General features: G+C 39.9%; 1 protein-coding gene across 8 annotated transcripts; it reads left to right on the top strand.

Moving 5' to 3' along the window:
• Positions 1–23,988: 23,988 nt before the first annotated feature.
• ATP2B1 (ATPase, Ca++ transporting, plasma membrane 1) lies at positions 23,989–59,259 on the top strand. 8 transcript variants are annotated; one of them, XM_010561856.1, is made up of 21 exons: positions 23,989–24,401; positions 29,354–29,551; positions 30,419–30,673; positions 30,760–30,885; positions 31,257–31,400; positions 34,358–34,396; positions 35,469–35,630; positions 37,294–37,508; positions 38,631–38,873; positions 41,334–41,575; positions 44,385–44,622; positions 45,450–45,629; positions 45,713–45,800; positions 46,122–46,228; positions 48,100–48,291; positions 48,493–48,706; positions 48,837–49,048; positions 50,970–51,077; positions 52,982–53,164; positions 53,483–53,636; positions 57,801–59,259. In XM_010561856.1, the coding sequence occupies exons 1-21, from the start codon at positions 24,197–24,199 to the stop codon at positions 57,824–57,826; spliced, it is 3,531 nt and encodes a 1,176-aa protein (XP_010560158.1). In that variant the 5' UTR covers positions 23,989–24,196; the 3' UTR covers positions 57,827–59,259. The 8 variants fall into 8 exon arrangements, with proteins under 8 accessions (XP_010560158.1, XP_010560153.1, XP_010560157.1 ...); XM_010561851.1 differs by lacking the exon at positions 53,483–53,636; XM_010561855.1 differs by lacking the exon at positions 57,801–59,259 and having other exon boundaries at positions 53,483–53,775.
• The last annotated feature ends 12,830 nt before the right edge of the window (positions 59,260–72,089 follow it).

Genomic DNA, 72,089 nt, shown 5'->3' with positions numbered 1-72,089 from the left:
TCAGTGATGTCTTTCAGTGTTTGAACTGTTTATTTTAATATATGTTCTCTTCTGTTTTTAAAGGGGAAATAACACTAGTGCAACAAGGATGCGCATTTTGCTCGGAGTTGAAGTCAGGTTTCAGTTAGCAAAATTTAATCTAACGCAGGATAATGAACAGTCATGATTAGCCCATGAGAAATAAGGGAGACTACTTGAATCTATAGCAGATTTTGTTATAGAAAAGCATGCTTACTTTCCTCCAAAAGGATCAATAAAATTGCAATAATATTCTTAAATTTGTACTCTTTGGTATCCTCAACTTGTCTTAAAATGAATAATAATAATAAAACTTGTTAAAAGCTGCTGTTCAGGAGATAATAATCTTTCTCTGTAAAGTATTTTAATTAAAAATTAGATAAAATCTAGGGGTTGCAGTATTGTGTCTGAAAAGCTAAGATCAGCTCTGCCTGCTGGCTTGCTATAGTGTGTGCAACAGTCTCAAGCAGGTTGGTTTTTTTTTTTATTCAAACCTGTTGAATTTTCTCTTGAAGGCATCATTTTTATTTCTCCGTACAAAGTTGACTGATGGAAGAACAAGGAGGGCAGTGGACATGAGGTGATACAGTTGCCTGTTTGAAAAAGAAAAGTAAACATGTAGGATGATGTATGTAGAGGATGGGTATTTCTCACAAGCATTAAGAATTAACTCAAAATAGTTTGTCTTTAGGTTTAGATTTCTTCACTTTTAAATAACTGACACTAATGTTAGTTTTTCCCTAGCTTTAGGTTCAAATAAAGAACTAATTTACTAAAGAACTAGTTCACTAATTGCACAGCAGAGTGATAAAAAATAAGGAAGGAAGGAAGGATTTTTTTGTTCGTGAAGCCCCCCAAACATTTGTATCCGCATGTAAAAACTAAAAATGTGTTCAGTGCCTCTGAAACAGGGCAGCTGCATACAGAAGACGGAAGCAATGATAATAAGCAGTATAGAAGGAGGATTTTTGCGGGGTTACATGTACAGTGAAATCAACAGGCAAAATATTAGACTAACCCATCCTGGAACAGTCGCATCTTTTTACACCAAATGTAATTTTAACACAAGTACATGGTATCGTCCGGTTTGCCTTTTATTTCTAAATTATCAGGCTTTCAAATACAGTTTATAAAAATGAGTTTCTAGTTTTCATGACAGGTTTCACTTGATACGAACAGTAAATTTGAGGGATCTGCCTGTTCAGGCTATTCATATTCCAGTAAACATTATGAAAGTGATTGCTGCTGCCACTTATAAATCTTATTCTAACTGACAGATGACAGCAGGAGGTGTTATTAGTTTAATTTTGCTGAATTGCAAAGTAGACATGAGTCTTTCTCAGTTGGTATTTCAAAGGTCTGGTGGGAGAAGAAATGTAAAGAAAATGTAGGAGGCGTTTTTAAAAAAAAGGCCCAGAAATTGCTCTGAAAATAAATCCAAATTCTTTTTGTCCAGTAAGAGATAAGATGTAACCTGCTGTTACAAGACAGACAAACAACATCTGCCTTGCCTTTGGAGGGGAATGGACTGCGGAAGAGGGTATACCCTCCCCTTACTGCTGTTTGCAGCTGTACTGTGCAGTTAAGGAGAGCATGGATGCATTTTGAGGATGACAGCCTCATTGATAAGCTTTGAGGCCGGCTACTAAGTCGGGCTGGTTTTGCCACTTAAAGTATGACCGGTCTCAGCGGTGGGGGTAGTGTTGGCTTATCGCTGGTTATTTTCTGATACTGCTTTGGAGGAGAGAGCTAGGTAAGTTCCTGCGTGGACTCCTACTTACACTGAACTTCAGTGGTCTGCCTGTCTCAGTTTTTTTAATACTGCTTACGAGCTGGATGCCGCCTTAATTCCCAGCGAGCACAGGAAACACCGTGTTCTTAAAACACACTTCTGCGGAGCCTATCACTTGTAATCTGCTACCCTTACTTGTGCCCTTATATTCACAGAAAGATAAGGTGGCAGCAGGGAATACAACACTATTGGGTTCTGACCACTTGGTGTACAGTGTCTGGTCTACGACGAGGAGGCCCGGGATGTACCGCACTCTGCATAGTTGATAGCGACAAACCCCGTCTCAAGGCAGAAAAGATGATTCGGCTGCTCTTGCTTTCAGTAACTACCTAACTTCGTGGGACTCAACCCGAGGTTCACAGTGGTGTACTCTTTTTCTGTTTGTCTTAGGTCTTCATCGAAACGCAAACTTTGGTATTCATTTTAAGATTTTTGAATCTGAGGTGGTCTTTATCACCTTTACAATACGTGCACCAGTGGAAGAAAAATCAAGTGCTCTTTTCGCTGGAATGTTACAGATGTGCCGTGCCCTTACATAGAGATCACACAACCATTTTTGCACTTGTTATTTGACAAGTGACTGGCGGCTTGTCCGTGTGGATCTTTCAGGATTGCTTCTGCGTCTATGCAAATACAAGGATGTGTTGCTTGCGGTGTGTACTTTGGCTTCCTGAACTACTGCATTTCTACTGAAATTGAGACGTCTTGGTCTTATGTGATAACAAATTTCTTAAAAAAAAAAAAAAAACAACCAAACAAACAAAAAACACCCCATAGCTGCATGAAAGAATAAACTTCATCTGCAAATCAGATCAGAATATCTATCTGGATTTAAAACCAATAAAAAAACAACTGATAGCTCCATACGGAGAAAGGAGGAAGAAGAGATATTAGCTGTGTTTGGTGGAGTTTTTCCACCACAGAAAGAAAGGACCATAGTGCTATGCTCTTCATTGAAATAAGGAGCTTAGTCACTAGCAGTAAAGTAGTCTTGTAGCTACTGGAAGCTTATTTTATGAATACTTGTAGAATATTATAAAAAGTGAAGAGGCCACCGTGACTCTCCAAAAGCTTGGAAAACATTTGGTTTTATATGGTAGGTGTTTCAAGGGATGTGAGTCTTTCAAGTCCTGATCAGGAGACTTGCTAGTCACTTCTGTTCATATAAGATGTTTGATTGCTTTTTTAATATTCTGAAGTTATGGCACGCTTTTCTCATGGTCCTCTGAAGCTGCTGTGTTGATCAGCATAGTCCAAGAGACTGCGAGGACAGCGAGACAGCTTCGTTTGTACTTGCCTATTTGGCTTGTCACTGTGAGTGGAAAGTTTCATGGGGTGGCTGAGGTGGCCTGGTAGCTACTTTCATTTCACACTGTCCTGGGCTGCTCAATAACTTCCCCCTCCTTTGCGCCATCTCTGCTCCTTTGCATCTCCTTGCTGCGCCAGTAGATGATTTGTGTTACACAATCCTTGTGCACAGACTGGGATCTCCAAGGCGAGAGGCGAGGCTCGTACGAGGGAAGCGGCACGAGTCTTCGAATCGATGGTGTGGGAACGTTCTTCCTTGCGTGGTCATCACGTGAAACCATTCCCTAGAGAGTATTAACCTTTTTGTGTAGAAGAACTTGAAGTTATTGTTCTGGCAGCAGATCGGAGAGTAGTTTGAGTGCCAGCCTTCACCTAATGGCTTTCCAGAAAAGATTATTTGGATCTATGCATAGAGATCTTTGCACTAAGTAAAATATTAAAAAATATTACAACGGATTAGCTATATGCCTAGGTGGTTTCTGATACTGCAGCAGTGGAGGAAATGAAAAGTTGCTTGTCATATTGTGCGTCCAGACTTGCTTTCTGAGGTTTTTTATGTGGGTAAGACTGAGGAGATAGTAACAAGAAATGGGTAGAAAAGATGACAGGTATGGCTAACATTAAATTATTTGTGAAAGGGTAGTATTTTTGAACCTCTCCTGGCTATTTAGATAGAGACCAAAGCAGGACTGTAATATGCATATTGAGCAGGAGTTTTTTCACTTTCATCTAGGTGCAACTGCTATCACTGTTGATATTGCACTTTAAATTGCTTTATGTCACTTGAGTCTGCCAATTTTTCTTCGCTCGGGAATGAAGCTGGTGCAAAACTTCATGAAGCCTATGGAATAACAATGCAAATCAATACATAAGTTAGAGCAGTGTCTAGCAGCCTTATTCCGGTGAGGTTGTGTGAAAAATAAAATGATTTAAACTGGCTGGCAGGATCTGTGCCAGACAGCTTTCAAATGTACATAGTTGAGACTGACAGCTGGAGAGGGTAGGTGCTCTTACCGCTGCTAGTACAACTGCTTTACTTCTGCTTTATTAACAACTCCAATCATTTCAGCCTGTGTTCACCTACTTCAGCTCTGAAATCCGTGTAGTTAACAGTGGCTGCGATTTTCACGTTCTGCAATGAGCTCGCTTTGCATAGTGAAATGTCTTAACATCTACGCAAAGTCTGATTTCAGACTTTCTGTTGGTGATAGGTAGATTTGGCTGTGGTGACTGCAGATCTAGGGGTTTGTTTCTAAACTGGAGCTGTATTTCTAAAGCGAGTTGAAAGAGATTTGGTAATAAAGCACTAAATTATCTAGGATTTGAGAAAAGCATGGTCTCTTACCTTTCAGATTTCTTTTTGTTTTGCATGTTAGTTGGTTTCTGTTAGTGGAGGCACTCGTAGCGGAGCTATCCTTCAGATGAGAGACGGCCGCTCATGGTGCATACCAGGTTACAGAGACCTTTTGAAAGAGCTTTAGTACAAACACACACTTCCAAAAATGAAATATCAGCATATAAAGCAGCGGTACTTATTAAGGATATTGTCTGCTTGTGAATGAACAATTCACATGTGGTTTATTTTTTTCCTTGTTGATCCTGGCGTTGCTGGGCACTGGACAGCAGCACCTCAAACTGTATTACCAAAACCATTCAGAAAAGGTTGTCTTGGTTATGCAAAGTCTGACGCCCTAAAGCTGCAGTGTGAAATTAAGCTATCTCAAAGCACAGGAAATCAGTTTACCAGATGGAAAAATACAAGGGGTAGATGCTTGAGGGGAGTACTTTATTTTCTGGGAAGATACTGTAGTAACATTTTTGGTAAGTGGACTACTCACTCCAAAACTGAAACACTGAATTTGCATAGGCTGGAAGATTAATGTTCTCATGCTATTGTCAAACCTAAAGCTAGAGAAATGAATATGGAGAATAAAGCTATATATAACCACAGGCAAAACGCTTTCAACCGGTCGAAGTAAATACATGTTACTCTGAGGCAGTAATCATAAACCAGGCTTGTTTCAAGCTCCTGACGGGAGTTGCCAAAGGCCCCTCCTGAGCATTACTGAGCCGGCAAAGTAAAAAACCCTAACGAAGGGCATTCCTCTTCGCTGTGACGGGTAGGGGTAGCTGGAAACGGCAATGCGTGGGTGCTGGATTGTGGTGGTAGGGCTGCCGGGGGGGGGTCTAGATCCCTGGGGTTGAGGGTGAACAGGAAAGTGGGGGCTGCTGGGGCCTGTCCCCCTGTGATGGGGCTGGAGGAGGAGGAGGAAGGTCTGGAGGAAAGGTCTTGGCCACGCTGCTAGACAGGGGAGCCTGAGTCAGCAGCAGGGTTCTCCCGTGCTGGCGAGGACATCAGCAGGAGCGTGGCCAGCAGGTTCTCGACCTCCATCGTGCTCGTGAGGCCGCATCCAGAACGGCGTCCTGTTTTGCACCTCTCCTGACAGGGAGAGGCTGGCAGAGGGTCGCTAAGCCGGTTAGAGGATGAGCAAGGCGGCCTTGCTTGACGTGGAAGGGAGGAGGGACCCTGGTGATGGTCTTCAGCGGGGCCTCACAGAGAAGGTGCAGCCAGGCTCTTCTTTTTCCCAGGATGAACGAGGGGGTGAGGAGAAGAGCTCCCACGATTGACTTGGGCTGGTGAGGCCTGGAAGGGAGTAGTCCCCATCACCCGTGTGACCTTCTGGAGGAACCGCCGGCATGGCTGCCGTCTTCCTCATCGCTGGTCCTCATCGAGGGCTGTCCCCTGACCTTGAGGTCGGGTGACCATCGGCGCTGGCACAGGCTGGGGCGCAGGACTGTACCTTCAGGCAGTAGCTTAGGCTCAAATATTCCTAAACTAACTGTGAAACCACATCCTTCCTCTTGCTAGTGCCTGCTCTGACATGGTAGTGCAGCTGCTTGATAGGCGACTTCAGCTGACTGCGCTTAACTTCAGCGGAGCAATCCTGGCCACTTACATAAACATCTTAAAAAAACCCTGAAATTTGTCACTCCGGGCCTCTTCTGTTGTTGAAAAGACGCAAGCGCATCTAAGATAAGATTCACATGACTATTTTAGATCGTGTCCTAGGTGGCTAAATTTAATCCTTCCGTGGAGAAGTTATTATGTACCCATTGCCTATTTAATAAATAAATAAAAAGCCTGAAGGTGCCTACCTTAGATATAGTTGTTACCATTTGATCAGGTGAATCTCGGGTGCGATGGGAGGAATGTAAACTTGTAACCCGTGGAATGCAAACAGGCTTCAGAACTTCAGTTCTGACGTCCAGGTGGTGAGAGGAGAAGGGGTAAGGGAAGAGCACAACTTCAGCATTGGCTTCTAAAAAAGCTCTCACATCTGCTGCATGCTGTCTGTTGCTAATTATTGAAGTACTAAATCTCAGGGAGTGATTAATACTGGAATCAGTAATTGTTCTGCTGTGTTCTAAATGTAAGGTCTTCAGCTTTTCAGGTGAAAAACTGAGATAACAACAAACCTCCGTAGATCCTTAAAGGCAGCTGTAGTAATTTTAAAGTGTAAAATTCTGTGGAATTTGCTGTAGAAACTTATCCAAGAGGAAGAGTGCTCCAAATACACTCATGTTTCAAGGGGCTTTTCAGTCCTTCCCCCCAACCTACCTATTCTGTATAAATAGATCACATGTTTTAACCTGCTGATTAGAAGCCTAATGTCAGTCTCTCAGATGTAAAGGGTATTATAAACATAATTATTTGGGAGCTTAATGAGGCTCCAGTTGCAGAATGAATTAGAGTTGTGGTATCATACTCAACCAATAAATTGCTTTGTGAATTTTTGGCATTCACCTTGCTTATACCACCTGTTTAAGACTTTGTTGTCATAAATTCAGTCACATCTTTAGACAAATGCATCTTTCCTGTAAGCATGGTTTCACGTTTGCTTGACTCAAGCAGGTCCATTGTAGTTCTGTGCCCTGTTTTGAGTTGGCACTGGTATTGGATTATCTGTGTGGTGAGTCCGGTTAGATAACCAATCTGCCTGAAAAACAGCATTTTTCCTATCTGGATCAGCTTCTCGTGTATCTGCAGAAACTTTGCTGTTGTCACAAGAGACGGCAATAACTTGGGGAAGGGCAGGATGATCAGAGTGGTTGGGACACATCCTGATACTTGGGCATCACCATGTTTGTGATGGAAGAGGCAGGGCTTCCTCTGCTGTGGTTGCCCTACATAAAGCACACTGAGCAGCCTGGTCAGCGTCCTGGGAACCACGGATGCTGCTGGAGCCCTGAATTTCAACAGCAAAATGGTGAGGTGGTCTCGTCCCACGCTAGGGGAGAAAATTTAGTCAGCTATACAATATTCGACCATAAGCTTTGTAAAATGGGAACCAGTTTGGGCCATTGACTTACTCGTTTAGCGAAACTGCTATGTGAAAATGAAGCTGAGAAGCGAACACCACTTTCCTGTAGGAAGTGGGGAGCAGAAGCAGCCGTCTAACTTGCCAAAGGGTGGTTCTTCTATTTTCAGAACTTGAAACAAGTGAAGGCTAAATACCATAGCTACAGGCACATTCTTCTTCTTGGATAGGTAGTAATCAAAAACTAATGATTCAAGTTGTCAAAGCTTTTTAAAGTTCATGTGAAGTTTAAGATTATGGAAATTTATCTTTGAGAGGAGGAGAGTGTTTTGCTGCTCTTCTAGAGGAAATTTTGAGGCTAAGGAGCTCATTGCATTTGTGTGACCTCTTCGTATATGAACTTCTAAATAGTGAAACTTAGAAATAACCACCCGATAAAATAGTTTGTTGAATCCTTAAGAATGGCAAGAATATTGTATTAGCTTAGCTTCCTACAAAGAAGTTGGGAAATGCTGACTTTATTTAAAAAAGAAAAAAAATCCTGTCAAAATTTTGCAGTCTAACCAAGCAAGGAGTGTCTGTTTATGAAGTTTTTGCCAGGAAGGTATGTTGTCTTGTGTTGGCCTAGAGCTTAGTATTCACCGCCATGAGATGGCAAAAAGCTATCAATTTGTCTGCCTAAAGCCTGTTCCTCTTTCAGACTGTTTCCACAGCCGCTGCTGTGTCAACAGGGTTCAGTCCTAATTGCCAACTCCAAAGCAGGCTGATCAATGGAAATGCTAAATAAAGCAGCAGAGCTCTTGCCTCAGAGGATGTGTAAAACCAGATTTGCCAGGAGGTGTGTGCCTCTGGGAATGCCAGCAGAAAGGTTAGCTGTTTGTTACCTTCCAGGCCAACACCACGCCGAACCTTCCTGGCTCTTTTGCTAGTGGGTAATCTTGAAATCTGAGTTTCTCAACTTCTCTTCCAGATGAAGCTGCTTTTTAAGAAATGAACAACCAAAACGGTTTAGGTTTTCTGAAATGGAGAAACAGCAGAATCCATAGGAATAGAAATTGTTGACTAGGTTGAACTGTAGCTATGTAACATTTGGTTTTGACATGTGAAGCATCAGGCTTATGGTACTTGTTAGTACTGTTAGAGCTGATCATGCCATTTTTGTCAGATACCAGACTTTGAGATGTGACTGCTGGGTGGGGATCAGAAACAAAACACCAACTCTCCTGGCCATTGACATACATGTCTCTGAAAGCCTGAGGAAGTTCTTGGCATGCTTTAAAGTAACCGCATTAGGTTTGCAGGCACAGCTCTTTTAGTGCTTTCTTACAAGGTGAGTATCTTTTCCATAGCTGATAAGTAAAATGATGTCTGTACTCCCTCTGCTGGCTCTGCAAAAATAGCTTTCGTGAGCTTAAATAGTCGAATAGCACCTCTTACAAAAATGCCTGTGTGAAATTCTGGGTTAAGAACAGTTTAATGAATGGAAGAGGGATTTTCCTGAAAAATGGGTCAACAAATAGTTACTGAAAGCTAATCAGGTGTCTCAGATGCTATCTCCTGCTATAATGGTAAGCACTGGTGTTGTATATACCTTTGTAATTGTAGTCTGGTCTGTTTTTGTGTATCAATGTTTGGATGGGGCTATCCAAATTAAGATACCAACTACTTGTACATCTAGTCATACATCTGAGCCCTATTTTTATAGGTACTGTGTGCTTATGTACATAAAGAGGTATAACATCTGGAAGCCTTGCATGGGGTAAGAGAACTTCCATAAATTACAGTGCTCTGTACATTTATTTGCTCATTCTGAGACTACTGGTTTCTTCCTATGTGAAGAGATATTGGATATAAAAATTCTCAGCCAGAATGGAAGAAGTTCAGGCCTTGAATGAGGTCTTGGTATAGAAAGGTGTTATGTCCATAATCAAAACAATTGCTCTTGGAAGTCAACAGGCATATTTATGTGCCAATGCAATTTATTATGTGTTCTTGTTTTCTGATGCTGTTACTCTGTTATACTACTAGTCTAGTTATTTTTGCTTTCTGGAATTTAGGGATGGTTTAACAGTTTCAGAGGACTGAGAGAATAACCTACCCTGCTATTCTGGTCAGTAACTGGTCTGAAGCTGGATAAGTGGAATAACAAGCCAAACTGCCTTTTTAATGTTTTCTAGTTCAGAATATCTCCGAACAAGAATCCCTGAGCCTTGTGATGTGGAGAGCTTGGCTTCTGGTTGCTAAAGCTGAGGATGTTTTTCTGGCTTTTCAGGCCTGCAAGGTGCATTTCCTGGAAAGTGCAGTCTTTTGTCCAGATATTTGACAGTCAGGAATTATACAAGCAAACATTTTGGAACAGGAAAGCTACTGTGCAAACCCGATTTAAGAATTTGGTGCAGCTGAACTCTCTGTGGTTCCTCCTGTTAGATTTCTCTTTGAGTATACCTGTGGCTGTCTGTAGATGTCTTTAGGCATTGCTGTACTGAGAAGGGACTGCTTGGCTGTATGAAAACAGGCAGTTGCCCAGGTGTTCACACAAAGGTTAGAACAAGTCTTCCTCTCACAGCAAGTGTGTTCCCATTACCAAATATTCTGCTCTTCCAGTTTTTCCCTTTGGGCATGCTATTGTCGATTGAGGTCTTGAAGTTTAGCCCTATGACTTGGATATCCCCCACTTATGATCAGAATTTAGAGTTTTACTGCCATGCTCAATAATTTTTGTTTTAATGTCCGAAGTTGTATTTTAATAATGTTCACGTTAGTTGACAAGTAAACCAAAACTTGTGGACCTGCAAAATATAGGCCATAAAATTTAGTTTAGCAATGCCTGCCTTGAACCTTAATTTTGTCAAGCAAGAACAGCTGAGGATTCTCAGTGCAGAGGGAAATGCTTCCATTTTCTAGGAAAGCCCAGTGTATTTTAGAAACCTCCAAGTTAAGGAGTTAGAGATTCCTAATCTTAAAATAGCTTAAAATAATAAAGTAGCTTAAAATAGCTTGGTTTAAGCTTTCTTTGAGCAATTTTGCTGAGGCAATTGTTTAAATACTTGAAAGTATTTGCTCAGTGAAAAAATACTTTTTGACAGCTAATGGCTTATTTTAATAGTAATTGCTCAACAACAAGGTAATGTTTTAGTAAGTACCTACTTTTTGAGTTTTAAGGAAGAAAGCGGTCTCGAAAGCTGTTTAGTCTTAATTATGTGCATAAAGCATCATGCCTCAAACCAGATTGTGGTTTTGACAGGCAGCTGTGTAGCTGCCTAGAATTGTTTGTTCCTTCACACTTAGTTTGGTTCTGGATTCTGACCATATACTGTTTGATCACATTGCTGAGTTCCCTTAATTACATAACTGCTCTAAATTGTGTTCAGATACCAACAAAATAAGATATTCCACCACCAGCCCCCGCAAAAAAAACAAAAACCAACCAACAAAAAAACCAAACCCCCCAAAACCCACCCCAAAACCAGAAAAAACAACCACCACCCCAATTTCATGCTGATTTGGTTAGAGGGAAAGATTTCGATAGGAACGGATACATGTGCAAAGATCTGACGCCTGTAGCAGGAGTGGTAGTGTACCAAGAATCAACTTGCTATTACCAGTCTAGAGAAAGCTACTAGCCTCTGGTATCGAGTCTACAAGTGCAAAATACAAAACTACACAAATGTTCAGTGTAAATGCATGTTTCTCCTGAAGGTGAATGGGAAGCACTGTTTATAATCTGTGCTGTTATACCTGTGAATGTTAAACATATGAAGGATATTCAGGATTCTGTTGGTATAAATTTGTGCCTATTTTAAAGCATCCCTTTCCTCCAGAAAAGGAGGAAACAGAAAACAATGTTGTAAAATATTGGAAGTAGAATCATACTAAGAATTTAACTAAACATAGATTAGAGACCACAGTAGGGCTTGGCTGTCAACCTGCCTGACACAGTGTACAGACTTGAATATGCACATAACTTAAATGAGCCAATTTCATAATATAACTTTGTAATGAGGTGTATGGTTGTTTTTCAATGTGTAGGACTCCTCAGTAAGAAGTTTCACTTCTTCCTAACCAGTGTTTGGTAGCCTGCCTAGGGAAAAATTATGAAGTCTGAAAGAGTGAAAAATGAGTCTGCTACTTGTTACTAGCAGACTTCATACTTGCGCCAGTTTTTTCTAAGTCTTGCCTACATCAGGTAGGTTTTTTGGAAACGCTACTAAAATCATCCTTAATTATAAAGGTTTTCAGATGGCTTCTTCCTGTACTTCCCTTGACAAATTGAAATAAGCCATTCTTAATGGGACTGAAATAATAAGCAGCATTTTGGAGAACAGTCCTAGCACAGGTGCTTCCTAGCAGTCTACTTTCTCTTCTTCATTAGAAATAGCGACAGACTGCTATGTGTCCTTCAAGCTAAAGAGTCTGTTGAAGGTGCTGGGAAACCAGGGGATGGTATTCTGGGAGGAACACAGGAATGCAGGAGACTGCTTAGCTGTGGAGCACTAGGAGGCAGAGGGAGAAATTTCTGTGCGTCTTCCAAAATTACCTCTATAAAGACTGAGTCCCTAACTGTGGGAGTTTTGGTAATTCATGTTATCTCTTGTTTCATGGTGCTGTGTCACTCTTGTTTCATGATATGCTGATGCACTGCAGTCACTTCCCTGCAATGGGGAAACAGTCATTTCCCTGAGTCTTGCTGGCCTCGGGCTAGCGAAGCTCTCGGCTTCTCTACTCTGCTTTACCTGTTTGCTGCAGTAAGGGAAACTTGTGGGCTGCAGGGGCTGGATTGAAAATTTAACTAGCTTCTGACTTACCAGGGCTGGTTGGTGAGGCCCTGCTTGGCTGTATGGGGAAAGAAACTCGCTCTGAGCTGAGATGCGCCACTGTCAGATGTGTAATTGCAATGGCCCTTTGAGGAAGTTCGTTGGAAACCGTGAGCTGGACATACAAATCTTGGTTCTTAAGAGTTTGTACCTTCAGCAGTGGCCAGTTGGAATTAGTCTAACGTGCACAAATTCAACACTTTAGCAGGTGGCTTGAAGTTTGTCCCTTGAGTGGAGGAGCTGATACTGCCCTTCCCAATTCCCTTTCTTCAGAGAGATTGTATGCTATTGCTAAAAACAACCTGATTGCAGAAGTTGCAGAATGTTACTATGTGCCACTGTAAAATAAACAAACGCTTGTGGGAAGTACCTTTATGTAGAAGGAACAAAACAGGTCTGAGTTAGCCGAGTCAGAATGACAATCTGTAGTCTTCATGGATGGGTTGACTCTTGGCCCTGAGCCTCAGCTGCAGCTGAACTAATGGCAGTAGGCTCCTGATTCAGATGCTGTCTTTTGGAAGGAGGAATATTAGCCTTATTGAAATAGCCACTAGGAATTACTGCTGAGGATTCAGAGCTGCCTTAGCAGGAGACTGAAACCTCACTGTGTATGCCAATGGTACTTCTGCTCTAGGCACCTGAGTGCCTGCTGGTTTACCACGTCATTTCTGATAGCCTTGTGCTTCGATGGGGCAGGGGAGTGAGGGAAACAAATATCTGATCCTCAGCACTGAATAGGTCCAGCTGGTTGCTATGAAGTTTTTCAAGGCATGGCCTTTCCCTACCTAGAGGAATAAGCATTGTGCCAGAGCTAAATAGACACCTAGTTCACCTCCTAATCTGAATGCTTGCTGTTTAGACTGGAAGCACAACCATCTACAAATTGCTAAGATCCACTGGTACTACTGAAGAGTTAAGACCTTTGGTTTACAGGAAACTAGGGGAGGCATTTCTTTTGCTAGGTGGAATAGGACTTTAAATATCAGGGAGCATGGCTCCATTTGCATTCTTTTCCCCAGTCACTTTTTTCTGATGAATTAATCATGCAACTGATGACTCTGTGCTTTCAGAAACCTAAAGAGTTATGTACAGTACAGATCTTCACACCTGAAGACTTTAGAAATGAAGCTACAATTGTTAATTGTGCATAGTCAGTTTGTACGGCAATTATTAAATAGCCTCCCAAAAATGAGAAATGAATTAAGTTTACTAAAGCTGCTCAAGCTGCTGTGTGACGGTCTGGTGAATTTGCTATTCAGTTTAAACGGTGTCTAGCCTTGGCAGTGAAGTGATGTATCATGCGATTTATTTAGTGGCATGTCACTTTACCTGAAATAACAGAGGGAAAATGAACCTTTTCTTGAATGGAGATTAGTGTTTTCTGAAAGGTGGCAGCAACATGGTTCCATGATGAAGATGCTCACAGCATTAGCTGAATGTGTGTCTCTTATGTTGGCATATCCACATTGCCTTTATGACTTCTACAAATAAATCAGCTATTCTGGCATCTTGTGGAAAAACTTCTGGGGAATCTGTTGTGGTAACTTGTTCAGTAGAAACCCTGATATTTAAATCTTTTGGCTTTATTTTGTGGCTGGGGGAGGAGGGGGAAAATGCTTTTTGGATAACTGTTTTCTGCTGCTGCGAGTAGCCCACTCGTAGACTGTAGAGAAGTGAAATGCAGGGCTATGATCACAGCTAGTGGGAGGGTGGAGGCTTGGGAACATGCATGGTGCTTTCTATCTCCTCGGATCCAGAAGGGCAGATCGCATTGCTGTAAAAAAAAAAAAAAAAAAAAAAAATTGTCTATTCTTAAAGATCATGCAAATTCAGGGAGAAGGCAAGAGCAGTGAAAAAAGGATTACTAAAGGAAGGGGTGCTAAAACTGGTCAGAGTGCTGTGTGTCTCATGAGAGATGGGCTTAGAGCAGGACCCAAACGAAAGTGCTGTCTCTCAGTGGCTGAGGTGCTGTGAGAGAAGAGTAAAAAGGCACACAAGAAGTTACTATTCTGAGCCCTGGGTTGCCTATGTGACCGTTGCGACAGTAGGCTTTCACGCAGTCTATTACTTCGTTAACGTAGTTGCCAATTAAAGCTTTTCCCAATGCAAAAGGATAAGGGTGGCAGGTGTAAGTCGCAGTGTTGTTAGTGTCAAATAATGAGAGCTGCTTCAGGACCTCTGTGGGTGGAAGTCTTGTGCCTCGACACTGTATCACAGCCATAATTTTGGTCACCTGAGGATGTGACAGACTTGCTGCCTGCTTTGTTAGACTTAGGAATTGCTGTGATGGGAATCTCAGCTTTGTGCATCCTGTCTACTAACAGTGCATACACACTCCCTCTCTATGTTAAGGAAACAAACTGCCAAGAGAAGGGTTTATTACCTTGTATTGAATAGTGGACCAGGGATTGTCGTGTAACTCACACTGATCACACAACATTTAATTCAACATCATTCTATGGACAGGTACCAGTAACTATATTGCAGTAATGCTTAAATGTATGCAGAAAACCTCAAACCAGCAACCAACCCTGAATAAATGAGAAAGTTCTTTAAAAAGAGTGGCTGAAAGAGCAGGACAGTGCAAGCAGCATGAGAACTTAGCCTTTAAGTGGGTGTCAGACTTCAGCAAGATCAAAAAGTATAATCATGAGGAAGGACCAGTTTTGAAACTGGAGATATGCCTGAAGGATAAAGCAGTATGTAGCCTCACTAAATGGTAAAATATATCAGATAATACCATGAGGCTCAACTTACTGAAGCTGCTTCTTATGCTGTACCAGAAAGAGGAGGCCCACTAGAATGGGTTAGTGAGCTAAGCTCTCAAAACTTATCAAAAAGATCTAAAGGGATGATCAGTATAATCATAATGAAGAAGTTTGTAAGAGATTCCACACCTGTGTTTCTTGCAAAGCCATACAGTGGATTCTCAAATTCAAATATTGTGGTTAAAAAACAAACAAAAACCAACAAAAAAAACCCCAAAACCACAAAACACAAACCCTGAAGCTCTTCTTGCCACCACCAGCAGGAGCAGCAAACTTGCACAATAGGTCTGAAAGAGCTACTCAAGTGTAGACTCTTTATGATATTTGAATTAAAACCTTTGGCTCCTTAGGAATAGAAGATGGCAAATGCAATTGCAATTTTTGGAAGGGGTTTTCTCAGAATGACTCTTTAGCCAGTTTACTTGGTGTATTTCTGGCAGGCAGGGACTAATATGACATGCAGGGGAAGCTAGCATCGCTTTCAAATTATAAATTTTTCAAGAAATTTTTAAGGGTTTCAGGATAAGGATAAACTGTGTTCTTGTATTTCCAGAAGGTTTTTGAAAAATCTGAAGATGAAGGCTCTTAAACTGGCATGTTACAGAACAAGAGGGAAGCTTCTTAAACTTTGGCCACAAGATGACAAAACAGATATCCAACTTAGCATCATGAGTGTGTGCTCATTGAGATGGGTGACCAGAGCTGGGGCTTTTGTTTTACTTTTTTTACGTTCCAAACCATTGCTTGCTGGGGATGATGATTTTGAGGATCATAAATGGATGATTTACCACATAAATACTACTATTTATATATTATGTGTTTACAGTTCAATGAGCATATATTTTGTAGTACTCTTTCTACATAGCAGTAAGCTAGTCCAAGGTAGCAAAAAGACTTAAACTTACCCTTAAAACTTACCCTACTAAGTTAATTTTACTGCCCTAATAGAAAGGAGTCAGTCATATGCAGAGTGACTTTTGGAAGTAATTAAGCTTAATTTCATTAGGCATAAATATTTCCTAGTAGGTTTAAGACTAATTTTAAATTTCTTTCAAGGTTTCCTGAATACAACAAGGATCAGGTAGGGATGGCCTTTTGCCCTTTGCCTGAAGGAAGGCTCATAGCTCTAAAGAGCTTTTGGCATCTCTTTGATATCAGGAAGCATGGTTACAGTCAAAAGCATACTGCTTTGCTTAGATATTAATATGAAAGAATACTTTCTGGAAGAAAAAAGGGGGAGTGTTTAAATCAAGATGAGATGGTAAATGTCTGGTTCTGGCTGAAGTGTTATATGCAATTCAGCTTTGAACGTGTTTTAATTTAAATGCAACGTGTTCTGAAACAAAGTTTCTGGTGTGAAGAACTCCTGAAGTTGACTTGGAGCTTTAGAACAAAAAAAATTCCACTAATGCTACTTACTGTCTAATGACCTGGGAAGAGAACAAAATCATTGCTCAAACTGACTAAAGCAATTTCAATGGTATGCATGTATGGTATTGTGGGAATTGAAAGATGGAAGTAAAAATAAAGGTAACATCTGAAATATGTGTTTAGCTCAAAAGGTATCGGAAGCAGGGTTAAGGAGCAACAGCAAAAATTAGAGGCTTCGTTAAAAAAGATAAAAGGATTTCTCAAGACAAGCAATATAGCTCTAGGAATAACTGTTATGAGGAAGTCAGCTCCTGGTTTGCTCCTAGTCGTAATTATTGTCAGAACTGACCAACTGGATGCCCTAAGGCATGCACTAAGCTTTAAATCTAAATGCAACAAGTGACTGAAATCCAGGAATCCAATTCCAGCTCTGTTGGATGAAATTTGGTACCATCCCACTTTCCCTTTACTTGACACTTAGCTGCATATAATGATGTCGTATGCCTCATTTAACGCATGCCTGTCAGGTTTTGTGAGTGGAATGCATCTTGTAATTTGGGAATGCGAGTAAACTCTGTTGTAGTCTTATGATGCATAATTTTAATAAGTAGCATGCCATACTACCATCTCTTTTTTTTTTTTAAAAAGTCCAGCTTTTTTATTGTAATTTTTGTCAATGTGGTTTTGATAGATATTGATGAGGAAAAGTATGGTAAGTTGTTCCTGAACATATTAATGTGAATGGATGGCTTTATGGCACAAAACCAATATATCTACTTTTAGGGTTTTATATTGTTATTAATATGACAGACCTGTTAATAGAACTTACTTTATGGCATAATTATCCCAAATAAACATTTTTAGCCTGAACTGTGAAGGATTAAGAGACTTTAAATTCTCAGTTGTCTTATTTAGGACTCAATGGATCTAAAGTAAAAGAAAATGTTGGTGGTCATTGGGCAAACTTTTTTTTTTCTTGCATTTTAAACACTAGTAGGTGGAACTTTGTGATATCCCAGGTTTGACTTCAGCCATCAGCTGCCTTAGTCCAAATTTCGGCAGCTCCACTCATCTCAAGTTATCTGAGGAACCTGAGAGAGACACTAAATGCATCTCAGGTACTTGAACACACTAGAAACAATGTCGAATGGGACAGAGTCATACCGAGATGTTAAAATTTTTTTCTCTGGGATTATAGTCTTAACTTGGAATTATCTGGTATTATAAGCAGTCCTGTCAAATTCAGCTTTTTTTTTTCAGTTTACGATGTCATCACAGAGCAAAAAGTAGATGAGCCTAGTAAAAGGAAGTACTGAGAATGAAGCTTCAGGGCTTGTGGGTCAGAAGGGAGAAGCTGTCTGAGTGCTGATCAGAGCCGTGGACTGTAGGAGACCCTTCAAGACATTGCTCCGTTAATGGATATTTGGAATGAGTAACTCCTGCTTTCAGAAGAGTGTTTTAAGTAGTTAAAAACTCAACTCTCCTGCATGGGTTTATGTCTTGAAGGGTTTGGCTTCTTGTGGACAAGTTGGCATTGTAATATGAAATAGGGGAGTATGAAAGCCTAGTATTTTAAATACACGGGACACTTGACACGTTCTGTAATGATGATCACATTGGTTTTACTCTGTAGAGCTTTCCAGTATGTCTCAAAGTCTGATGTTCCTTGAAAGCGTTCGCAGGTTTTTCTGAAGCCCTACTTGTTGGATCAGTCTCTTGTATCTATTCAGTTCTCTCATTCAAGTTAAAATACCTTAAATTCAGGAAGCTAATGATTAGTTTAAGCTTTTGATAACAGTTTTTCTACTCAGTGTTCTATACAGCACTTTTTGATCTTGTTTCTTAATCCAGCTGTCGCTTCAGTTGGAGCTGACTTGCTTCGTGAGCGTGGGAAGGCCATGGCTTGGAAAAGGCAGGGCAGTGCTGGCCTGGGCAGGTGGTTGATGCTGTCAGACAATGTCTGCTCGCTTGCTGGGCTCCTTGCAGAGGCTGTGGAGAGAGCTGCTTCGTAAGAGAAGGTCATGTTCTTCATGCTGTAATAACTCACCTTCAAGACTGTTAGAGTTTTCCCTTGCTGCTACCAAAACAGGAGGGAAATGATGCGGGAATCCTTTGTGTGAACATTGCTAATTTGTACTACTGAATTGACTTCAGACTACTGAAGTCCAAATTTGTTAGCCATCATTCAATAAGAAATAATTTGGGATCTTAAAGCAAAGAGGCTACCGTTGGATGAAACAGCTACTACAGAAGTGTCAATCACAGTAGGCAGCAGCAATCATTTAGATTAAGTGTGATAAATACCAGTGTTTACACCCACTGCAGAGTCTAGGAACAGTAGCCAGTTTTTATTTCAGTTAGGGGGGTACATCTGCCTCCCAAGAGATTAAGCTTCAGAGTGAAGTCAGATTTCTCTTTGAGAACTCAGTGAAACTTGTGACCTTTGAATTTATCATTTATAACACAGGAGTTGTAATAAGGGAAACTCGTCACTACACCGCTGTTGGGCACATTTATGGCTGAAGGTGACGTATTAAAAACTTTTTGTTGCATCTTGTGCCCTCTCCCTCTTAGCTGTTCAATCTATTTGTAATTGCCTCTTCATAAGCTAGGTTCTCTGAGATGCTTCCACTAAAACAACAGCATGCCACTGAACTAATTGAACTCCTAGTTGTTCGGTTAGGCACACTTTAACATACAGGATAGTGACCTGTAAATGCATACTGTTCTGAATGAACTTTTTATTTTATTAGCATTCATTCATATTTCTTGTGAATCAGCTGGTGAGTTTCTGTAGCCTTTGAGACAGACCCTCATACCTACTTGAAAGTAAGAAAACTGACCCCCTAGAGCAGAAGACCTCACACTTTTCCAGTGTGATTTCCAGGTCACTTTCTCAGTTACAATTACTTTCCATTATAATAATATTACAGACAACTGGGTGTTTCCCCCCCTAAGGAAAAATGTCATGTGATGGTTTGAAGCTGTGGAACATACCTAGTGCTGTGGGTTTCAAACTATAGTATGCAAAGGCATATTTTTCAGTATCTCAAAAGCTGTTTTTTGAAACAGATTAAAATGACATGACAACTGAAACATATGGGGACAGTTTTTATCACTGCAGCCTCTTGGTATGTAGAACTGTCCAGTCTTCATTGAACTAATTAGATTAAACAAAGGCTTTCCTGAGATAATCACTTTGCAAGCCTTTTCCTATATTACAGCAACCAGCTTTAGTGTGTTGTTGAAGGTCAAATGCTAGTACCAGCTGATGCTTAATATCTGAATGCATAGTGCTCAAGCAGATGTAAAAATTAAATTGAATGACACAGGATATATAACTGCTGGAGCTTTGGCTCTTGAGGTACGAGTTTGCTTAAGTGTTTTAAGATTTAATTTTCTTGATCAATATTGAAATGCATTACCAGTAGGTTGGTGAAGTATGTATTAAATGCAAATTCAATAATAGAAAAGACTTGGATAGGGGTCTAAGGTAAGCTAGGTCCTGTGCCTCTGGGCAGTAGTAATTTTGCCACTCTTAAACTTGGCTGTTCACATTTGATTGTCAGTGCATGGCCACTGCAAACTATCACTTCAAGGTAGCCTTAATTTTAAAGAATGTAGAACACAGATTATAGCTTTCTTCTAAATAGAGGGAAATACTAAATTACTAATTATTAAATACTTTCACCTATGAAGGACTGTTTCTGGAGTCCTTTTTGAAGTGTACTTGATGTTCAGGGCTGCCTCAATAGTAGCTGCTTTTTGGCCCTGGGGCAGGGGAATACCATGGGTTTATATTTAAAGTGTTGTTGTTACAAGAACACTTCAAGAAACATGCTACAGCTTGTTCTAGCTTGGTCAACGCAGCATGTTCTGGTGGCACTAGAGTTGTAATCTATAGTCTCTGCATGCTTTGGTAAACATATCTACATGTAGACTTCTGTTTAGAGCTTGTCCTTTTTCCAGTCCAACTACAGAGGCTTGTGAGGCTGTCGAACTTCTAACACTGGTAAAATTACCTAACCTTTCTTTCATGGGTTATGGTTTTGAATTAATGTCTTTGGTAACAAAGCACGCCCACTTAGCAATAAATATTAATTTGATTTGGGTAAGGAGTTTAAGATGCGGTACTCCTCATAGGCAGCCGTGATGGTGCGAGGTGTCAGTGAAGCTGTTACAGTCATAGAGCAGCAGGGTCTTTTCAGAGAGATTCGCACAAGCGTCTGAATCCTGCCTATGAGAGAACGTGCTGCTGCTGTAAGGTGCCTCTGCAGTGCAAGATTTTTAGTCATTTGGGTGTGACAGGCTATAGCTTTAAGGTTGGTCCTACTCTGTGATATGTAAACAAGGGATTATCCAAAAGTTGATGTGCCTAATGAAAGACAGACTTAATCATCTTGTATGCAGCTTGTTTAAGCTGGACATTAACATAACTTCAACTGAATTAAACTTTAAATAAGCTGGAACTTCAGCAACGGTGTGTTAGTGACTTTTAGTATGATAACTGTTTCTTGAATTTAAAATTTGAGATATTAGACGATTGAAAGTTTGAGGTGAGTTGCTTTTAACTATAGTGCTTCAGAGCTCATGCTACTCAGATAATGTATCTCAAATGGCTGCTGCAAGAATTGAGAACTGGAACACTGGTCAAAACAAAATATTCCACTAGTTGCAGAGATAAATATTATTAGATGATCTATGCAGCTTAAAAATGAGCTTTCTTTTTATGATACTAGAATTTCACTGTTTATAGTTGCATTATGCATCGCCGCTTTGTTACAAAAGCGGACTGTTGGAACTTGCTGTAACAGGAAGCAATTGAATGTTGCAAGGTTTGACATCAAAACTGCATTAAGGATATTTCTTAAAGAAATTTGTAGCGAGATTTTTCTGTAGGAATTGGCAAAGAAACTATGTTAAGGTAAGTCCATTCTGTACCCATGTGCTGAGAGGCTTTTGTACTGTCCGTTGAAATGCCTGGTGAAAATGGGCTACTGGAGCAGATTCTTTCTGGTCTGATTTGGTGTAACAATTGCTAATGTTTAACCAAGTTTTTATGATTTGGAGTAAAACTGCTCATGCTCAGTATTCAGAATTTGAAGTCTTCACACTGTTCTTCTCAATTTTCCACAGCTATTTCCTAACATGGATGTGCCAAATAATCTGTAACACTGCTAGAGCTCATCTGCAGAATCGCACTGCTTTTGTAAGCTTGTTGAACTTGACTGTGAACCCTAAGGGTCCATTGGTACGTTAGGACACCATTGAGGTACTTCAGAACATCTGAGAACCCCTTCCAGTAGAAACTGTTTGCAATAGCTAATCACTGGACTATTATGTCTTGACAAAAATGGATCTAGATGCATAGATTCAAAGCACCATGTGAGCAATGATTAAGCAATGTTCTTGCTCTTAAGATTACTTGCACGTGAAAGCAAGTCTTGCTCTGGCTCAATAGTCAGTCTCAAAGCTTTTCAATGTCAAGTGAGCAGTGACTAGAGCTGTAGCTTTTCCTGACCTCATGTCTGTACTTGGATTTGGGTGTATCTGGCCCTCAAGTGCAAGGCTCTTGCTAGAGGCTTGAACAGAGCTTTTCTTAATTAAAATTGAATCACGTTTGATGCAATTAGTTGTGGGGCATTCTGCTTGGTCTATTTTTGCCTAATTAGCAGCTGCAGCATCTTCTCCGTAGCTATACAAACTCATTTGTGTGATCTGCTTCTTGTTACACTGTCATAGCTTATGATCAGATGCCAACTGATAAATCTTCCTAGGCTACTAGTTGGCCAACAGCGTCCAGCTTTTAGGCATTAGATAAAGATGTGTGGCTTTAAAGAGCACTCTTTCATATACGATTTGCATGAATTTCTTCACTTACAGGATACTCTAGCAGAACATGTTATAGTCAGCTGAAGAATGTGTGTTAATCAGGCTACATCCTAGCATGCAGGTTAACACCATTGTCACGGACTGCTGTAAGATTTTTTTTTTTTCAAGAAACGGAGAAAAACCCAAAGATTTAAAATGAATTTTTAAATTAGGTACCTTGTTGATGTTATAGGATGTTGAAGTTTTGTGCATATGAATATTGACTGCTTGATGCTTTTTGTCGCTCTCCAGAAAACAGCCATAGACAGCGCTTTTCTCAGAATCTCCTAGTGCTAGGAAGAGAAGAGCAGTTGTAGTTCTGCTGGAGATGGGACTGTCACTTGTGGTTGGGTGACATCACTTCAGGGTCTTTCAGCATCAGTGGTTGTCTTCAGCGCAAATGCAGTACTGTGGCACGGTGCTTAAAACAGTAGATTGATTATAGCTGAAGCTGATCGTTTCCAGAGAAGAGAACTGAGACTTTCCTGGAACCAAGACCTTAAATTTCTGGTAATTAGGTGCTTATACCTGGACCTCAACACAGACACAGTGGTTCAACTGAACAGTCCTCTAACCTGGCAGGGCAAAAACCAGAAATCCTTTCTTTGCTATTTGACTCTCTGTCTTTGTAAAGCAATGCAGTCAGTGGTAACTGATTGCCTTTGCTAGGCATATGACACCTGAGGGTCTTGTTGACCTGGAAGTGTCCAAGTTACTGTTCATCTGAGCCTGGCAGCCATAATGTTTCATGGGGGAATATATTGTTACTTGTGCTCACCGTGCCCCATTATGTCGATAAAGCTGACTTACGTGATCAGACTTCTGTCTTCTGCACACAGCAGGTCTTTATATAGGCACGAAGTGTTTGTGCGTTCGCTATGTTGTTGTGTAGATACATGTGTACATGCAAGATGTGTCAGCCGAGCGGGAATTAAATACAGAGTGCCTGTGCAGGTTAAGAATCCTGCGGGTAGATGTTAATTTGTCAGCTACAGTGCTCTGATAATGAGCCAGAAGAGCTGCTCTTAGCCTCCCCATCCCTTCTGTAGGAAGGTGGTATTGTGCAATTTTCCCTTCTGTTCAAAGAATTAAATGCAGATACTGTGAAAGGCTTGACTTATGATGGAATGGTCTGGAGGGAGATTAAAACTGTTTGGACATGAAAATGCATTAAGGTCTGCCTGAAGATATACTCCTACTTACACTACAAAAGTACTTCATGTTTGGGCTAAGTTAGCGTGGAAACTGTTTTCCTTGAGGTTTGCACAAATGACTTCGTGGGAAAACACAAAAGCTTGGTCATCCCAAACTCTGATGTGAAAGCTTTGGTGAAAAGTCGGGATTTTTACCTTGAGCGTGTTCTTACCCCATGTGACATGAGTGGTGTATGCTCCAAACTCCATTTTCCAGGTGTTTTTAAAGGTTTCCTCTTGATGATGAACCGTATGGATATACCAAGCAAAATGCAAGACTTAAAAGGCAACAGCTGTTCTAAGTTAATGATTTAAGAAAGTGTAATAATGCAGGGTTATTTTGAGATGGGAAATGTCAATTTTATGCCTCATCACTCTTGCCAGCTGAATGCTAACTAAAAATATTATAGGAAATATGAAGAAATTGTCCTTAAGCAGAAATTCGTTCCATAACCTCAATATGAAGAGTAGGGTTGTCTTGCAATGTATTTCAGTATAGTGTTATGTAACTGAATGTGTATTTATTTTTTCCCTAGACCGTACATGCCATTTGGCTTTGGGATCAGAACGCACCATGGGACAACCTCAAAGATATCTCTCCAGACGGGGTCTCTTACTTGGGTGATGTGTCTGCTCTCCTGACTGTCTTCATACCCAAAGGATTTATTTTCCTTTTGGAAATATTTGAAGTTGAAATCTTGTTCCTTACTGGAAATTGTCTACACTAAAGACTGCACGCATCATGGGTGATATGGCAAACAACTCGGTTGCATATAGTGGCGTAAAAAACGCCGTAAAAGAAGCTAATCATGGAGATTTTGGAGTTACTCTTGCAGAGCTCCGTTCTCTTATGGAACTTCGAGCTACAGATGCACTGCATAAAATACAGGAATGCTATGGAGATGTACATGGCATCTGTACAAAATTGAAAACTTCACCAAATGAAGGTAAGTCAGTTTTAACACTATAATTGAGGAAACTCCATTTAGGAACAACCTTAGTCAAGCAAACCACTTCTTTTTTTTAACATAATAAAGTTTATAAAAGTATTTCTATTACCAGAGTAAAATATTGCTTCTTACTACTCTAAGGCAGAAGTATTCAATGGTAATAAGTAAGCAAGAGTATTTTTCAGTTGGTCTAACTGCATGTGAGATGTTGGATTAGTGGTGAAGTTGTACTTTGGAATAAAGTTCATAGACGTAGGCATCCACGTATGAAACAGCAATGCAACGTAGCAATGTTTAACTTACTCTGAAAGTATAAGTTTTGTGAATAGCTCATGTGACCTATAGTTCACAATTCAGATCATGCTGTCATAGAACACAAGGTTTTAATAGTCGAATGCAGGGCTTATTAATGCTTCTGTGTTGCTACCTAGTTCTTGTATTCCCTAATGCAACAGTTTTTAAAACTGGTGACATCTGTTTTCTATTTGTACTACATTGAATTCTTAACAGCAGGGTCTAGTTTTTAAATCTATAGTATTTCTGTAGATTTCATTTGATCTATACAAAATAACTATCAATACAGCTTTAGGCACTAAGAGGTACTGTCACTATTAGTAGAAGGTTTGCAAAGTGATCACACAATCTTATTCTCTAGAAATAAGCATATCTGAAGAAGTCTTTCCCATGTTGGACTTGATGGCATTCTGTGAAGTATGGCTACCTGATTGATGCTTTCGCTCTCTAGAGTTATACTACTCCAAGATAGACTGTACAAATGTGAAGAAGGAAATAAATGTATCAAGTCTCCTTCCTGAGAGCTTTCCAGAAGTTTTTCTTAAGATCTGGCCATCTCCTGCTACTTTCTTCCAATATAAATGAAAACTATAAGCTTTAACTTCTGAAAGAAAGATGCAAGTCGTATTGCTTAAGATATCTAAACTGTAGTATTCTGTAAAAATGTTTTTACATATTTTTGTCTAACATTAACTCAAACCTAATGTGAAATCCTGCAGTTGGTAGTGAGTGAGAAGTACCAAAACCAAGATTTTGGCGAACTGTGGTATATTGGGCATTTAAGCACTCGCATAGCTTTTAACCAATGTGGTGTCATGCTGGTGGCAGTAAACTACCTGCTGTCTTAATCCTGGAGAGCTGTTGCTTTCTGTTCTTCAGAAATGCTATGGAAAGGTTTGTCTCCTTGGATCAAGAACAGCCTACTAATGCCTTAAGATATCTCTGGGTCCATCTGCATTTAGCATGTTTTGGCTTGATCTGCTTTTGAAGCCAGACTCCTGATTTCCAGACTTGTGGAATTATTTCAGTACGTGAACTGTGCTCTTCTTACCAAACTGAAAGTAGCCAGCTCTCATGCCTGACCTGCCAGCGAATGGGAGTAGACCAGTTTTAGGTTGAGGAAGAAATCGGTAAAACACGAGGAGTGCAAACTTCTGTTCCTTGGCATCAACAGAGTTGTAAACCTTAGTGCCTGTGTGTGAAGCACCGCCGTGTACCAGTGGTGTAACACCCCTTAGATGGGAGCAGTAGTCTCTGGTTACCCTACTGACCTGTCGCAAAGTATTGAACGGCAGTTTCCTTTCTCACTGAAAAAGGCTGTAGTTTTCTACAGTCAGGAACTGACGTGAGAGTCGAATCCTGTTTTACAGTAATCTGCAAGGTTTAAGGCGCATTATTACTACAAGATAGGTGGGTGTACGATTGTAGAGAGCCATGATGCACTAAGCACCAAATACCTGGTGTACTGCAGGATTCACTTTATGTCCCTGAATGTAACAAGCAGCTTAACACACGGGAATGATGAGTATTGGCGTATTAAAACTAGAAAGGGTTAGATGCCCTTTCCTACAGATTGATTCTGCTGTACTGCAGACTGTGTGATCAAGGCCTTTCCATTTCAAAAGGATTTGACATTTAGAGGTACCGTCCTGCAATCAGTTAAATACAATCACTAACCTGATAAAAGGGCACCATCTTTTTTTTGAAGTGCGAGAGCAGCACATAACCACAGCAAGGCCTCAATAGTCAAATGTGGTAATTAGCTCAGAAAAGGTTAAGTAAGATGAGATAGAGCAGTGTCCTCTACAAAGGTCTCATTTCGGCTCTAAATCACTACACGAAACTTTAGAGAATCAGCCTCTCTGTCGGGTAAACTGCTATAAATTTCTCAGCGGTAGTACTGGAGAGCTCTTGTAAAAGTAGAACTAGCTCTCTTTGACAAAAGTATAGAAATGGAGACATTTCTAATGGAGAAAATCTAGGCAAGATCTATGCAGAAAACTGCTATGTGTTATACTAGTTGTAGCTCTCTAAAGTCTCGTGTGTACACCTGCAAGGCCCTATGGCACTTCTTCCTATTCAGAAACTTTCTTTATGATATGAAATGCTGACTTGTGTAATTACCAGTGGCTTCACACCAAAAGTACAGGTAGTTCCAAGATGCTACATGGTAGGTTGGTTCAGCTGGTATAATTTCTTGCTTTGAAGTTGTTGACAATGTAAGGTAATGTCTGTTTTCAGGAGAAATGTGGATCAGACCTATCTGATATGAAATGAGAAATGGTAACTGTCCTTTATCAGTGTTACTAAAAAAAGACACTGAGCAGACTTCACTGCTTAGTATTTAACGTTTATCATGTCCTTTACGTGTGTACAAACGTATGCAAATGTGAATGTTTAACATATCTGTAGTAGCAGAAGTCCTTCCTATATTCTGGAGAGATGGGCCACCACCAATATTCCCACAGGTCTACATAATTTTGATTGTCTAGTAACTGCTACATCTAGATTTCTAATAAAATTTGTATATGAAGCTTTAGTCCCTTGCCTAATATTTTTCAAACTAAACCCCAAATAACATAAATTACCCTGGTTAAGATATATAATGAACAATATAACAGCAGTAGTTTCAACCTCAGGACGGTAGATTGTGAACTATGAAATTGCCAGCTGTGTGGTAAATGTAGCAAGTTCTATAATACACCAGGCACCATTATTGTGAATACTAAAAATACAAATGCTTTTTGTCTTTGCTAGGCTTATTCGCTAATCTTCACTAAGTGGTTCTGATAGTAGCTAGACTTTATGTAGCCTTATTGGGAAACAATTTTAATTCTTCAAAGCCCATTGCTATATATTTCTGATGTTCTGCATCCTTGTACCCTGTGAAGGGAGGAGGAAAGTGGTGCTGCTGACATTATGTAAATAATCTTCCAAACTCTGCCATGCTAAAAGGAAGAGGGAAATGGTATCTGTTGCAAAATAGCAGTATGGTCGGGCCATTTGGGATGGCCAAGCTGTCCTGAGTTTCTCTAGATCCTCTCAGATAGCTTGAGTTTTTGAAAATGGTCTTGCAGTGCTCTTTGAGTTGAGAGTGAAAGTAAGCACCTCAAAGCTTGAACTTCCAGAAGTGTAGTGTTATGGCTAACCAGTAAAATAGCATAGCTCCTTTGTATTAAACCTCCAAAGCCATGAATTTGAGGTGAATCTAAGAGTGTTAGAATAAATATAATTTGTTATATACACTAAGAGTGTGTTTAATTCATTTCACTTTTGAAAAGATACGCATGTAATATTTTGTTTTTCAGTTAAGTGATTACATAGCAGTTGTTAGCATTTAAAACTGAGCTTTGCAGTTCAGTAGTCTTTGCAAAGTGTCTTGAAATATTATTTGATGGCTCTAGGAAATATCTGTTAGAGGTGTTAAATACCCCACTTATTATGAAAGCCAGTTGCAGTGGTCGCTGTTCTTATTGATTACCTAGAGGGTTTGCAATGCCTTTATCACTAAGCAGTTGGGTTAACTACTAAAAAAACTGCTGCTAAGAAAATTGTTGTCTGTAAGCAGGTGCTGATCATAACCTTGGGGGCAATATGGTTGAAGTATCCAGACCGTTGCTCTGAACATGGCTGGGCGTTTGGCCATTTCGCTTTGCAAAATGAGCTAGTGACTTAAATTCTGAATGGTGGGTTAGGCAGCTGGAAACTGTTGAAGGAGTAAACAGGAGGTGTACTTATGGAAGACCTTGAGTGCATGACCTTGCGCTGAATATACTTGGTATTCCTTTATTTTTAAGGACTTGGCTAACTCTTGAAGCATGCAGTGCCTTTTAGTGAAGGCCCCTCACTCTTGCCTGCTAGTGTCTCTTAAGGATGGTACAAGAGTTGAGACAGAGAAGAGGACTCAAATATGCCATATAAGAAAGAAGATAGGTACGAAACTGAGGTGACAGACCCTGCGCAGTGCTGAATATGGGCTCTCTCTGTGTGAGAAGAGATAGAAAGTGAAGCTTCAGAAGAGCAAGCAACTGCTGTCCAGGTGGAAGCAGCGTCATTAAGTGGCTGCCTATCTCCATGTGATGCCTGGAGAGCTTCACCAGCTTTCTATAGTCTCTTATATAATAATTAATACACAAATACAATATTTACAGTATTTTATATTATTAATTATATTAAATATTTCATTATAAATGTTACATTAATTGTAGGATCCTAGGATGTTATCTCTGAATACAGAATCCCTACAGTGGGAACCAGAGCTGGCTTCACAGGCTGTGGTCTTGCTAAAGCTGCATGGTGCTACTCAGTCTCGATAGTAGTAATTCTACTAATGATCTTGTCTTGCAAACTTGTTTACTTTGTACAAAGGTATGTCTGTTACTATTACTCTGTTGCTATATCGTATTAAGTGCAAGTAGGTAGACCATCAGCTTACTTTATACTAGCAAAGTATGAATTGTAAAATATAGCTGTTTTTCTATAGTGACTCTGATTTAATCATAATACTTCTGTAATTATATTTGAGATATGGCTTTTCAATATTGTTACTGAAATATGGAGTGGGACTTGACTCCGTGAATGGGAAACCTCAGTCATGTCTAATGTGAGGGTGAAATGCATATAAGCATCACTAACTTTGTCTTATTATTAAATAGGTTTAAGTGGAAATCCAGCAGATATAGAAAGGAGAGAAGCAGTTTTTGGGAAGAACTTTATACCTCCTAAAAAGCCAAAAACATTTCTTCAGTTAGTATGGGAAGCACTACAGGACGTTACACTAATTATATTAGAAATTGCAGCCGTAGTATCCTTGGGCCTTTCTTTTTACCAGCCTCCAGGAGGAAATGAATCATGTAAGTAAACTTTTTAAAAAGTAGGTATCTACCTGTATTATACTACTGACTTCCGTGGTCCCACATGCCTATACTGTGAATCTGGTGGGAGACAGTAAGTCAGTGGAAAAGCAGCTTATTATTCCTTATTGAGAGAACACTACTAAAACTCTAGCTTGCCTTAAAAGGGCAACATGAGATTTCCCTGGTCATGATCTCGTCTCATTCTGACCAAAATAATGCCAAAGGTAAAGTGCAAGCAGCAGGAACAAGAACTTCTCTTAAACCCCGTCATGTTTCTGTGCAAGTTGTTTTTTTAGCTTTGCCTCAAATATTTAAGCAATTTATAATTTGTGGTCATGTGCTTTCTTTGGGGAGTCAGCAAGTCTTAAATTTTCCTTGATTTGCAATATGACACTGGTAACTTTCTAATTTAAGAAATGAAACTATATTTATAGTTCTAAATGGAAAACGAAGGGATCTGGCCTTCATTGAACTGAATTTTTGCAATGATATCTGGCTTGTTAAGATAAGGGTAAAGTGGGAAATGTTGAGAAAGCAGAAGGTGGTTAACTAATTGTCTAGTCTGGCATTCTTATGCCATCATTTAACAAGATAATAAGGACAGGTAACTTTCTATATCAACTTCTCTTACGTTCAGGTAAGCGGGGATGTAAATTCTAGATGGTTTAACTTCCCTGAGCTGCTCTAGCTTTCAGGTTCTTTAGCTTCTTTGTGTGTACTGAAAATAAATGTAAAATTGCGAAGAAGGCTAGCATGGAAAATGTTTAGCAACTATTAGTAGTTTCTTCTGTTTGGGAAAACTTTTTTGTTGTTGAAATAACTGTCTGTGTGAAGTTTCTTAAACCTAAAACCTGTTTTCTACAGTATGTGGATCAGTAAATGTTGGTGAAGAAGAGGAGGAATCTGAAGCAGGTTGGATTGAAGGAGCAGCAATCCTCCTATCTGTAGTTTGTGTGGTATTAGTAACAGCTTTCAATGACTGGAGTAAAGAGAAACAATTTCGGGGACTGCAGAGCCGTATTGAACAAGAACAAAAATTCACAGTCATCAGAGGTGGCCAAGTCATCCAAATACCAGTAGCTGACATAATTGTTGGAGATATTGCACAAGTGAAATATGGTAAACATATTTTTAAAGTTGAACTTTCTTGTACTTAAAAAAAAAAAAAAAGAACTGCAATCAACATACCCAGTCGTCTCTCGTAGGTGATCTTTTACCGGCTGATGGTGTACTCATTCAAGGAAATGACCTCAAAATTGATGAAAGCTCACTGACTGGAGAATCTGATCATGTAAAGAAATCTCTGGACAGAGATCCTATGCTGCTGTCAGGTGTGTAGCTTTTGACAGTTCTTGAAGGAAGTGGTTTGTTTCTGGGGGTAAACTGGTTATTTAAAATCTTGAGATTAAAATCTGGCAAGCTGGACCTTATCTAGGCTGACTCCTAAAAGTATCCAAAACCAGTGCAACTACTACAAAACTTTGTCAAAATGAGCAGACTCTTAAAACTGACAAACATTTTGTGTAGTTGCTTATGGCTTTATTTTCCAGATAGTTTTGGCAATTAAAGGTCTAGGGGAACACAGTGGTACATATATACACATCTTAAGGTTTTGTCAATGTGAAGTTTGAGAACTCATTTCCTTTGTGCTCTGCCATATAACTGCTCAAGTCTCAGTGGAAAACCTGATTCAATCTTTCAGGTACACATGTGATGGAAGGCTCTGGAAGAATGGTGGTTACTGCTGTAGGTGTGAACTCTCAAACTGGAATCATCTTTACCTTACTTGGGGCTGGAGGAGATGAAGAGGAGAAGGAGAAGGAAAAAGAGAAGAAGGACAAGAAAAGTAGGCGTAATAATCTTAAAGCCCTGGGGAGGGAGGGGTGAAGTCCTGAATGTTACTGGATAAAAACATGTTCTAGTCATCTGGAGCCAGAAGTTGTTTTTTAAACCTCATACTATCAGTAGGTTTCACAGGAAAAAAACCTCAGGTCCAGTGACCTAAGAGTACACCACTACTACTAACTCTTGTCACATCGATTTTTAATTAAACTTCAGATCTCATTGATCAATTAGAGGCTGGAAAGTTTGCAACTGCTAACCAGCCATACCATGTATAAATTGTTAAACTGCCATCTTGTATGACTGCAAAGTACATTCATGTCTAATAGCAAATATTTGTTTACAGCAAACAGGTTATTACCAATAACTCAACCTAATAATATCTAGTTCTGCTTTTGACAGATAGAAAAATGGCCTGTATAGGGAGTTCTTCTGTGACACTTGAAGGGGAAAAGCTTGTACCATTGGTACTGCTGAGTCTGTGGATATCTTAAGCATATATTAAACTGACTTTGATAAAGATGAGCAGACAGCTGCTTCTGCCACTGCTTTTCTTCCAGAGCTGAAACTTTGAATGCTCAGAGATACACACAAGCCAAATCCGTAGTGGCACTTTTCTGTAAACTTTATTTTTGGAGGGATGAGGGGCCCTTCCGTGAAGTGTGAAATGGGCTGTCTTCCTTATTCTGAAGGACTTGCTCAGTAGCTGGAATTACAAGGTCACTCATGTAAGCCGCAGCCTCTATCCTGAGAATCCAAGCTTAGAAATGTTAACCAGTAATGTTTTGATACTCGCTCTCACAAGGCATGTTCAGGTCTGAACTTCACCACAGCAAAAACTTTTCTAGAAACTGTTGAGGTCTACTGGATGGGAGTGAGCCTGAGGATTCCTGGCAGAAAAATACACTTTTTTTCATCAGAGGAATATGAAACAGTAATGGAAAGCCATACAGAAATGTGCTTAGGAATCTCAGTGGCCCTCACACTAAAGAGGCAATTGTTGAAATGTGTGCTCTGTGCAGGAGCTAGGATTGAACTGTGCTTTTTGTCTTGTCCTAATCCACAAATACTTTACAATTCTGACCCTTCCTGAAACTTTTAGTAGTAAGTTCCTTCAGGAGTAAGTGACAAGAATTGTTACAAGAAGAATTGAAACTTCAAAATTAGTTTCAAGCTCCAGCCTGGTAGTGAAGAGCAAAAGTTGACCTGCAACACTTCCAGGGGTTGGTGTGGAACAGTTTCCATCCTTTGCTCTTCCCCTTACAGAGGAAGGAGAAGGAAGCAAGCAACAGTACCAGCTGCTACAGGAGATATGGAGAAGATCATAGCTTTTATTAATATTCTGCCAGTGTTTATTATTCTATAAGCAGAATTCTTTTTGACGAGTAGTGTTTTGGTGTATCCTAGGGCCTGAACACTTGTGGGGTTTTTTTCTGCCAAGATAGAATACTTCCTCTTTCCCTTAAGTTAGGTGTCTGATAAGATTCTCCTTGGTAAAACTCAGGTTAAACTAAATTAGCTTCTCTGTGAATGTTAAGGAGATTAAAGTGGCTATTTTTAGTTGGCTGTGTATGGCTTGGTTCAGAGTGAAAGCAAATGTATGTACAAGGAGTTAGAAGTAACTCAAGTGTCAAAAGAACTTTGCTCTTGTAAGAGGGAAGGGGGAACTAGGGAAGAACAAATTAGGAGACAATGAGTTTTTAAGAAGTCTGAAGTGGCGTGGCATCTTCTCTAGAAGGTAAACATGGTGGTGTTTTTTTGTTTTTTGTTTTGTTTTTTTTTCTCCTTAGCTGTTCTGAGGATGCTCGGCAGGGGGGCAAATCTTATATATAGAAATCCGACTATGTCACTGTCCACAGTAATAATGTAGTGGAGGTATTAAATGTCATGCCAGACAGGCTGCTTGATGATTTGGTTTTCTTCTACCTGAGTATTCTCGTACATTTCAGTCTACATAACCTAAGGCTGAAGACTTAATGAATTACCAGTGATATTGAAAAATTCTAGGTTTTGTTCTGAGTTCCTCAGTTTTGTGCGTTTATTTCAGGTCATTGCAAATAGTAACTATAACCCTTGCTTCCTCTACTTAGGAGAAAAGTTTGTCACTTGCCAAGGTAGTATCTAAACCTTTTTACATGAAAACACAAAGAAAAAAAGGTAGTGTGCCCCCCTGCCCCAATAAGCTACACATGATGTGTCAATCTTTTAGTTACCTTTAATGTTTTGCTCATTAATTTCTTTCATTATTTCACTGTCCTGTATGATCTCTTGTTGAACTCCATTTCTGAACAGAGGGAGGAGCAATATTTCATTATGAACTTGAACTATTCTCTTAGTGGTGTAATATTGGTATGTTGCCAACAGATTATGTTCATGCTTGCGTAAACAGGGTTAGCATAGATCCAGTAATCCAGCACTGTACCTCCATTAAGCTTTGGTGTGGATTTATAAATATTTTATACTACAATAGCTTCTGCAATATTGTGCAAAAGCGCAGATTCTGGAAGTGAGATCTTACAGTTCATTTACAGTAGTAGTCAGATCCAATTGCTGAGTGTTGGAAGAACAGAGAGCAAGACTGAGGCCACCAGAATCACTTTAATGTCACAAATTTCTTTCCTAGAAAAAAGTTTAGGCAAGCCTTATAAAAGCTTTCCTCACAAGCAATAAATGTCTGTATCAGTAATTTGTGTAAACTTAACTATGGTAGCATAACACTGCTGCAGTTTTGTATGGGAGAAGTAAAGTCCAAAAAACTGATAGGAGCTGTTTCTGTGGGTTGACATACTTTTTAAAGCCTCAGTTATGTCAGCCCTCTGTCTCCAGTTTGTTCTACACTTTTTTTAAAAAGGCAGTTCCTTGTTTCAGCATATGGTAATGTATGCATTATATATAAACATGAACACTGAAATGAACTCTGCACTGGCAATTTAAAACGCAACTTTTTCCCCTCTCTGACAGGTAAAAAGCAAGATGGAGCTGTTGAAAACCGTAACAAAGGTAAATGCAGGTTCTCTAATCCTTTCTTGCAAGTCCCTATTTTCTGAGAGTGTATGGAATGAATACGTTCTTTCCCTTGAAAATGCATATTGGATACTTAAATCCACAGTGCTTATGCTAAAGATGGCACAAGTGAATCTGCACAAAGCAAATGCTTAAATGAACTTGGTAGTCTCAACATAGCTAGATACTACAATAGTAAACTTTACCAATGATTTTCAAGCTACCTTGTTGAGGTGCGTTAACCTTGTCCGGCTGCCAGATGCCCACCCAACTGCTCTCTTGCTCCCCCTCAGGAGGATGGGGCAGAAAATAGGATGAAAATCTTGTGGGTTGAGATAAGGACAGGGAGATCACTTAATTATCTTCAAAGGCAAAACAGACTCAACTTGGGGGAAGATTAATTTATTACCAATTAAAAATAGAGTAGGATGGTGAGAAACAGAAACAACTAAAACCACCTTTCCCACCTCCCCCCCTTCCTTCCAGGCTCAGCTTCAGTCCTGACTCCTCTACCTCTCCCCTCTGAGGAGCACAGCGGGATTGGGGAATAGGATTTTTTGGTCAGTTCATAATACTTGTCTCTGCCGCTCCTTCGTCCTCATGTTCTTCCCCTGCTCCATTGTGGAGTCCCTCCCACAGGACACAGTCCTTCAGGAACAGACTGCACAAGTGTGCAGCCCCCTCCCATGGGCCATAGCTCCTGCCCGGAGCCTGCTCTGGCACGGAGCCTTCACAGGCTGCAGCTTTCTTCAGGAGACATCCATGTGCTGTGCCATGGGGTCCTCCCCGGGCTGCAGGTGGAGATCTGCTCCACCGTGGACCTCCGTGGGCTGTGGGGGGACAGCCTGCCTCACTGTGGTCTTCCCCACGGGCTGCAGCTCCCCTGCTGCCAGCACCTGGGCACCTACGCCCAATACACTTATTTAAACATTCACGTGTAGTATGGCATCTCTGGATACACGGTACTACAAAGTACTGGTGTTTAGTGGAGCCTGGCGTTAAGCTTTTCAAGTGTCATTGATTCTGGGGACTCTCCAATGGCTAAACTTCATTTAATCCTAACTTCTAGCTAAAGCTCAGGATGGTGCAGCTATGGAAATGCAACCACTGAAGAGTGAGGATGGTGGGGATGGAGACGAGAAAGACAAGAAGAGAGCAAATTTGCCAAAGAAAGAAAAGTCGGTTCTTCAAGGCAAACTTACAAAGCTCGCAGTTCAGATTGGCAAAGCAGGTATGATGCATCAGTACCCTCCTTATGTTGATGCAACGTGTTTGAATAAAGTTGGAACATGCATAGTTTGTGAGGGGGTAAGTTAAGTAGCTAGCCTTGACCGGTTTGATTATTTTAAGTGCAAAATTCCAATGCGTGCAAGTATGCCTTTGTGCCTGAGTGTGCTCGTGGCTTCTCAGACTGTGTCATGTGGATGGCTTTTATTTTTCCTCGATTTAAATAGATTCAGGCTTTAGAGTGTCAGGTTCTGGGAGAGAAACTTCAAACACTGGACAACTGTTATGAAAGATATTTATAGATAAGACACGGTATTTAGTGATGTACCTAGAGAACTATAAATTGAGTGAAGTCTGGAAAATGTGATAGGGTCGACCAGGTTATCTCTGGTACTTCCAGAGGCTTAGGAATTTCCACTTAACATGCCTCACTGATACATAACATTTTTATTGACTTTTCTACTATACTTTAGCTTCTGTTACTCTTCTATCAGCTAATACTCAGCTGTCTTGTCAAAACTTTTGGTAAACGGTTGCTTCTTGAAAGCAGACTAAAACAACAGTGAAGTTCAGTGTAAATTTTAGGCTACATCTAGTTATAATCTAGTATGTAGATATCATACTAGGTATCATACTGTCATCTCATTTGTAGAGGTTTAATTCAAATATTTCAGGATTTATTTTGGTCCATGTAGAAATGTTGAAAGATTTAGGCTAGAAGGGACTTCTAGAAGTCTTGTAGCCCAGCCCACAGCTCAAAAAGTGCTGACTTCAGCATCTATGTCATAAGACAGTTACAATGTGAGGACAAAGCAATTAAACTTTTAGCTTTAGCACTCCATGGTTGTGTATAGCAATGTTATTTTTTTCAGAGAAACTTGTACTAACAAATGTTGAATAAAGCTTCCATGGTATGTTTAGTGTAAAATACTGTTGTTATCGAACAAATTTTTCACATCTTTCATAAGTAAGAGCTCTTGCTTTCGTTTATGCACCTTTTGACCCATTGTAATTCCCCACGCACCCTTAATGCTCATCTGCTTCATGCATGCATTTTTCTGTCCTGCTGCTTTGGGACAGTACACACAGTGCAGCATCCTTCTGTAAAAGGCTGACACTTAGTGACTTCTGTTCCTTTATTCCAGCCAGGTCCATTTTCCTTCAGTGGTGTCTTAAATGTGCCACTCAGCTTGCTAACAGCAGTTCTGATTTGTCTTCCCAGTTACTCCCAGTTCATTGAACACTGTGCTTAGCTGCCATATTTAATCCCACCTTCAGCAGGAAGCAGGGTACAGGCTGTCAGCAGCTTTTTCTACTAAGTCAGTAGTACAATCGTTGAAGGCCTGCTGAATTATTTCAGTTCTTATTCTGCCTTAGTCAAATGACTTTACATATTGGTCTGTCCTGTTCATAATTAGATCTACACTTTTCAATTAAATGGGACTCAAAATAAAAAATTTAGTTTCTAGGTGAAATGCATGAGGAAGTACTTGCTTTGGAAGTTGGAATACCTTTGAGAAGTACCTAAATGTTTCTGACTTGCCTGTTTAAAGTCTTAGTTATAAACTATCTGCTATAAAGGCAGAAGTATTTGCACTTATCCACAGTCTGTATTGCCAAATACTTGAGATTAATTTCTGAAAACTGTTTATTCTCTTTTTAACAAGGTTTGTTGATGTCTGCAATCACAGTCATTATCCTTGTGTTATATTTTGTAATTGATACCTTCTGGGTTCAGAAGAGACCTTGGCTGGCTGAATGTACACCAATTTATATTCAGTATTTTGTGAAGTTCTTCATTATTGGAGTTACAGTCTTGGTGGTGGCAGTACCAGAAGGTCTTCCACTTGCAGTCACTATATCTCTGGCTTACTCTGTTAAGGTAAGTGGATAGATGGGGAACAGATTTTAAAGGCGGGTGGGCATATTCATCAGCTGTAAAATCTCAGTTGAGATATGTTGCGTGACATATATGTAACAGACTGGGGAGAAGCCTTTCCTGCCACAGTATTTTTCTTAGTCTCTGAATACACACTACTAACACGAACAGTGAGCAGTGACAGCCTGTTGTCACCAACTAAAGATGAAAGGGTTTAGCTCATAACGTTGTAGCATTTGCTTGTTATAAATAGATGTTTTAGAGTTTGCAAATAACGAACTCTTCTGTAAACCTGAACTTCTACCTAACTGGTGTGTTAAGCAACTACCACAAAAGTTTCCAGATTGATTCTCCTTGAGGGCTGATTATTGTAGAACATATAGCTTTCTATTTATCACACAGCATGTTTTTTTAACTCATGCTCTTTGTTCTCTTAATTTTCTTATTGCTTCAGCATGCTGGGACTGGTTATTGATCTGAAAATCTATTTGTAAAGACAATGGCTGTTTAGGTTGTTTTCTAAAACTTAATAACTTGCAGCACTAACTGGTAGTGGCCTTAGTATTGTATCATTTGAAGTTACTCTGCCTCTTTGAGGTTAAAATACTATCCAAACCTGTTAAGTAAAGAATTTAAAGCAATATTTGACTTATGAAACTTGTGTAGTCCTCACTACCTTAGCTGAAACACTAGTTTCCCAGTTTGTATTTGATTTTAAGTCTGACTCTAGCGTCTTTGAAATATATATCGTCTGACGTTACCTGATCTTTCTTGTAAGCAGAAAGACTTTTTTTAATGTTGTATCTGGTAAAGCTCAGTCTGTACCTCTCCTCTTTTTCAAAATATCACGATAAATCTTTTGCTCGTAACAGTCTGAATAGTATCAGTAGTCAGTGTGACAGGCAGATACAGGAGATTAAGAATGTATTTATGAACCTTGTTCAAAATGAAGTTTCCTGTGACATAATAAACAATGTGGCAGCTACAAATTCTTCCTCTGTAAGATGCCAGATAAAGGCTGAATATCTTCTGAAACTGCTGTGTAAGACCGGACATCCTAAATTAGAATTTCTGAAATGTGAAGTAATGGTCATGGACAGCTGTTGACTGCTTTTATTTCCCTAGAAAATGATGAAAGATAATAACTTGGTGAGACATCTGGATGCATGTGAAACAATGGGTAACGCAACAGCTATTTGCTCAGATAAAACAGGAACGTTGACCATGAACAGAATGACAGTGGTCCAAGCCTACATCAATGAAAAACATTATAAAAAAATTCCAGAACCAGAAGCTATTCCAGAAAAAACTATGGCTTACCTTGTGACAGGAATTTCTGTTAATTGTGCTTATACTTCCAAAATACTGGTAAGTGGATTTTTTCATTCGAATCAAGATAACTCGACAACTTCCTCAAAAGATGCGAATTGTCTGGTGGCCACATGGTAGGCAGTTAAGTGTAAGTGTGTGGCAAAATGCAGTGTAAGGTATTTTGTACCTACTGTAAATTGCTCAAGCGTTCATTTGAGACTAAATTTCAAAAATAACTTATTTCAGTTAGAACTGATAATTTAGGTTTTGAACTGATAATTCCAAGATACAATCTCAGGAAGATAACTTCCTTTAAGTTCACAGTTGTGTCTAAATTTATTTTTATAAGTGGGGCTGTTTACCTTACTTGAAGAGCATCTTGGCTCGATTTGAGTGCTACTTCAAAGTAAACACGCAAGAGTAGCATAACATTAGCTAGAATGCAATGAGAAAATAAATGCAAGTACAGATGAGGATTTTGATGGATTTTTATTCCAGATACTGTTGTATGAGTTTGTAGGCTTTAGAACTGTAACATCTTTCCTCATACCTTCTTTGAGACTTCCAAAATATTTTGAAATAAAAAGAATAATGGACTGTTACGCATTTTAAATACTGGGCTACTTAGCACTTCTCTGTGCATCATTTTCTGTAACTCCAAACATAGATTCCTTGCTGTAGTTATTTCAATGTGTTGCATAACTTATATTCTTTAAGGCAGTAAAAATAATAATTAGGATTTAGCTTTAAAAAATAAATAAATCAGCACTGCAAGATTTAGTAGAAGTTTCCACTACAAATGCTTTGTAGAGGAATAGCAGTAAAATTTCAGTCCAAAAGCTAGTTTTCAGCCAATAAAGATGGTACCTCTGCAAGAATTTCCTCGATAGCAGTACTTGAGGTGGCACACCAAGATCACCAGCACTGATTTCTCTGAAACACTACTAATGAGTTATAGTATGTGAGGAGTTTCACAGTCTATTTTCTAAAGAACTTTTTATAGAAAGAAAAAAAAAAAGTAGCTCCATGTAAACCGACCAGGTCCCTTACTACTACAATTTTGATCAAATTGCATCCAATACAGGCAGAATTAGTCTGTTTTACAGAATCTCAGAGGGCAGAAAGGGACATCTTGAGATCCTCTGGTCCACCTGCCCTGCTCAAAGCAGGGTCAGCCAGAGCACATTGCTCAGGGCTATGTCCAGCCAGGTTTTAAGAATCTCAAAGGATGGAGACTCTGCAAATTCTGGGCAACCTGGTCAAGTAGTTGACGGCCCTTACAGTAAAAAGGTGTTTCCTTCTGTTCAAATGGAATTTCCAGAGTTTCAGTTTTTAGCCATTGCTGCTTGTCCTCTCACTGGGCACCACTAAGAAGTGTGGCTTGGCAGTCTGTACCATCGCTCCACCGCCTGCCCCATTCGAGCATTTAATACATACTGATAAGTTTCTCCCCGCAGAGCTTTCTCTTCTCTAGGCTGCCCAGTCATGGCTTTCTCAGCCTCTCCTCATGTCAGGTGCTCTAGTCCCTTTATCATCTTTGTGGTGTCCCTTTATCATCTCTGTGGCCTGTGGCTGGACTTGCTCCTGGATGCCCATGTCTCTTGTACTGGGGAGCCCAGAACTGGACAGCTTAAACCGCACATTAAAGTGAACATTTTGAAAGTGTGAATATTCAGAACAGCCAAATCCAAGATCTTCCAGCTCTGAATGAAGAAAATGGATCACTGACTTCTGATTAATATAGTTCAGCTGTAGCTGCGTGAGGCACGTCAGGCTGAGTTAAGGGCTTCTGCCTTTTTTGCTACAAACTACACTGCAATGTTATAGCTATATAAGCTCAGAAAAATCTTGAGAGAAATACTCCTTTACTTATAGCGCTAGTGCGTGCATATTCCACATTGCTGAAATAAGAAATTTGTTCTGGTATTGAAGGGTTGGAAACTTGTTTCTGAACTCTTTCCAGTTAAATAGGCCATGGCCTGGAAAGCGGAACTTGTAGTGAGACTTAAGAAGCTTAAAGACTTAGTTTGTTCAGTAGAAGGCTAACAGGTGATGTGATCGTAGTCTAAGTCATTGAGGAAGAGTTATTACAGGAGAGGATACTTTAATTTAGCAGAAAAATGCCATTTAGCTTGCTTTAAATCAGTTTATTTAAACTTGTCTGTACTTTTAAAATGCAAAATAATTATTCAGGGACTGCACTCGGTCAGATAAATATTTCAAACAATGGAAAATGCCTTTTAGAAAGGTCATGTTGGGATTTGATACAACTTAATGGGTGATTTTTGAGTCTGAGAAGGCGACTGAAAGATCCTAAACAGGTACAGAAGTTGTTACTTACAAAAGCCAGCAGTATGAATTTGGCTCATGACTCATAGGAATTTGTAGAGTAATCATGGTAAAACTCCCCCATCCCAGAGCTAAGCCTGGCCTTAGCTTCCTTGTTTTGTAAATGCTGTACTTTAGTGGTTCGTGAGTTAACCTCCTAATCAGTGAAGGTTCTTGTTCTTCTTGCAGCCTCCTGAAAAAGAAGGTGGCCTACCACGTCATGTTGGAAATAAAACTGAATGTGCCTTGCTGGGATTGCTCTTGGATTTAAAACGTGATTATCAGGACGTAAGAAATGAGATACCAGAAGAGGATTTGTACAAAGTGTACACCTTCAACTCTGTTAGAAAATCTATGAGTACCGTGTTAAAAAACTCTGATGGCAGTTTCCGGATATTCAGTAAAGGTGCCTCTGAGATAGTTCTTAAAAAGTAAGAACAACTACTATTGTAATTCAGCACTTAAATTTGGCTAAATGTTGTGGTAGGTGAGGAGACTGAAGTGCTAAACAACATTGTGCCATAGTCTGTGATATATTTCTGTCCCCTTTTCACGAACAAGAGCAGCAGTCCTATACCCTTGTGATGCAGCCAGCTTCCCAGCTTGCCTCCCTCAGTTGTTTGACTTTCTAGAGTAAGATGGGCAATTAACATTTCAGTTACTTTAATTCCCACACCCCAGCCCCACCCCCCCAAAAAAGAGCTGGTTGTGATTAATTTCAACTTGCAAACTCTGCTCTGATACAGGAAAGCACCTATGAATTGATCTATTCTCTAGTTAAGCTATTTGATGGTTTAGGTGTGGTTGGTCAAAATGGGCACCCATCTTCCAGTAATGTCCCACCAGGTGATATGCCTAAATTCCAGGAAGGACCTGCCTTTGAAAAGTGATTACTTTTTAGCTTCAAAAGACTGTGCAAGTTGGTGTCCAAGTTGATCATTTTAACAAGAGCTTGAACTTGGCCCATGGAGAAACTTGAGGGTTTTTAATGTGACAAAGGAAATTGCTTCCTTATCCACCTGCCCATCTATAGAGGATTTATTAGAATGAGATTAGACTGTAAGCGGGAGATTAGTCACCACTGGGACAAACCTTTAGGTGTAAAGAAGGCTGTGGTAACTCCTAACTAGGTGAGGAGAGAAGTCAAGCATGTATGTGTCATGTTCTCTAGGAGCAGCAGTGGTAGCCAGTCTGGTTTTGGTTCTAACGTCAGACTATTTCTAGTCCGAGTAGTGCATAGATAATGTTCATCAGTTCAGTTTACCTTTTTGCTCACTACTAGCCCCCCAAATTATTATCTAGGAAAGTACTAATGCACTAAAGAAAATAAAAAAAGATGAAATCTTCCTTCTCCTCAACTTAGTGCTGACCACAAAGGGTCAGTTGTTAAAGGACTCTTGTTCCTTTTGATACAGAACTTAGATTTAGATGCGATTTTTTTTTTCAGAGCTAGATTTTAAGCCAAGTCTCGTCAGTGAACAAGTATGCCTATATTTTGCATTACTTCTACCTTCAGAAGGATTTTGTACCTTATTATCTTATTGAGCAATTGAACTGTAGAAGTTGCTGGAACTCATTCAGCCCAGACTCATGTGGTCCACTTGGCTTCATAACTGAGATAAGAAAATAAATAATAAGGGCATTTGGCAAAGAACAAGAAAGCCTAGACTGATTTGGATACTATTGGAATAGTTGTAATTCCAAAACTATCTCAGAGTATGCACCGACTAGGAAAAAGTCTCGGCGTCATAAGCCACTTTCCTTAGCCACTACCTATGCAGTGCCAGAAATTAATCTCAGATCCTGTAACCTGTTTTGTCAGTTGTGCTGCTCAGTCTTTGTTATAACATGTATGACTATTCTTGAGCACTGAAAGCTTAAACATGAATATTTATAAGACACAAACAAGTCACTAATAAGTGTAGAAGAAATGCAGCAAAATTTTTCAAGCAGAGCAGTTTTATTCTTCTTTCCTTGCCATCAAGTCAAATGTTTGAAGTGAGTTTCAATGAGATCTTTACATAAAGCTTACTGGCTTCCATTTAGACATCTTTGAATGCTTTGAATTTATCACAAGCCCTATGATTGCAGGTAACACAAGATATCCTTAGTGGTTGCTGACATTTGAAAAGATAACCCAAATCAGGAAATTCTGATAGACTTCAAATTTCAGCTGTGATGAATACTATGAAGCTTTAAGGGACTGCTTCCTTTCCATTTCCTGGCTGAGGTGGAAACTTTTTTATATGTATTGCAACTGGGAATTCCCTCAACCCTTGGACTAAACACTTAAATGTAGCAGTAGTCATCTTAGCAGATCTGCCAGGTCTGAACTTGATATTTTAAAGAGAGTCATAAATTCTTATATTTTCTTCAGTGCCACTTTAGTACTAATTTGTAAAACAAATGCTTATGGCATTGCTTTATGGCAAAACTTTGCTAAGATGAACAAGACTAAATTTATTGTTCAAAATATTTGGTAGCATTATATTCATGGCATCAATATTGGTTAATTATGTATGCCGTCTAGGAAAGCAGTGGCATCTTTGGCATGAAGAAACATAACTAAAAGAGCATGTGTTGCAATGCTAGAGTACCTTGTGTTGAATCTAATCTCTTATACAAAAATTTAAATCCAATTTAAGTATTTGTTTTTATTTTAATACTTTACATTAAGAACTCTATTGCTCTCTGAATTTTCTGGACTTAGATTGGGGCGGGGTGGAATGGATGACAAACCTTACTACTTTTAAGCATAGCAGTACCAGAGTTTGCTTTTAGTGCCATAAGTTGCAGCTGTTTAAGCACCACGTGCATGTTCTGGCAGCATACTGTACTTCTGAGACTTGTATAACTGTTAACAAGGTGGGATTATTTTGTTGAACTTGAAACTGGACTGACTGACTCAACCAGCACAGACACCAGTCTGTTTACATACAGTGGAGAAATGGATACTTCTAGGAGGTAACTAATGTGTGTGTCCTACATTCATTGGGCATTATGTTCATCCTAGGATGGAGGGCTCAGTTAACTTTCTACAGCTAGTATGTTTTGCAATTGGGAAGAGATTAAGTGTACATGGAGGAGGTTACCTTAGAGGTGCTGCTACTGGCTTTTTTTGCGTGTGTGGGTCTAGTGAAAACAAACCTTGTGGAAACTTACTGGATTTTACTAATGAGCCATTGAATGGGCTGAACTTCTGGTTAAAATTTGATAACTCTTTAAACTTTTCCTTTTCAGGTGCTTCAAAATACTGAGTGCTAATGGAGAACCAAAGGTGTTTAGACCTAGGGACCGTGATGATATCGTGAAAACTGTAATTGAGCCAATGGCTTCTGAAGGGCTCAGAACCATCTGCCTGGCGTTCAGAGACTTCCCAGCAGGGGAACCTGAGCCGGAATGGGACAATGAAAATGATATTGTTACTGGTCTGACGTGCATTGCTGTTGTTGGGATTGAAGATCCTGTGAGACCTGAGGTAGGGTCACTGACTAAACTGCAGTGATTCTCTTACAGTGGATCTTGATTCTTGTTCTTGTTCATCATGCAGAGAGTACAAGAAACTGAATCGCTATTGTATGCCTTAAGCATACTTGATGAATGAAAATCTAATTTATTGAGGGGAGAGTTAATGGTGCTATAAAAGCAGATTAAAACTTCTTAAGGTCATTTATGCTGTGTTACTGAAGCTCTGTACAAACTAATGACTTAAGGCGCTTACTGTGCAGGGTCTCAGTAGATGGAACTTGTCATTTTTTTACCACTTGGAATATTAGGAGTATTGTTTAGGATAATATTAGCCATTGTGCTTGTTGCCAGCTTCTCATGGGGAATGATGGAGAGGAGGGTTTGTCACCTGAGGACTGGGGGAAGGAGTCCACCTTGCGGTTGAGGTCTAAGGAGGGTGGTATTTTTCAATAGTGAAAGCTTTTATGCCACATGTAAGTGGAACTCCAGTCTGACCTGTGCTATCATCACTTCACACTGAAAGTCATGGGCGTAGTAGTAGAGTGTGAGCTGTAGTTTATTTCACATAATCATAAATAAGAAGCCAGTACTCAGTACCTTTGAATACTACAGCCTACGGAGGATTTTTGTGGTATTTTTGAATACTGCAGTATTTGAAAAATGAAGCGGGGGGGATGGCGGGACACGGGCAGACATGACTTAACAATAACAAAGCCTCTTTGCCAGAATTGCCATGTGTGTGTTTTGCAGGAAAAGAATTGTGGCAAGCTACTTAAAGTTTTTAAAATGTTCCATAACAACAGTCTTGAGGTGTTTGGTTTTTTTTTTTCCTTATAGGTACCTGATGCAATAAAAAAGTGTCAACGTGCAGGCATAACTGTACGTATGGTCACTGGCGATAACATTAACACTGCTCGTGCTATTGCATTAAAATGTGGTATTCTGAATCCTGGCGAAGACTTCTTGTGTTTAGAGGGCAAAGACTTTAACAGGAGAATACGCAACGAAAAAGGAGAGGTAAGCATACTGACTATGTAAAGTAGATCAGCAGATATTCTAGGTCTCCTAACTGTAAAATATAACCAGTGCTCTTTTTGCAGATAGAGCAAGAGCGAATAGATAAAATTTGGCCAAAGCTTCGTGTTCTTGCAAGATCTTCTCCCACTGACAAACACACTCTAGTAAAAGGTAAGTAAAAACTGAGCTTCTAAGTAAGCTAGGTTGTTTTTTTTTTCTGCTCCTAGAAAAAAATCTAGGACTGAGTAGTGGGTAGTACCTATGAGGTTGTCTTCATTTGCCAACTGGGTTTTTTTTGGGGGGGGGAGGGGGTAGTTTTTTTTTTTTTTTTTCCCCCTGCTTCGAAATGGAGCCAAGTAGAACTATCTGTTGTGAATTTTTTTAATTATTTTTTTTATGACTGAGGAAGACAAAAACTGGGTTTCTTTTGCAGGTTTAATCTGTGCTGTGTTGTCAATTTTGAACTGTAACAGAGATATCATTTTATTTTAGGTATAATTGACAGCACTGTCTTTGAACAGAGGCAAGTTGTAGCAGTAACTGGTGATGGTACCAATGACGGTCCAGCTCTGAAGAAGGCAGATGTTGGATTTGCTATGGTATGATTATTTTCTTAAGTATTTTGGAGACCTTATCACTTAAGAATATTAAACAACCTTGCTTGTTTCATGAGCCTAATACACAACTAAGTTAATGGAGTCAACATCTCTCTCACTTAATACCAATTACTTTTTCCTCCTTCCTCAGTCTTCAACTTAACCATGTTTTTATTTGATGGAAAATGTCCTTGTGGCATCTGCCATTGAATAGAACTTCAACACAGATCCCCAGTCACTTGTAAATCAAAACCTTTTTACACAAAGGCTTGTTGCAAAATGTAGGAACAGAACTACTGATACTGAAGATTTCTGAAGTGAGATCTGTTCAACGTAAGGCAAAATGACTTTAGGTGGTAAATAGCATGCTATGTTGATTTTGAGTAAAGCTTATATGCAATATGCAATGAGCTTATTCATCTGTTTTCCATGAAACGATGCATAGGAACAGGGAGATTATAATAAGAGAGACTGCCAGTTAATGTTTAAAATGGCTTTGGTGGCTATACTAGGGGACACCTCTAGTACAACTGAAGTAACAGCATTTTATGGCAATCTAAGATCTGCATTTGTCTGGATGGTTCCTTGGATTACTTGGTGTTCTCAGTTTAAATTCTCAACTACCTTTTCAAATGGTTAGCCAAACCCGGTCTTGGCTTTAAGTGCTAATACTAGACAGACTCATGCCTTAAGTATGTAGCTTCAGCTTTCTCCTGTCTCTTTCAAAACACTGAGCTAGATTCCTCCTCAGCCTTAAGCTGAAAAGATACAGTTTGGTGCTAAGCATTTGAAAGAAAAAAAAAAAATAATGAAGACCACACTCCTCCTACACCACATGCAGATGCACTGACTCAGATGCTAATCTTGAAGGAAAAAATGGGAAGAGCTTTCGTCATTCTCGAGGAGCATTTTCCAAAAGCATAACTTACAAATTTGACAGCTACACATGAAATGTTCTCTAGACTGTAACAGTCTTGTTTTAACAAGTATCTGTTTTCTGCTGTTGTATAGCTGCTGTAGTTGGCGTTATCAGGGGCAGATTTATTTTTATCTTCCAGAACTTAGACAGCAACTTCAGGAAACATTTATGTTCATCTGTGCAAGAAACTAATTTCTCTAACTTCTTATCTAAATAGCACTTAAAATATACCACCTACTACGTGATATTTAAAGGTACCTTTTAAGGTATACACATACTGTGCAGGTGACTCATTTCCTTTGCAAAATAATGCATCAAGAATAAGGATCATTAAATTTGCTCCTGAGTTAGTGTTTTTGAAATGCTGAAAGCAAAATAAGTATTTTTGAAGTAGGTATTACACAGAACTCAGATTAACTGTTTGGATACTGTAGGAGACTACAGGTGATTAAAACTTAAGAATGTCATATTGCATATTCTACTGTTCAATGTCAATGCTCTTCTGCAAAAGGCTTTTGGTAATGTGTATCATTCTACTGTGTTATGAACACATGCATTGCGCTGCTGCGGGAATCCATATAGCAAACTCTTAGGACATAGACTAACCTGTAGTACTGCACCATCTGGTGGCCTTTAACTTGAACAGGGTTCAGTAACATTCCTTTGGTGGGAGAACTTACACAGTCTTTAGTGTCTTAATTGAGGATTTTTATTAAGGCCTTTATTTTAAAGGCAACATTACCTTTTTCGTTGTTGTTGTTGTTTATGTTTTTCCCATGCTTGAGTAGAACTTGCAAGTGAAACTTGATTCAGTAGAACTTTAGGTGCTTACATTAAAACGGTCCTTCAGGCATGGTACATCAAAGTCAATGCTGACCAAGGATGTACTAAGAGCTTCTATTACATAAGTCAGTGCGTCCTGTTATATTTCATAGTGTTTTTCTTTTTCTACCAGGGTATTGCTGGAACAGACGTAGCTAAAGAAGCTTCTGATATTATCCTTACAGACGACAACTTCACAAGTATTGTTAAAGCAGTTATGTGGGGACGAAATGTGTATGACAGCATCTCCAAATTTCTTCAGTTCCAGCTTACTGTCAATGTAGTAGCAGTAATTGTTGCTTTTACAGGAGCATGCATAACACAAGTACGTACTGGTGGTGGATTGTTTCAGCTAATAAAGGTTGAAAATGTCGTGACCGATTAACTCTTGAATTCAAACTTCCAGTTAAATACTAGTCCAAAGAACATAATGCTCTTCAGAACATGCCCATGTTGTGTAATAAATGCCTTTAATAGCTGCAGTTTGTTCACTTATATTGGAGGGTTTATGTATCTATCTTTATAGGATTCTCCGCTTAAAGCTGTGCAGATGCTGTGGGTAAATCTCATAATGGACACATTAGCTTCTCTTGCCCTGGCAACAGAACCACCCACTGAAGCCCTTCTGTTGCGAAAGCCTTATGGTAGAAACAAACCTTTGATTTCTCGTACAATGATGAAGAACATTTTGGGTCATGCGTTCTACCAACTCGTAGTGGTCTTCACGCTCCTATTCGCTGGTAAGAACACTGAGGCTTTACAAAGTTTTTCTAAACGTTGTACCGAGATGTGATCTTAAAACTAGTTTTTTGTTGTAGTGTGTGTGTTAAGACACCAATTAAGCTTCTGATAAATGCCTTTTATACACAGGTGAGAAAATTTTTGATATCGATAGTGGAAGAAATGCACCTCTGCATGCTCCTCCTTCAGAGCATTATACTATTGTATTTAACACATTTGTGATGATGCAGCTTTTTAATGAAATTAATGCGCGAAAAATTCATGGTGAAAGAAACGTTTTTGAAGGAATCTTTAACAACGCTATCTTCTGTTCTATTGTTCTGGGGACATTTGTTGTGCAGGTAAGTAAATTCTTGGAGGGTGGGGGGAAAATGCACTTAGTACACTGATGTACTTGCTTACCTTGGAAATGCTAATCAGGTAGTGCCAGGCATCTCATTTCTGCAATGTGGAAAAACCTTCAGTATCAAACACGCTATAAATGACTTGGAAGTGCTGCTTGACAGGGTTTTCAGGTAAGACCTCTTTGAAATTGGTAAAATTAGAATGTAGAAGTACTTGTATTTTACCTTTTGAATTTTCTAGTCCTTCAATTTGATCTTAGTGTTCTAGTCTCATAACAAAATGTGAAGAAGTTGTATGTTCCCTCCCAAGTCGGAACTCTTCCTCATAGTATCTGCCTGTGCCTCTGAAGGAGAGCCCATTGAAACAATTACCAAAAAAGTTACAATGTCTCGTATCTTCTTAATGAGATTAGGACATGAATAAACTTTAGAAACTTAAGTATCAGTTTTTATATTCCTGATGCATAGACCAGTTATTTGTATTGGTATATATTTTACAGTTCTCTGTATATAGATGCTGCTGTTTTAGGTGAAAAACACTGATGTCTAGGGACCTTCTGTTGGTGCATCTAGGCAGACTGTAAAAGCTAGATAGTTACCTCAGTATATGCTAACAAATGAAATGAAATTATCTGAAATTGATTGGGTTAACACGCTGGTGTTGAGAAACACCGAGTCAAAATTTAATCTAAAGGAAATTGTTTACAAGAAATAGTTTTACCTTCTAAATGGCCTTAGTTTTAATTCATCACAAGAAGTAACTAACAAATCAGTAAACTACTTTTTTTTCAGAACTCTTTCATTTTGACTTAAGTTATTTTGGACTTAAGATATAACCTATGCCTTAAGCTTCTCCTTGGACTCGGGATTCCGTGAAGTTGACCACATTCGTAGCGGTTCAAGCAATGCAAATGTATGCACCTCTGCTTCACGTAAAGTTAGTTCACTTATTCTCCCAGGTTTAGGTTTTTTTAGATGACACTTCTTCAGAAGCTACTGTTATTTTTAGGGTTACACATGCAGCAGACCGACTGTTGTTGTGCAACAAAGCCAAATATGTAGAAATTACTCCTGACTGCAACTGTGTTCCCTTTATAAACTTGGTGGACTGAATGCCTTCCCAAACAAGTAACTCCTGAGTTGTTGTCTCAGTGTTTTATTCTGTGTTAATAAAAGAAGATACCCTTGGGCTTTTCAGCTGTCAGGTGTCCTACTTAATGGTCAATACTGTCTCCTTTTCACACCTGCCCTGCTACTCGAATTGTTGATTCTCCAGGGCAGACTTTCATGCATATAATTCCTATGCAGAGGGATACCTTGCTCATTAGGGCCTGTACAGCTTGTTGTAATAGGTAAGTCAGTAGGAGCTCATTTAATTCAGCTTTTGAGATCTCTGCCTCTTCCCCCCAAGACTTACTACATAAGTGTTACACTGTGATGATTTAAAGTCTTGACATTTAACAGTGATGGGATACATAGTAATATTCTGTTAAATTATTTCTGAAATGTTTCATGTCTCGTTGATCTATGACTTCTCTTAATAGAAGTTGATTAATAAACTTTGTTCTGAGATGGGTGTTCATATGATAAATAATCACTGTAAATTTGGAGCATCAAATACATGCTGTAATTGTGAAATTAAGGGAAAGAACTGCAAGTAAACTGAAGGAGTCAACAGGTTTTTGTGAGTGTGGCATTCAAAGAATAAATAGGTAGTTCTTGAGATGCTGAAAGCCATAAGAAGATGACTTAGTCTTGGAAACTTGCTCACACTGCTGAGACAGTGGAGGTGTCTGCTTAATAAGATCGGAAATGCTATGTTCTAATGCAGAGTTGTCTGTAGCGATCTTGAAGCATTAGGGAATTTTCTAGTAACAGGTCACTGATACATGTTGTTTAACGATGTTGCTCTTCACAGATCATTATTGTGCAGTTCGGTGGGAAGCCCTTCAGTTGCTCAGAACTCTCAATTGAACAGTGGCTGTGGTCCATTTTCCTGGGCATGGGAACACTACTCTGGGGCCAGGTAAACTAGCTTTTTCAAAATGCTAAATATCTACTTGCATCAGAATACTTTATGCAGAAAATACAAATACACTGACTTTAGCATTCAGATCTTTCAAGTGGACTATACTTATATATGGAGATTAACAGTAGGTACTGATTAAAACTGACTAGTTCAATAGCTAGAAAGTCCTTAGTTGGATATTCCTTACTCTGACTTGGTCCATTAGTTGCATTTCATAACTAGATGCTATGGCTGGTTTATGTTTAGTAATTTAACTAGAAGCAGCCATAGTTACCTTTTAAATATGAAATTATCTTTAGCCAGATAAGTACTAGAAGAAGTTCTGTAAGAATACATGCGATGTACATGTTAATGTTGAAATATAATTACCTTAGTGTTGAATGGTTTTCTTGAAAAATCAGCATTGTTAAACTTGGTAGTATTTTCTTGATTTAAAAACTTAGTGGAGTAGCAAGAAATGCAGCAAAACTCAAAACAACTTTCTCTTTAATCTTCATTTGCATATTTATGAAATAATTGGAAAGTTCTCCCATCTATTGAGCTATTGCATTTTGATTTTTATCTCCCCCCCCCTTTAAGGTTTCAATACTATTGCGTGCACAACAGTGCTTGTAAGCAGCAAGCTTATTTACATGAAACTTTCGAGCTATGGAGTTTTCCATTATTTAATGACACAGTTGTCTAAACTTTTCATACCACATGAAGAGTTTTCCATTGCAGTTTCTTTCCTTCTGTTTTGTAAAAGACACTTCAGGTTTCAGTATAAAATTGGTAGGGTGAATTTTAGTTGTAAATACATACATAGATGCATATTCTTAAAGTGGGTATAAGCTTTTTAATAAGGTTGTCTGGAAAATTAATTATTTAAAAAAAATCAAATAGAGTCACTCTGAGGTTGGAAGTAGCCTAGAAGAGAATCGAGATGGCTTGAAATACCTTTGACCCAAAGTGTCCTGCAAGGGCAAAGCTTCCTTGCTGCAGTTCATGCTGCTTTAGCATCTCATTAAAGTCAAAGAGCTTTTGACTTTCTGAGAATAGTAGAAACTGAAGTGTGATCTGGGAGCATTCGCAGTAGCAATTTCAGCATAAAGGGCTGTTTATCTTGCTTTTGGAGCAGTCTTCTTCCTCTGCAGCTGCTGAAGTGGTCTTCTAGGTTTGTGATGATCAAGGAGAGCAGTCTTGGAACTGATCTGGAGCTGCTAGACGGGACGTATCAAAAGATGACTCCCCTTAACTACATAGTTCACCAGAATAGCCCTGAAGGTGGGGATGAAAAGGAAAGCTGGAACAGCCATATGTAGCTTTTGTTTAGCTTAAGATAGATGAACTACTGTACACCAAGTAGCAAAGTAACAGTCTGGGCTGAGGATTTTGGAAACGTCACTGGTCTTGCAAATGGATCAATACCTTCCAGGTCACAAAAGAATGCATGTCTGTTCTGTACTTCTGAATTAACTGTGGCTGCTTTAATTAAATGATGTGGTTCTCACTTGAAGTAATACATCATGCTCGTCAAACTGAGGGAGCTCTGAAAGCTCTAGATACAAGCACAGTCTACAGAATTAATGGCTCTTGTAGCTTCGGTACCGCTCCTTCCTGGCATAGTCAAGTAAACTATAAGTGGAATTCTTTTGCCCTGGCAAGGGTGTTTTTGTTTTCTAGGTTTGTAGTCCATGTTTAATTTCCACACCTCAGTTAGGGTGGTGAGGATATTCACAGCTTTGTAGCTATTCAGCTGGAGCGATTGCTCTACATTGATGCACTCATCCCATTTACATAATCATTTTTTCAACTTTGCTATGCGTATGCAGGATATTATGTTAAGCCTTAAGCCTGGTATTACATTTACTATTTTTTTAAAAAAAGAATAATCCTGATTCATATTTTTCATTCACCGTTAGTTGATTTCAACAATTCCAACCAGCCGTCTGAAATTCCTTAAAGAAGCTGGTCATGGAACACAAAAGGAAGAGATTCCTGAAGAAGAACTAGCAGAAGATGTAGAGGAGATCGATCATGCTGAGAGAGAATTACGTCGCGGTCAGATCTTGTGGTTTAGGGGCCTAAACAGGATACAAACTCAGGTATGGTCTTGAGAAAGGTAGGACGCAGTGGGTGTTATGAGGGAAATCTCTCCATCTCCAGTCCTTTGACTAAGGTGGCAGTTCTAACTGGTGTGACTGAGGCTGTCAAAAGGGGGTATGGCTGGATGTGTAATCCCTCAGGGTCCTCTGTTTTCTTCAGCTCTAAATGCAAGCAACTCTTGCCTGTGTATCTGCTCTATAAAAAAAAGTGCCTTTTTTTCTTTACTTTTTGTGTGTTATAGATGGGATGGTCCTTTCTCTTGTTCTCTCTCTCTCTCTCTTGCTGAGCAAGCTGTCACAATCTCTGATTCCTTGCAGATGGATGTAGTGAATGCTTTCCAGAGTGGAAGTACCATTCAGGGGGCTCTAAGGCGGCAACCCTCCATCGCCAGCCAGCACCATGATGTAACAAATATTTCTACCCCTACACATGTAGTGTTTTCCTCTACTACTGCTTCTACTACTGTGGGGTGTGAGTGTGTGTTCCTAAAGTGCATGAAATTAACATTTCCTAATTCACGTACCTAACGTTTCTCATTTTCTCCTTAGTACTTAAAATCATCGTTCAGGCTTTTATAGAGCTCTTCCACAAAGTGGAGTCCTCAAGACTTTTTTTTCTTAGAGGGCTGAGAACAGGTGGAACAGTTTCAACAAAAGACCTTAATGTGAAAGCTGTGAGCCTGCACATCCTGTGCCTTCATCCATTCATGTACAGAGGGATGTTTAAGATAAAACGGGAAAACTGTTGTAAATTTTCGAGTATATGCCTCTCAGGGTGACTTACATTGAATAAGTGAATTAACTGTGTAGTCATGGACCCAGGTCAACAAAAATAGATGTCTTGCACTGCAGCACAAATGATACCTAAGGTAAACAAGCTGACGGGAAAGCAAATGGTATGTTAAAAATATGAATGTAGTTAGAACATGGAGCACTAAATGCATTTTCTTCGTAGCCTGTAAGGAACTTCTGAATCTCTGCTTTTGTTGGACTTTTTTTACTGAATAACACAACTTTCTCAACATCAGGATTCAGGTGGCGAAACAAGGCTTCTAAAACGCGTACAAGTCAGAAGAAATATTCAATTAGCTAATATAAAAAGGAAAACAAAGGTTTAAGCATTGAATGGTGAAACTTTCAAATCTGAAGGGTTTTTTTCCTCTCTAGGTTCTTCTGGCAGCAGTTCATAAGCCATCAGTGAAAGTAAAGTTTGTCTCTCCTTAATTCTGCCCTTTTTATATTGTGCTCTAAGTGGCATTTCAGTTTCAGCCTTCCTCTCTGTAGAGGCTAGAGACTTAATCACTCGTGTATGTAGGCTTAAATGCTGGACCCTGGAGATGCATAATAGTTGTAGTTGAATACTGATAGCTAATATCTATTGTTGAAAGAGTTTTCCATCTTAATTATATATTACATGTTTAACTTCCTTCTCGAACTTCCTAGAGACTGGTTAAATAATTGTTTGGGTTTTTTTTAAATAACTCTGAGAGGGCTGCTTTTCCCCTGCTACTTTTTAAACTTTCAGATTACCAGATGGATGAAGACCCTTAATTTCAGGAGCTGTCTTAAATGAAACGTTCTCTTCTGATTTTTTTTTTTTGGCTTGGCCAGAATTCCTGTGTGAGCTTGCACAAGTATTTAGCCCTGTACTTGTTCTCCATTGGCGAGACAGGTATTTCCCTACCTTGCAGTAGTATTGAGAAGCTCGGCTCACAAATTCGCGTGCCTCAAGAACAAGAAATGAAAAGTAGATTTAACAGTAAGGATGCACAGGATTGCATCTCCTAGTTAAAATGCTAATTAGTAACCTGTATCCCTAACTACACTCAAGAACATTAATTAGACATTCAGAATTCTCTAGAGAGCAACTTCATGCCATGCTGCCATTTCAGCAGAATCTAATGGGTGCTGCAGCATCTCATTGCGTCAAATGACCAATGCAGACATGGAGCTACGATAGCAGAGAACGAGTTTTTGATCCTCACTAAGTAGTACAGCCTTCTGCTACACCCTCCAGGAGAACAACTATTTGATAACCAATATGTATTAATGGGAAGCAGATGTGTTATTTCTTTGTGTCTCTCTTTCAGAGCTGTTTGTTGGAAAATAGTTCAGCTGTTCCTATGAACTGAGGTTACAACTCTTAAGCAGCCATCTGGCTAGGAGGATTTGGAGTGCTTACTGCATTCCTTGCTATTCTGGTACTAATATGAGGAAGGCCTGTTGACAGTATAAATTGCACATAACAAATTGTCTTGTTTGCTCCTCACTTATGCAATTTATTTATAGTTACCTCTCTCGTCTAATTATCTTGAGTAGTTGAAAATAAAACCATCAAAACGCTAGATTTTCTCTTTTTTAAGTATAACTTAAAATGCTGATAGTCTGAATTCTGCCTTCATAGCTGGACTCTTTGAGGGTCTTGGGTTCATAGGAGTGTCTAGACTACTTGTTTAGTATGCATTCTGCATGGGAATCAAGCCTTTATTGTGGGTTTGCTTATATTCCTATGATAATTACAGCTGTCCTGTGAAGCCAAAAATTGTTTTCCATTACCGCTTATGTTCTAACTCACCATCTGTAAGCAATGAAAAACCAGTCCCACGAGGCAGTCATATTCCATTTTGCCACATAAATCAGTGGTACAGTGGGATGCAACATGCCAAATAAAGGCATCACAAACTTTCAGTCTAGCATTGTCACCACTGATTTTCTTGGTAAGTGCCAAGACAGTTTAGGCAGCTTGCTGGACTCGTTTAAAGCCCATGTAACATGCCAAGTCCGTAACAGCACACTCAATTTTTTCATGTGATGAACAGTAAAGTACTAGCTGCTGTTGTAGCCTTTTACTTCTCAAGCACATTCGCGCTCTTCCCTGTCCTCCCTTTATTGGCAGTCAGGTCCTTCCCCTTGTGCGCGTGTCCCCCCACTCCCCCCATTTCCATGGTTAATGGGACTTAGCTGTGTACCTGTAGTACAAAAATGGGGACATGATAGCTTTTGAGTAAAATTCTTTGTGCAAAGTGCTCTGAGGTGGTAGGGGTGGGGGGGCAATGCTATTTCTAGAGGTCGAGGAACACAGTCAGGACTTTATCACGTGCAGTGGTTCTGCGGTAACAAGTCTGATAATGCGTTGCTTTGGGGGAGCCCTTCTCTGTGTTTACAGTGAGGTGGTTTGGTGTATTTTAGCTGTTTCGTAGTCTGTGCTCTTGATCTGCTTGACCTTCCAGCTTCATTCCTTCACCTAGAAGTCACTTTATTTTTACTGTCAAGGAACTCTACGGAAGCACTAGTCATGACTTATTATTTCTCAGCTTGAAACAAGTCATCTTGGATGTGCTAAAAAATTTTTTTAAATTGAACTTACTGTTTGTAACAGTAAGCTCTTGTTTACTACAGAGTTGCTCTGCTGCTTACTACACAACAGAGGAGCTTTGGGATTGAAACTGCTTTGCTGGAGACTTACTCAGAGTAGAGGTGTTGAGAATTGAATAGGGACCTAACAGAAGGGGGAAACTGTGTCTTGACGAAAGTGTTGGACAAAGGGGTCACTGACTTTTGCCTAACCCTATTTGTTTTATCAGTTCAAGAACAAATCCTGAATTTGTGTAGTTGATCAGGGAAACGTGTGGGGCATGGGAGGAGAAGGGGGTGTGGGCGGGTGGTTTCATCATTCAAATTACAACTTGGAAAGCTTAAATTCAAGGCAACCTGGACATGCACAACTTGCAAAATGAAGATGTACTTTATCTAATTTCACTCTGAAATGTTTATTTTTGAATTCTATAAACTTAGCTTTCTGATTTGAAAAATGTTAGTTAAACAATGAAGGGACTTGAAATAATACTCAGCCTGGGAATTTTGTCCATGAATTCAATGTAAATTGAAGACTCAAGCAAAGGCTGATCATCTGCTTTTCTCATACTTTGTGCTACTTGAATATTCTCTTCAAAGTTACAACCTGTCGTGGCTACTTAATTGTACAATGCAGTATTAAATTTCCTAGTTCTGGTCTTAAGTTTCCAAAGCACTATTCAGTAAGGAGCTTTCTCTAGTGTGGTAAATGGGTATATACTCGAATATTTACAGCTGTTACAGTGGTATCCTTTTTTGCATGACTCTCTGTAAATGTCCGGTCATTGTGACATTGGCTTACACTTGCTTGGCTTTTTCATAGTCAGTTGACATCCTAATTCCTAGCATGAGAATTAGTAACCCTTTTATCCTCTAACTTATTTTCAGCCTCTCCCCTCCTTCTCCCACCCCCCACCTCCCCCAAGTATTCAATAAAGCCCTCACTGAGATTTATTTAATATGTGAATAAGTAAATAATTGTTGGCCTCACTTCTGAAAAATGCTTAGCCCATGTTAAATAATCGAACCATTCTAGTGCCACGTCTGAATTTTTAGGCCCTTCAGCTTTTTGCAGTACTTTTACAATTTTTATTCCTACTGTGTAGACTGGCAGTGCTCTACTGAAACGCTCTTCATTTTTTACAGTTTATTGCAAGTTCCACTGCATCACATACAAATTCGATTCACTCATGTCTAGCTGTTTGTGGATTCAAACTCATAAGAACCATGCCATTACCAGTGAATCTGCAGCATTTTAACAACCTTTTTCCTTTGTTTACAGATCCGAGTGGTGAATGCATTTCGTAGCTCCTTGTACGAGGGGCTAGAGAAACCTGAGACACGAAGTTCAATTCACAATTTTATGACGCATCCTGAGTTTAGAATAGAAGACTCCGAGCCTCATATTCCCCTTATTGATGATACTGATGCTGAAGACGATGCTCCAACAAAACGCAACTCTACTCCCCCACCTTCTCCCAATAAAAATAACAATGCGGTTGACAGTGGAATTCACCTTACAACAGACATGAACAAGTCTGCTACCTCTTCATCCCCAGGGAGCCCGCTACATAGTTTGGAAACATCACTCTGATTGTAAGCTGAATGTTAACACACTAGCTGCATTGTAAAGAAATTGAAACTGGGTCTCTTCACACATTATGATGGACAAGATGATATTCTTGTCTTGGACTTCAACAGAAGACACACTTGTACGAATGTAGATTTATTTTTTTAAAAAAAAAAAGCTTTCTGCCAGACTGGAGGGTGCTTTTCTGGGGGTGGGAGTAATAATGAACTCTGACAGATAAACAGTAACTCAGCATAAGTGACCTGTGGATCATCTGTTGTACTTAAGAATGGTCCTGAACAGTGTGTTAGCAGAGCTTTAGTTTATCATGATCCTTTTCTGAGGGGAAGGCTGGGAAGGGCAAGGAGGCCCTGGATCGTTGAATTGATACTTTAATTTCTGCTGTTGGCTGTTAATAATTTGGATTATTTATGTTTATAAATGATACAGATCTGTTTACAAGGTTTGTAGATACTTTTTTTGTTCCTGTTCATAGATGGGAAGCTTCCTTATAAATGATGCAGAGAAAAAAAAACAAACAAAAAAACTAGTCCTTCAAATACTGCTGTATTTTCAGGAAAAGGGTGTTTCTATTGAAACTGTACTAAATTTTGCCTGCAATTTACCTTGTTAAATATTGTAGATAAATTGCTAATACTAATAGCCAAATAGATAACACTAATGCTTTGTAAAAACATGAGCAGTGGTGTTCTAATGAAGTTATGGCCTCTGTCCTAATTAGTTTCTTAAATACATTTACTACTTAATGGTTTTGAAACAACTGTTTAATTTTTAAAAATTTTGAGAAACTTACTGAATAACTTTTGTTCAGAACTTAGTAGGATTGTTTAATGCAGGACATCAATCTGTGATGGAACTTGCTTGAAATATTTCTGTTATCTCGGGCAAAATGGATTAAATCAAAATACATCAGAATCTTAGTCCTTTGTTTTTGTCTGAACATGTTAGTTTAGTGCTGTCTTGGTGAACTGTGAGTGGAACTGTGATTTTTTTTTTTTCTTTTTTCTAATCTATAGAATCCTTCATGCAGCATGAGGGCTGTTGGCATTTTGAAAGGTTGTTAGTGGGTAGCATACATGTTCTCCTTTTTGTTTTTGAAACTTGTTTGTAAACATGAATAAATCTGCCCTTTTGTTAAAATAAAATTGCAGCAATGGTTTCTTACAGATTTTTTTCTCAGCTCCTTCACTGGAAACACTGAAAAGTACTCTTTTGTATTACTGGTTAATGTCAAACTGCAATTTCAAGATGGTAACAGCCCCACTAAAAATAGTACTTTGGGTAAATGGAATCATGGTGGCTGCCTCCAGAATGAATGTAAGCTAAGGTATTCAAAAGTCTTCACTGAGCCAAAAGGATACTCCTTGGGAATGAATAGGTCTGCCTGAAATTCCAAGACTTACTGTGAGTACTGCGTAATAAATGTATCCCTGACCACTTAAGTGAGGGGAAACTGAGAACTGACATACAGCACGGGTGAAAATACATTTTTCAGTTGATTAATATCTTATGTACCAAAACTGACCTGCTAGTGATTGACTGAAGAAGTTATGGTCTGCCTCAACTGTATTGTTTAAACAGTGAAGGATGATGGAACAGTACTTGATCTGGTACTTCCTCATGTTTTCTAGGTCCAATACTGCTTAGAAGAGCAACCGAAGAGATGAGTTGTGAACTCTTTTTTTTTTTTTTCCCCTTTCTTTTTCCAGCTCTGTGTTCGTTAAAATAGCGAGTGAATTTTTTTTGCCGAATAATCCAGAATTTTTGAGAGTTTTAAAAGGGGTCCCTTCAAAGGAGTGCAAGAATTAAGTTGGTAATGAGGGAGGAGATAATACTAGAGGAAACTGCAGAAATGAGCAGGTCAGGAAGCTCAAGCGTATCTTTGCCTTGTGGGATACATGCATGCTTGGGTTTGTCCTTTAGCAGCTAATGTTCAACTTGTAGCACTGTATCCCACTGTCAACCACTCCTGAATTCAGTCTTTTCTATTGTACTGAAGTAAATACACCAAATTCTAGGCAAGGGGGGGGTTTGCACTTGACACTTTGTATAGTAGTTTCTCCCACATGTTTCTAGCACTTTCCTTATGTGATAGTTCTTACCTAGAGTGCTTGGTAGGGGGATCAGTTTTTATGTAAGCTGGTTTCTCCCTACTACAAAAGTCAGATAAGCATTGGCTTAAAATGAGGAGAGTTTCTTTACCCATGAAGTACACTGCCACGTAAGAAAGTATCTTCATTAATGCACCATAATTTGATTTCATTTGAAAACAGATTTTAATTTTTTTCCCCTCTCTTCTAACTGTGATCATGACTGCGTGTTACCTTTTTTTGGAATAAAGTCTACACTGAAGCCTTTTGAGGAGGGGTGGGAGGGTGAATGTAGACTTTGTACATCAGTGGACCCTCTTGATTCTGTTAACATCAGTGTGCTGTTCTTACAGGAAATTTCCTTACAGAAATAAGGAAAAGTTGTTTAAGAGGGGGGTATGCTTTCTTTGTGATCTCAAGAAATCATAACATGTTGCCTAGATTATGAAATGGTTATCAGTAAGCTCATGAGGCCTTCATTGCCTTTCTGGTTGTAAGGTTTACTTGTCTTTCTTCTTGTAACTGAAATAAATAAAAGTGCTGTTCATCTCAGTCTGTATGGGGACTGAAGTTCTTGAATGTCAGTGCAGTGCTGATTTAAACCTGAAATGCATGCCAATTCTACAAAATAGCTCTTGCTACACCTTTAAGCTCATTCCCTTTCAAGAGGTCGTGGCGTACATGGTATTATGATCAAGCAATAGTAACTTTTAACATAAAGCAGTTCTAGACTGATGACTGAAGTGGCTTAACATTCAGTATCCTGGGTAGGATGTCTACTATACTTGTGTATAAGACAAATGCTAGGACACCTAATCTTGGCTTTGAGGGAGGGGTGAAAATCGTTATATAAGAGGACTCATTTTTTCTGTATTGGTCTTAACAGGAAGAGGAAAATGCTGCATCACGGAGTAAGTCTGGAGAGAATAATGGAAACAAATGCCTTAATGCCAAACCAATAGGTAAATGCAGGGGTCTGTAGCAAGTGCAAGCAGTCAAAAAATATGAACTAACACTCTCGGAGACTTTCTTAGAATAACAGGAACTTTTCCGATGTGTCTTCCAGTGAGCAAGCAACTGTAATATTCATGGAAGGATAACCTGCATATGGCTGACTGTATTGCAAAGTTACTCCAAAGGCCTGATATGTTCAGTTTCTACTGCCAGTAGTGTCAGCCTCTGCAGAGCCCTAGAAGAATCCAGATCATATTAAGCCTTGCATAAATTAAAGTAGAATGTCTTACATGTCCTTATTGCTTTTCTGATGCAAAGACTTGGTTCTAAAGAGCTCCTGCTTTTTTCCCACCTCCACCCTTTCCCCAGGCAGTGCACATCTTCTGATCTTACAGATTCCAAGCCCTCACTGAAATCCCTTAACTTTGTTGGATGAGCCTGGCCAGCGCGGAGGGTCCAGCTCCGACTTATCTCCAGACTGAACTGGCCTGCTTATTCAAGGCCATGTCATGAGAAATTCTGGGCCAGAATCGAGAGCCTTTAGAGCTGTTCCTGCTTATCTTCTCCCCTGGACTGTACACAGAACTACCTAACCAGCTTCTTCAAGAGACCGCAGCATCCATCAAGGAGATATGGCTTACATGGTGTCTAAACCAAAAGCCTCCTACAGGTACTACTTGTCCTTTTTGTTCAAAGTGAGGTCTAGGATGAGGATTTGCGTAGAAAACTATGGGATGGGCTTAAACACCTGCAAGAAGACAGTATGAAAAAGGTAGCTCACTGGAGAGCGGCAGCACCAGTCTAGTTACAAAGCATAAAGCCAGAGTATGTGCTTACGCTGCAAATCTGGCAAAGCAGGGAGTATTCCTCAGTAGGGGAAACAAATTGGACATGGCTCTTACGCTTTCATAGTAACTCAGGAGCATTAGTAGGAGATATATATAAAAGAAGAGATTGACATAATTTATGTCCGAAACATGAACTGCTGCAAGGAAGCAAGCAGGTTTCTCCTGCCCTGTATGGAGTAGGAAGAGGACTTTGTTCTGTGTCCACACACAACTTTATGACCACTTCGGGTCTTGTTAGTGTTCTGGGTGTATTCCTTTAAAAGATAGGTAAGGGTGCCTAGCATTGCAGAAGATCGGCAGTAAGCTTGCTTGCTTGCTTCAGCCATATCTGATCTTCAAGGTTTAGTGAATTCCTCTGTAACTCTTTGCTACTGTTATGTGCACCCGACATCTCGTTTTCTAGAAATCTATAAAATTGTTAGGCTGAAAAGGATTCCTTGGCTTGCCCCTACTGGAAGACAGTGGGAATTCAGACTTGGAAAAATGACTGGTAAGGGGATTTCTGGGAATTAACAGCTTTTTGTTGAGGGAAGCGTACATTCTGGAATACTGCAACATCACTTGGCATCTCAAATTCTGGTGTAGTGACAAGTGTCAATCCAACTATGAAGCAGCAGTTGCTCGCTGAAATGCAAGTATGCGTTCTGTATCCCTTTGATTCACTGCAGAGCTAGCAATATCTAACAGTATGCTGAATATCTTCATCTGCTTTCCTAGGCTGCCTCTCTTACAGGCCATGAAGCTGAAGTATGCTGGAAGACTGTAAGTACGACCATACAGAAAACTTTCTATGGTTTCCTCCTTAGCAAAGGCACAATCTTGGCGTTGCTCTATGACGATTGCTAAGGCACAAAGTGAATACTAGCTTTTCTTGTTTAAAAGCTTTCAGAGTCTCCTGTGGAAAATCGGAGAGTACAGCTCAAATGCTTCTAAACTTTGTGTGAATAGCCTCCCAAAACTTCTGTTTTAAGGTACAACAATTAAAAAAAAAAAACCAAAAAACCCAAACTCCACAAATAACAGGATGTATCGTCTAGGGTTTCTCTCTGATGGTTTCAGTTTTACTAACACAGGATTTCACTTGACATTTTCCCTCTTCCACAAGTTGGTTGCCCTGATGGTTGTAGGTACAAAACATCTTCAGTTATGACCTAAGCTAGTCTCAAGATCTCCTGAAGGTAAGCCTCTATTTGGCTGATGGTTGTGGGGAAATACACAGCTTATTTTGAATACTGGGATGGCAGCTACTGCATAGTGTTTTGTGCTATGTATTTTAGGAGAGAACCTGCAAAACTATCCATTTAGAACATTCAGATCCTTGTCACAGGACCTGTCAAAGGGTACATGGGTCAGACATAGACTACATGAAACAGGGAGCTGTTGGAATTGATATTTGGGTAGGAAGTGATAGGATTTGCTTTCTGACAACACTACTTTTAAAGATGGGAAGGTATGTCTTTACTCACTAGTCATGTATTGGTCATTAATAGTCTGATCAATGTAACAGTCTAATTCACAGAGGACCATCATCCAAAAAGCACTCTCTCTAGTAAACTAGTGTTTTTAAATAAAAAAAAACACTCTGGAAAAGGTACTTTCTGTCATATTTCAATTTCCAAAAAGATGAGTCATTCCTAGCTTTTTTCCTTTTACCAAATCAACTAGGTTCTGTTCTAATATATCTAGCAGTGGTATGGACATGACCTAAAAGTTGGTATCTTCTCCCTTTCTCCTCTTTTCCCTTCCAGTCTGCCGAGGACTATTGTAGAGAATCAGTGAAGGGCAGATGGAGTAAGAGATGCAATTGTGGATTTGTCTCCTTTTATCATCTTTCTACCCTGCCTTATGATCTTCTCTTCTGATTTCTACTTCAAGATCTTGCCTACTATCAGTAAACACACTGGAAAACTGCTCTGCAATGTGGCTTTTGGTGTTTCCAGTGCAGGGTCCTTCATGTGCTCCTTCCACTTTAATTGGTGAGAAGGCTTGAAGAATTAGGGTTTAGACTAAGGAACTAAGAATGAGCAGTAGAGAATGAACATTTAAGACCAAATGTCTCTCCCAGGTGGTTCATAAAAACCTGGCTGAGCCCTTGATGTTCCTTCGTACCTCTGTGCCTGCTTCTATGAAAGCACCTTGGCACATAGACGAGGTTCCAGCTCCACACATAGCCTGACTTTGGTCAGGCTTGCAGATGTACAGGTGCTGAGAATTAGGATAACACTTTTCAATTTAAGCCTTGGGCAGGAAACTTCAAAAGCATTATGCCTTACAGTAGATTTCTGTCATGTATATCTTAAAGACCCTCTTCTAGTAAAAAGCCCTAAGGGCAGGGCTTTGAAAATATGCATAAAAGGCCTATGAGGATTTAATAGGAAAAACACACGCAAAGGCAATGTCAGGTAGCTAGATAATAAAACATCCACTTACCTGAATAAGTGTGGTGGTCCTGACGTGCAGACCCCTGCACAGAGGGGAGTGATGGATCCACACCACAATTAACGTGAGCAGGCTGCGCTGCGCTGCGCTGCACGGACCCCTTGGCCACAGGTAGCAAACACGTGGTTAACAGCCCCTCTTCCTTCCCAACCCCAAACCCAAGCATTAAGCTCTTCAGCTGTATAGGGGTCTCATTTGCCACAACTGGGCATGTGTGATGGGTAGAATCAAAGGAAGCAGCCAGACTCTTCTCACTGGGGCCCACTGACAGGACAAGAGGCAACGGGCACAAGCTACAACACATGAAATTCTGTCTGAACACAAGAAAACACTTTTTTTCCTGTGCTGGTGGTCAAATGCTGGCCCAGGTTGCCCAGAGAGGTTGTGGAGTCTCCGTCCTTGGAGACACGCAAAACCCAACTAGACAGAGCCCTGAGCACTAGATGAGCTGTAGAGGATCCTGCCAACCTCGGCCATTCTGTGATCCTGAAATTCTGGAGCAGGAGGTGTAATTCTATAGGGTCTCCCCATTAGCCTCATGGATATTATGTACAATGTACACCCAGATGGAATTCAATAAAGAAATAACTCACTGGAGTGACCAAACCCGAGCCAAAGTCAGAAAGGAATCTTAAGCTGACCTGGCAGATGGGCTTGCTGATATTTGCCTGCTGTAACACATACTGTGATGGCAAAGCTTGGATTGCTTCTGCTATAGTAAACCTTTTGCAATGATGACTGACCGGGAAAGTAAAAAATTAATGTCTTAAATAGCATCAGCTTCAGCTATGTTCTGTAAAGACATGATGGGCCTCCTGGAATCCTGATGCACTAAGTAACCAGCTAAGTAATTCTGGTGATAGCTCTTTTGGGCTTTGAAACATTGAAATGAAACTCTTACTGTTGTTTTTCTAATGGGGAAAACAGCTGTCCCTCTATCTTAAAAATAAATCTTTTTTAAAGCCAGTTCTTTCCATTCATCTTGTCAAGAGAGCTCTCCTATGAGTTGCTCTAGACAACAGCACTGAAAGATGCTACCATTTAAAAAGTATTCCCAAAATGATTAAGTGTAAGCAACTCCTACCTTGCTTGGGTTTTGTCTAAAATGCTACAGCTTCCAGGCTTTTAAGTTACTGCCTGCAAGTTGATATCCTATGCTTGCTGGCCTGTTAGGTATCCCAGAAGGCTTCTTACAAGAGAAGGACTACGGTTGTCTAAAATGTTACCAGTGACTTTGATCTTTTTTGGAAGGATGGGGCCATTAGGTGCAGAAAAAAGGGGATAGCATATGTGCATTGAAAAAAACTTGCAGTTCCCATTCCTCTGCAGAAGCATCTTTTAGTAAACAGAAGCATGTATTTTTCTTTTCTTTCTTCTAGCAGCTCTTTCTCTTATCAACTTACCAGTTGAAAATGGAATAAAAAGAATTAAAAGTTTGACCTATGGCTAATGTTAGTAACATGAAGCTTTGTGCAAACAATGTTACACTTCAGTTTTTTTACAGTTCTTAGAGTTGTTCTCTGGTGAGCTGAACTTAAGCTAACATCTAATCTTGAAGTCTTCACTGGTGATATTTCTAAATTTCACAGATGGTCAGGAATTAAGTTACAGGTCGTGAATGAAAAGCTCCTTGTAGGAAGCTTCAGATACCTTTGTTGGTTTTTTTTGTTTGTTTCTTTTTTTTAAACTCCCAGTGAATCTTAGCTGGTTGGTGAAGCTTAAACTGGACTTGAGCTTTTCTCATCTCCTGTTAGGAGAGAAACCTGCAGGAGAAATAACACAGAGCTTAATTGTTACTGTTCAGGCTGAATTGCATAGAATTTGTGTGGCTTCTAGTCCCTGCCCCTTCCTGAGCGTATCCCATCGCAGTGCAATGCAGTTCTGCAGACAGCTCTCTGCGAAGATACTCTGAGCTGTGAAGAGAGATACTGGGTTAAATCAGTATTCAAATGTTCAAAATAACAGCTTATTCCGGGTTTTTTATGGAGATGGGAGACTATTCAGCAGAAAATAACTGTTCAGTGAGGGAAATTCTGTCTTTTTGTCTTTGCAGGCATTAAAGGAATGATGCTTCATGAAATAATCTGAATGAGACTTCATGAAGTTCTACTGCTTTGAGCAGGAGTTTGCATTAGATGACTTCCTAAGGCCCCTATCCTGTAATCCCATTTTTAAACTGTCTTCAATGGGTATCTGTTAAACTTTGCTTATGCCTTCTAATATTTGTGGTTTATACTACAAGCCAGACATGCTTAACCACTTCAAAGTAACAGTCCGTAATTCATAGGAAAGCTCACAGATTTTAATGTGATCTCCAGAAAGCTATGCTGCAGACCTGTGTAGAGCAGCTGCTCCTCAAGGAATGAGAGAATTTCTCACTCTGCTATTTGTCTCTTTCAAATCTTTCAGGTGTCTAAAGAATAAGAATTGTAGCTATTTCTAAGGAAAATGAAAAGCTGACTTACTTGCAGATGCGTGTGGTTTCACTGCCCTGCTCTCTACTTAGGACTCTCTTGCAAGAACCGGCTCCTTTTTCTCAAAGCTACTGTGGTTTTTTTCTGGTTTTATGTGTTTAAGATCAGTTTCTGAAAAAGAACATTCTTTTGCAGGCATATAAAGTTAATAAAATCTATATTATTGTTCTAACTGATCAAGAATAAAGAGCACTGCAAAAATATGCTTTCAATTATGGAAGCCTATAATTTAAATGGAATTGAGAAGCTGACTTCTCTCCTCACCTTAGTTCATAGAGTGGTGGTGTTACAGGCTTTTATTTAATTGAGCAAAGTGTCAGTGAAATTAAACTAAATGCAATATCAGTTCTGCTGTTACATACAAAAGCTCCCTCTTTTGCCTTGAGTTACAGAAATATTTTGTTATACTTGGAGAGTTTAGTGTTTTATCAGACTTGGAGTCTCTTTTTACTGGTTCTCAGATAATTGCACATAAAACTTTAAATGCTAATGTAGGAAGCCTGACATTACAAAACTGCCATTCTGGTCTGAAAAAGAACGTAATAGGAAAAAGGTTCTATCAAATATTCTGCGTATAAGCTGCACAGTAAAACTAGCTGGCTGACCAAATGTTAATGTAGTGTGTGATGATTCAAATAGAAATTTGACATTCTAACTATTGAAAATAATAGCTGGGTTTCTGCAAAACAGTTGTCATAGCCTTTTTTTGTTATAAATAACACATTGCTTTTGAAACTAACACATTTAAAATACGTATGTTTAGAAGATGTGGGGGATTGCCTACACCACTAAATCTTAATATGCTGCATTCTGGCTCTCCACCTTAAAGGTGCAGAAATCATTTGAATTTTCTTCTGTAGGGCCAGTATATTGCAGCACGTCTCATTTCAAAGGTATTAATGTTTCAATAAAAGACGAACTACACTTGACAGCAGGAGGTTAAAAGTATTCTGAATTGCCATTTTTAAAGAGCTTGGGATAGCAGGGGTCCCCAGCCATTCTGCAGGCGTGTCAATACTTGAATACAATTATTACAGCTTTAAAACTCACTGACTTCGTTCTTTTTCAAAAGGGCCACAAACAGTCCAAGTCTGAATATCAACTAAATGATCATGTGTCAGCTTGATACCAATCAACACGATCAGTGTTTTGAATGAAGAAGTGCTGCAGGTTTTTTGATCATCAGATGAAGAGCGTGAGCTGATAAAATACCACTTGAGAATACTACTTTACATCAGCGTTCTTCATTACTGACCCCGAAGGCAATCACCACAACCCATAGACCCCTCAGTGTTTGTTTTCCAAAGTCATGCTTGATCTCTGACAACCATTGTCAAAAAGACTGAAATGCTGAAACATGCTCCTGCGTGCTGTCATACACCCAGTTCGAAACATTGCACTTAGAACGAACCAAGTGCAACAGTTAAGCTGCAGATAGTTATTTCCAAACTGCCTGCCTTTGAGAGATTGCCAAATACGAGGCAAGTGCTCCTGTGGGTTTCTTACCTTATTTCAGTCTTGCAAAGCTTGATGGTTGTACTGTAACTTAGAAATCAGGCCTTTGAGGAAACTTCATGGAGAAATACATTCAACCACTGACCACCTTAATAAAATTATACAAGAGGTTTGCTTGGGGTGGGGGGGAAGAGTAATGTTATGAAATAAAAGGGCTTAGCCATTTCAAGGAATGGAATTTGAGGAGAAAGTGTCATTTTTCTGTTAACGCTTGTTGCTGCTGATACTCTAGCATCTCCAAGCTTTTGAACAAGCTTTGACACTTGTCAAGGAGGATCTCCTGGTGCTGGGGCTCCCTTTTGCTCTCCCAGTGGAAAGCATGGACAAGTTGCAACCTAAATACCTATATAACCAGCCTTGCCTGTCGTTCAGCAACATTCCCCGAAAACTGTACCTGTTCTGAGCAAACTGGGTTGCAACTGAGCCTGTCACGCAGCAGCAGGATCGTAGTCGGTGATGCTGGCCCAGGTCACCTCCTCTGCTCCGCTCCTCTCTTCCTGCAGCATCCCCTCAGTTGTGCCGTTTCAACATTTCAACAATTCTGCCGCGGCGTGGTGAACCGCACAGGAACCGCTTCTGGGTAAACCGCTGCTGCGAGCTGATGCTTGTTGGATGCTATCGGCTGGTCTCTGGACAGCAAAACCGGAGCAGAAAGGGGCTCCCCTCTGTGGCTCCTCGTGCCCTGGTAACTGGAGGTGGAGGAAGCACCAGCTAAAATACTGTGGATGAAGGAAGATAAGTGGGAGTGGAAGGAAAAGCATTGAGCAGCGAGGAGGTTGCTGGAAGCTGCAAGGGAAGCGAAGCAGGATAACAGCATAGGAGTGAGAGGAGCAAAAAGAATGAATGTACAAGTTGAAAAGCATGTATCTTAAAGCAGGCTCCTCTAGCTCAAGGCACTAATGTCAGGGTCCTACATACTATGCCCTCTATCAGTTCATACTTTTGCTTGAGCATTTCAGTCATCTTGTTTTGCTTTGGAGGGGAACCTACTCTGATCTGTGCTGTGAATCTGAATACCTACATTTGACAACCGCTATGGATCATTGTATGATTTCACATAAATCATATGTGAAAATCATGATAGGTTGGAGGGAGCGTAACAAGACTAGAATATCAAACGTTCTAAGTAAACTGATGTAAGAAACTTCATCCAGTGCTTTTTGTTTAAAATACCAAAATTAAATGTTGCTAACCTAATTAAGTGGTGTGTCACAGTAAAATATGCCTGTCTGCAAGTGTTCATATGCTTTTGGTGAAGACGTAAGTTTCACGATCATATTCAATACTATGTCAGGAAAACTTCCTTGCAGCAGGAGTGATTTTGAAGGCAGCTCTTGTAGCAAGCATGTAGGGCCCTTTTCTGACAACAAATGGGAAATTCAAAGCACGCCCTGCCTGTTCCACGGGTGCTAGAACAAGCTGTTTATACTAATGGCAGGCTGTGTTCTCTAAAACAAAAGTCTGGTTAAGGATGAATTCTCTTAAACTAGAGTGAAAGTAGCCAGCAACCAATTTCTAAGTAAGAATTAGTGCAAACAAATGCAAGCAGCGCACAGAGTAAGTTAGGTGCCATCACCTCTAACAGGTTGCCTTGTGATCGTTTTAGCACGAATTGAATATTTTGTCTCCATTGGAGAGAATGTGTGGTGTGAAAATACTTGTTAGGTTGCAGCCTCACGGCGTGCTGAAGGAAAACTGCCTGGGTTGGTTCTGAACGGGCAGAAGCCATCGGAGCACGCTTCCTGCGCGATTGCTGCTACTGCATCTGCAAAAGCTGTGGCACCCACGTATCCCTTCCAACTTGGAAAAAGAAGGCACTTTGACTTCTGTTTTCTTTTCTGCAGTGCTCACGGATTGCAGTGATACCGGTGTGCTGCGTATTTTGTCCGCTATGAGGCCCGACCGATCCTCCGCGCAGCTGGGACCAGGCTCCACAGAACCTGTATGGTAACTGCCACTGCGAAACACCCTGCGGGACCCCAACTGGACTGGGATGGAGATTCTGGGTACAGCGTGTCCATATGCAGCCGCCTTGTGATTAGAAGTGTGCAAAATGATAACAAGTCACGTTCTGTGACACAACAGAACGCTACGGGGAGCCTGAGCAGTATTCTCGCAAACTTGTTTTAACAAGAAAATTAGGGGCGTTTTTCTCTGCTCCATTTTGTGATAATAAGCAGGTGCCATGTTCTGCTTCTCTCCGCTGTACAGTACGTGTGTTGTTCAGCCATTCAGAAGTCACCCCTCTCTGAAACAAACCCAGTCGTTATGCTGAGATCAGCATAAAATTTCATAGCATTAGAGCCCCTGCAAGAAGTTTAAAAGCAAGCTGACACACATCCAGCTAGGCATGTAATGCAGCCTTCCTGTAAGAGGAAAGGGAGTTTAAAAAAAGAAGGTGTAGAGTGGGGAAGGTATTTGCAGTTTGGACTTTCTACCCCCAAAATGACCCACTGTACTTGCACGCCTCATCAGTGGAATAGGGCCCATTGGTTAGATTTTTATCATTTCATAAGCAGCATTTGACAAGGTGTAACTCTTTGACTCAGAGCAGTGTCTAGCTGTCTCATGTATGGTGGCAGCTTTTATACTTGATGCGGGCACACAAACAGAGCAGTGTATTTCATAATAAAACTTCTGAGAGTCTGAAACTACTAGTACCCCCTTCATCTTTCTGCGTGCACCAGCCGCACCAGTAATATGCAAAAGAAAATCTAAATGGTAGGAGCAGGAAGCATCTGTGGTACTCTGTCATGTTGTGGGTTTGCCAACTGTTGTGCTGGAAAGCTCTTCCTGCCCAAGCAGCCAGTGCTGCAATAGCAAAAATAAAAAATAATGTACAGATGCAGGCTTTCCTTCACCCGACAAAGGCCCTACCCTGCTCTGGTATAGCAATAATGAATGCAGATCAATCAGTATTTAGGGGTGGCAGAAGTGCCAGAAGTATTATGAAGTGGCAGAAAAATAATCTGTAAGGTTTTGTGTCTCTCATGTGACCCAGTCTTCCCTGTAACAATCCTGAACCTGAAAGAGGTGCCTCTCCTGGGCAGAAACACCTTGCCTAACTCCTGTCCCTCTGGAAACTAACCTAAGGGAAGAGTGGAATTAAGATCTCCTTGTTCTTTTAAGTGTAGTAACAAAATATAGTTCAGCTCCGGTAAAATAAAGCGGTGGTTCGGTCTTTAGATACGTTCCACAAAGGGGCAGGAGAGGAGAGAACAGTGACATTTCTAATTCAGTGCCCCAGTTCATCTCTGGTCATGAGTATACGGAGTCAAGGATGCTTTTTAGAGGAGGCATAGTAAGCACGGGTGGTGTGGAGCTGGGACACTAGCGTTATGACGCTGCTAAACAAATGCACGTAGCACAGCTGTGTGCTAAGCACCCGAAGGCTCTGGTGGGTCAGACCCTGGCCTTCAGCAAGCGTTTAGCAGAAGCAGCTAATGCCACAGGTAAAACTTGGTACGTGCACCAAGCTGTGCATTTGAAGACCATCCCTGTTCCACTGAGCGCACCGTTCTGCTTCCTTCTTTATCTCTCTGGATACCACGTTCCCCCTCCTTTGCCACTATAAATAGACTTGTTGAACTGGAAGTCACAGTGGAGGACCCAGAAGATCAATGGGGCCCACTGACCTTTTTTACAGCTTCATACTCCCTT

This window comes from Haliaeetus leucocephalus, unplaced genomic scaffold (assembly GCF_000737465.1).
Source record: "Haliaeetus leucocephalus isolate CR32 unplaced genomic scaffold, Haliaeetus_leucocephalus-4.0 Scaffold151, whole genome shotgun sequence".
Lineage (NCBI taxonomy): Eukaryota > Metazoa > Chordata > Aves > Accipitriformes > Accipitridae > Haliaeetus > Haliaeetus leucocephalus.
The sequence above is the reverse complement of the archived record's forward strand: the minus strand, read 5'-3'. Positions and strand labels throughout refer to the sequence as shown.

Coding starts and splice junctions, on each gene's coding strand:
- ATP2B1 (XM_010561851.1), top strand. CDS start 24,197: ATGGGTGATATGGCAAACAACTCGGTTGCATATAGTGGCGTAAAAAAC. Junction 24,402..29,353: donor GAAAACTTCACCAAATGAAG/GTAAGTCAGTTT, acceptor ATTATTAAATAG/GTTTAAGTGGAAATCCAGCA. Junction 38,874..41,333: donor CTTATACTTCCAAAATACTG/GTAAGTGGATTT, acceptor TTCTTCTTGCAG/CCTCCTGAAAAAGAAGGTGG.